The sequence below is a fragment of the Chiroxiphia lanceolata genome, chromosome 3, assembly GCF_009829145.1.
Source record: "Chiroxiphia lanceolata isolate bChiLan1 chromosome 3, bChiLan1.pri, whole genome shotgun sequence".
Lineage (NCBI taxonomy): Eukaryota > Metazoa > Chordata > Aves > Passeriformes > Pipridae > Chiroxiphia > Chiroxiphia lanceolata.
The window spans coordinates 34,607,179-34,679,267 of NC_045639.1; positions in this window are offsets into that span (position 1 = coordinate 34,607,179).

Consider the following 72,089-nt stretch of genomic DNA (forward strand, 5'->3'; position numbering starts at 1 on the left):
ATGTTTTTTCTTTCTGTTTCTCTCCTTTCCAGTTAGGAAAAACACAAATGTAAGCCTTAAATTACTTAAAACACAATCTTTAGCTATACAAAATGATACTCGTGATAATAACGTAATCACATGAGGTTATCTCAGGCTGCCAGGTCATATCACATTATGTCAACAGTGATGTAATATCTTTGAGCTACTATAATCCAGAATGATTTGATAAAACATGGCACACATTATGTCAACATTTTATTAGAAAGGAAAGAATTTAAAATCAAACTATTAGCAAGTGACTGGTTCACATCAACTTGTACCATGCATGTACTGAATGCTGTATATAAACTTTTTGTGATTTTCCTCCCTGCTGTTTTAAAACGTGACTGCTACTTGCCCATAGATTGTCTGTCTACAATTTTTTGCCAAAAAGCATCTGAAAATGTTGAAATACAGCTCTCAAATTGCCACTGGGCAAGTAATATCTATTTATGGTTCCTTACAGTCTGATCTTCTTTGTAGGCTTTGTTTCTTATTGAAGGAGAACAGCTTAATTCCTTTCGAAGAGATTGGGAATCTACTCCATTAGCCCAACTCACATTTCTGCCTCTCAATTAATCCTAAAAAGACTAAGAAATGGTAAATTCAGTCTGGATGCATTCAGTGTGAGAACTTGAGCCTTTGTTCCCTGTAGTTCTGGTGTCCAGTTATTCAGACTGTTCTTTTACTGATAATTTTTAACAGGCTAAAACCATACCACCAGATATGCTCAGACATGGGTCCTGAAGCCAGTTGTTGGCCTGAAGAGTTTATAGTCCTTTTTTGTACCATAAATGTGTCATAAAGAAAAAAAAAAGAAAAAAAAAAAAAGAAATGTAACTTTCAGAAACCATGGTAACAGCACAAAGTTTCCCTAGGTAGATGTTCAAGTAGCAGAAGCCATTGTAGCCATCACCATTGCTGCAACGGCTTTGTCAGAAGTCAGCAGAGGCACCTGTCCCTGTTATCAGCTTGGACACTGCAGGATTGCGGCAGCCACCCCCGGCTATAATGACCAGCCTTTCGCATTCTCACAGTATGCAACCTCAGCTGCACATAAAGGCAGATGAGCAGAAGACTGAGGTGCTAAGGAACATATGCTACATACTGTCAAAGATATCCCAGAATTCAGGTCTAAATTCCTAATAACTATGATTTTGAAACTCGTCTGAAATAGAGGAGTTGGACACTTAACTCTGCATGGCTTTTGTGGAAATCCATCCACTAAGTAGTTGCCCTAGTTTCAGTTTAGCAGTATGCTATAACATCTTCTTACATTGAAAGTTATTTTTCAACATAAATAAAGTTAATATCATCAAATCCACTGACTTTGACATCTAAATGGAACACACTATGCTTTAATCCTTACTGGAGTCCTAGAGCCAACAACCACTTCTGTGAGCACAGAGGAGCTCAGTGTCCCTGGTGGCCATACCCTGAGGGCTTTTCTGTTCCTTGTCAAAGAATTAGACTCAGAAGCACTTCAAAATCCCAGGGCAATGCAATGTATGGTGCCAGACAGCTGACTGTCACAGGGGCTTGATTTGAGGTAGATACTTCAGGTTTCAGGTAGAGATAAGTATTTCAAGTTTATTATGGATAGATAAGTAAATAAAGACAAAAATCAGTCCATAAATAAAGCAGCTTCGGTGTCTCTTCCCAGCCATGGTTCCACTCCATGATAAAACAAAGCTTGTGAAAGAAACTATCCCTTTGCATCTTTTCTGAAGAATGGGATATTTTTGCTAAGTTTAATATAGGTTAGTATGAAAGATATTGTTCTATCTGTGACTATCTAAACCAAGGAAGGTTTTAATGTTAAAAGGACTCAACATTTTTATTATAATAAATGTGAAAAATACACGCAATGTGCCAAGCACGTAAGCTCTTCTATGAGTCAATATCAGTACATGGAAAGAAACTTGTTTGGGTTTTTTTTTTTTCTTCCAGTTCTATCAATTGTCTTATAGGAGATAATACACCAGTTTCCAAACTGTGACGTGCTTAAAACTAATTTGGAAAGCCCATGTACACATATGGGTACAACATTTTAAACATTTTTGAATTAAAAACATTTTAAACATTTTAAAATTCAAGGAGAAAACTTTCCTAGGATTTTGCTGCAGGATATCTGTCAACAGTTGCGCTGGTTGTCATCAGCCTCTGCTATGGTAGTTATTTAATACAACTCTTTTATCTACTGAAATGAACAGCTTTGACATAGATACCAGCCCATGCTTTACGACTTGTGTGACACCCATTCAGTGACTATTTGGAAAATATTTACTGGATGTATCCCTAGCAATGAGCTAGCTACAGAAATTTATTTGGCCTTTTCTGGAAATTTGGAGTATCAGCTTTATGCTGGCATGACTAGGTTTTGTGGTTATGTAATGACTGCACACATTTCTGAGGTTTATTGGGTTGAGAATCAAGCAGCTTAGTAATTTAGGACTACAGAATAGCAGAAAGGGAATTTAAAGAACCTAAATGTGAACCTAGATCACAAGTAGGTCTGGGGTATTACACCCTTTGCAGCTTCTGCCTCCAGCAGAAAGGCCCATGACCAGTAGGAAGCAACATAAGGGAAAGTAAATATCTACAACAATGTTTTACATATTTCACATATTTCTGGTAAGTCTTTCCAAAGACTATGTTATTGTTCTACTGTGGAGATAAGATGTTACGATATACTATAAAAAATAAGGATTTTTTTGGTGATGGGATGAAGATTATGGCAAAATATTTTCTCATCAAGCTCCAGGAACAGGGAACAAATGGTAAAGACTCTTCCAGTGTCATTATAAATGTCTAACAAAAAAGCTTGTAAAATAAATGCTGAAGTGCTCTATAAAACACACTATAGTATGAACAATGACAGTTACAGTAAAATAACATGGTGCAACAAAAAAGGTGAAGTTTCATAGCAAACTTTCTAACAGTGTATAAAAAAAGGGTTTTTGTTCCCTTCAAAGCTTCAGCCGAAGACATTTTTTTCCTTACTATGTTCTTTTCAAAGATTATACCTTTTGTAGTCTCTACACCTGACATCTGATCTTTTTTTTTGTGTATGGTATTGATTTCAAAGTTAATGTTCAAGAGGGAATTCCTTTGATTTGTGATTATAAAAGTCCATTTTGGATGTGTTCTGCATGTTCTATAGTATGTTTAGAGCAGTAACAGTGGTAATTATTAAAAAAAATCCAATGAAACTGTATATTCCCTAAAATGTTATCTAGAGGGTTAATGCCCAGGGTAACAATTGATTCATGTGATCAGTCTAATGAGAAAGGATAGAAAGGATCTGCCTAATTTCTGTTTGTTTTAACTTTTAAATCATATTTGTGCCAAGAGTGTCCTTATTAAGAGACTTTCTATGTGACTTGCACTCTCTTCTCATGTACATGCTTACAGTTTGCCAGTTTGGGTACTAATCTTCCAAGTTTCAGGATTAATTATTCTTCGTAAAACCTAATATCTGGGGGGCAAAAAGTGTTGCTGATATGCCAGACTGAGTTTACTTCTTTAAGTGTAGAAAAGACAATAAACAAGTTTAATTGCCTTAAGTTTCTAAGCCTGGAATAGAAAACATAAACTGTTTTCAAAGTCAGCGGTATTCTACATGGCCAGAAGAATCTAACACCAGGAAACCTATCTGCTGCTCTTAGTTTTGAGATTAACCCCACTACAATTAAATAGAAGAAGTTCTACTTATAGACATTTAAAGTTGTTTTATTAACACATTTTAGCAAACAAGTACTTGAATATTGATAAAAATATTGTGGTTGCCTATGTTCAACAGTATTTTTTTGAATTTTTATAGGTATGATATAAACTACAAGAAACAATGGTGCCTGTTATTACAAATAACAATATAATGAGAGAAATCCTAGCTGATTTACTCTGCAATTTGAACTGGATTGGGCTTCAGTCCTGTAAGACACATAGTTACATTTATAAAACTAAGCTTTTTCACTGAATGTGCATATCAGAGTAAGGCCACATTGTAAAATCTACTCATTGAGATGATGAAATTCTTTTTGTCATAAACCTTCCAACTGCATTTCTTGAAAATGAGTGGTTAAAAAAAATAATTTTGTAAAGTTGCTGTTTGACTGACACAGTATTTCCATAATGATGGAACCATGAGAAAACATTAGTACCTAATAGAAAGCAAATTAAAAGTCTTAATGAAAATTTTGGTTGATAAATTCACATACAAAGGGTGACTGCAATAAAATCTATTAATAAATGACATTATCATCCCAACAGGCATGCCATAGCATTTCTAACTTTATGCTGGAAGCATAGACAACATGCATACTTTCTAATAATATCATAAAATTGCTAAACAATGTTGTTTGTTTGTGTTTAGCACAAATTAACACTTGCACAAATGACAATATTTGTTTGTGAAAGATTTTGAGTTTAGCTTACATTACAAGAAATCTCAGGGATTATGTTTCAGCAAATAAATTGTTTGTAAACACAGTTTGAGAAAGGCTCTTACAGTTTGCTCTTTCCACCCTATAGCATGTTACATGACTGTGAAATCTTTGAGCTCCATATACTCACTAATAGATAAAGGAAATAGAGGGTGACTTTGTAGTCTGACAAGAAAAGAGGGAGTTTGTTTCATGTTTGTTTTGCTCTAACCTTCATTAAGTTTAAAATTAACCAGACATTTGTTTCAGACACAGGATGCTTTGTGAAAACCCAGTTCAGAATATTTGAATTTCAATGACTGGAAAAAAACATGATGGTCTAACTTTTGCGTGTATAGTTATTGCCAATATATCTGTGCCATTCAATTTTTATTACTGTGTAGCTTTAGCCTGTAGGAGATTATCCAGTCAGCTAAATCCCTGCAAAATATTTATTTTATCTAAATCTTCTTTACATTTGCAAATCTGGACTATACAAAATTTTGTATATGGCATCTCTGCAATGTTTAGGAGACAAAAATCTCTGTATACAAGTCCACTATCTCATAGGCTCACAGCTGTTCTTCACTGCAGGTTGGGAGCATGGCAGGTGCCCTGTGGTTTGTAAAGAACAATCAAGAGCTGGTCCCCTCATAGAGAAGAATTTGTCCCAGAAGCACCAGGGAGAAACTGGGAAAGGAAGTGTCTATCGGAAATGCCCTTGGCAGGGAAATACTCTCTCATTTATTTACTAATTTTATCTCAGTCACATAAATGCTGCTGATGTTATTGTAGCCAAGTGCTGTTGCAGATGAAACTTTCAGAACTCCTTCAGCACCCACTCGGGCACCCAGAGTCTGTGTTAAAGACCATGGCATGGATCTAGATCTTCTGGACATAGACAGCTTCTGCATACGAAGACTGTCTAAAAGCCCATTGGTATGTTGATCTTTAAAGCAAAAATTAAAATTGCTATGAGAAAGAGAAATTAAAATTACTGGTGGAAAGTGATATATACAACATGATTGAGCTTCAGTGAGCTGATGAGATTCAAGACCTTTTGCGCTACATAAGAATAGGCTAATTTCTGTAATGCTGGGATGAAAAATCAAGCTGTTATTCTCAAAAGCATTTTTTTTAATTTCCCTTGGTTTCTTTCATTTTTCCTTTAATCGGAGCTGAGAAGGATAAAAATTAAACAAATGTCAAACTCTATATCAAGCTGTTACAGTTAATAGTCATGGCAGGAAACTTTGTAATAATAATATTTTAAATCAAACTTATTAGCAGAAAACAAGCAATCAGTGTGATTTGAGAACTTTCTACAAGAAAGGTTTTCCAATGGAATAACGCTCTTACAAACATTAAATCATTTCAAAAGGAAAAATTTTAATTTTGTAAGAAAAAAAAGGCATGATTATCCTCTAGAAAAATGGAAATGTCTGCATTCCAATATCTGGGCTATCCATTGGCCTGTGTGGAGTTAGACATACCCCTCACAAAGATACACTCAACACACCTCAACACACTTCCTGAATAAGGAAATACCTTATAAAATTCTATGAAAACCTCAGCCTTTGAGCATCTTCAAAAGATTTCTCTATTTCTAGTCAGTAAACATTTTAATAATAGGCAATAATCCTGCCTTTAGCACAAGTTGTACTGCATTAATTAGTATCTCAACAAATATTACAGTGTGAGTGTATTTTGAGTTTTGTCATCTGAAGTAAGTAGCAAATGTGAACTTGGCATTTGCCATATGGTTAATTCAATTACAATCAATAATGAAATAATGAGTGAAAGTATGAAGACGAAGAAACCTCTGAGCATCTTGTCTGATAGAAGTCTGAATACAAATAACATCATCCATGTTCTTAGTTGAGTTGCAACATCTGCAGCCTCAATAAAGAGGATGTAATTTGGCTGGGTAAAGATCAACGTAAAAAGAACTTTGTTTTTAAATAGAAAGCAAAATAGAAAACTAATCTCATTGCATTTCTCAGTAGAAATGCAACGTGGTAGAGAAACAATACCTGCACTGAGTTTAGATCAATTTTAGCAAAGCATTTGATATAGAATCTCATCAAATATTCTATGAAAGATTTATTGAAGTTGGTTTGGATATAAATGCCCAAGAAAAAATAAAACTGCAACTTACATGCCTGCAATTATGTGCTTTGTACTTTAATAGAAAATTTGTTGCTTGTGTATTGCCAACAGATTTTTGAATGCAAGGTCTACTTAGAGTGGTGCCTGCTCTGTCCTCAATAATGTCTTTGAAATAAATCCTTGTCACACACCGTAAGGTATTCTAGATCAAATACATACAGCTGCTAAGCTGATGGTGGCAGTTTTATTGCTGTTTATAATGTCTGCTCTGGTTTCTTTCCTCTCTTAAATTCCTACCTTTTCTGTCAAGAGTGTTCAAGAAAGTACGTTGACCACAAGGCTAGCAAATTGATTATGAATTGGCCCAGGGACCAAACACTGAACAGTAATGAACACCAGCCTGAGCTGTCTATGAATGCTCCATACTGTTTATAAAGATGTTAAACAGAACTGATTGCCTCTTGCAGCATTGTCCATGGGAGCACCACCATGAAGAGCGCTAGATCTGATCTGAGTGTTTCTGCCAATTATCAAAGGCGAAACACAGAGCTCTTTAAATGTACAGGTAACAGCGAGGAAGGAAAATCTCACTTGATCTCAAGAAAGAGCAGTAACATTTGCAGCCATGTTCATCTGCCTCCTCCACCCCCTTTTCTCTGCTCAAACCTGTATCAAGTCAATGCAGCTTCCAACATGCAGTCAGTGCCTGGGAGCACTGTGACAAACCTCACACTGAGGCCGGAGATTACCAGCACCAAAATCCCTGTGACCTTGGGATACATCCAGCTGGAGTGGCAGCACTGTCATGACTTCTTCCACTCTGCATCACCAAGACACACCATCGGGCAAGAATGGACACAGGCACCTGCACAGCTACCCCCATGCTTTGTATGTACACCTGGCAGGAAGACTATATTAATATTTAAAAAGGGAATGAAGTGTAGCTGAGCCCCTGCCCCGATCTCTGGCTTTTCACTATGTGTTAGTCTACGGGCACCCTTTTGCAATGCTTAGAACTTGCTTTTCAAAGAGGAAAGTTGCTGCCATTTCATTTATTGTGAGCCCACAATTTTTTGACAGTGCCTGTTAAACTATTTACTGAGAGCTCATTAATTTACTTTTTTCTGTAGCGAGAATGGCTTAATTCTTTATGCTGGTGAACTGCAACCTGGCACAACAACAAGGCCAGAAATTCTGTTTGATTATCTCTGTTAACAAACAAAATGAGCACAGTTTTCTAAAAGACTTTTTCAGCTTGGAAATGTTTGCAATTGGCTGCCAACTGAATTTGGTCCATGAGTTTGGCAATTCTGCAGAAGCTTCAGCGCTCCCAAACCTGAATTTTTGCACTTTTTATAAATTGTGGAGATGACTTGTAATTATGTTCACAGGTTCAGACAGCAGTTCATTCCAGTATTAAAATGGTTTTCTTATCCTTTTATTTGTCCCTTGACTATTATAATCTTTTGCATCCTTTTCACTTGAGAACTTCCACATAAAAGGAATAAAAATCCCTCCCTTCAGCTCTGGCAGACTTTCAGCTGTATTAGTGAACGAGCATTTTCAGACTTAGATTTTCCTACAGTATAAACTAAGGCACAAAGCCCTAAATAAGCAGAACTATGGACCTTCTGCATGTCAGGTATAATTTCCAAAAATTTTGCTTCAGGTGCATAAATGTTTTCTGAATTCCTTGCTGTAGACTGGAAATTTTTCCACAGACCTCGAATGGTGTAGCCATGTTCCCCAAGAGCTTTCAGCCCATCACTAAACCTACTAGTTTCTAATCTACTGACTCTGTTTGCCTTCTGTGTGTGTAGTGACCCAGGCTGTTTCTCCAAGACAGTTCTCAACAGGGTGTACAGGAAAGGAATAACTCTGACCCTCTCAATGAACCAAATGAGCTCAACAGAGAACACAATCCAGATTTAGGTCTTAGTAGAAATGCAGGAAATGAAGTAAGGTTAGTCACATTATTCTGGGTCATACTAAGGCAGATAAAACAGAGAGTGACTTGCTTTAAACTTCTTCTCAGCTTAGTTATTTTGCAGTAGCTCTGCATTAAAAAAAAAAAAAGATCCACAACAAATACTTTTTTTAGAAAGACTTGTCTTGCTGTCAGTTAATTTATGAGAAAGTTAAACTGAAATACACTTTAGAACTTAATTCATAGCATTTTGGTGACTTAATAAATACTTTCTCAGATATTGTAGATATCTTTTTCCTGGGGGAATGTTTTATATTCAACCCATTTGAGAAGACCAAAAGTCACAGAAACGTAGCTAAACATTTCAGTTATCATCCCTTATCTTCTTGCCTTTACCAGATTATGATAAACCTGAGGCCAGATCCTCATCACTCAGTCTGCAGAGCACAACATGTCTGCTGAAGTCACTGAGATCCGTCTGGATGTTAACAGCAGCAGGCCCAGCTCCTACCCTTTAATTTGCATTGCCTCTGAACAAGACCCTCCCAAAGACCAACACAGGAAACAAATGAGTTCTCACCACAGTGGAGAAGAACCACAAGTTTTTATGAAAAACTTTCTCTCCTGCTTGTTTCTTTCAATATTTCCTGTTTGTCCAAGAAGTTGAAGGACACCATTACAATTCAAGACAGCATGTTGATAGTGGTGATATCCATGCAATGAATTGAGCAGCTGCATGATAAAATTACAGAACCTTTGATCATATTTCCACCTTCTGCCCACTAACCCACCTCTCCTGGAATTGTCCTGATGTTTCAGATCCCGGGGCAGATTTGCACAGCAGGATCATCATATTACATTAAATAATAAAAAAAAATAAAATTATGAAAAAACAGCCTGGAAATACATATTTCAAATTTTTTCCCAGCTGCAGCAGGTGCTTATCCAAAATTATGCGTCCCTGATGTCTGGGATGAGTGATATGCTGGAGCTAGTTTACTCTCTTAGATTTTTACAGCCCATGAAGGAAAGGGAAGGTTATGCTTAGACAAAAAAATTGAGAAACTATTGGTATTTTAGCATATTTTCTCCCTATTAGGCAGTGAATTAACTACAAAGTAGTGGCCAAAATATTTGTGGCTATATAAATATATACACACACATATAAATACACCCACACACATACAGACACCCCCGCTCAGGAATGCCCTGCTGTTTTACAGTCACTGGGCACACTTCTCAGATATCTGCCAGGACACACTTTTTTTAAATACTTTCCCAAGGGAAAGCCTTGACCCGTGGCTGCAGACTGGAAGTTGAGGAGCCTCACCCTGCACTGCCACCTGCCAGGCCTTTGGTGGCAGAAGGCTGGAGCCCTGGGCTTTATGCCACAAAGTAATGCATCCCTTCACAGAGCCTTGGCAAAGCAGCACAATTTCAGGCCCTGTGAGCCTGTGAGCAGCTCCCACACATGCAATAACCGAGGGAATAGTTAGCTCCTGAGAGCTATCTATGAAGCACATTGTTGCAGATCTGTAGTGCTCATATGTCTCCCTGTTCACCAAGCTTGATTTTAGGCTATTTATTTTGGTGATTTGAAGAGGGTGTGCGCTGTTGTTTTGCTCAGATGGTCAGCTGTGGGACTTTGCAGTGTGCATATCTTCTCAGACTGCACTAAGAGGTGCAGAGTGACCCCATCAAAGGGGAGGGATCTCCTACTGTCTCTTCACGAGCAAGAGATGGCAAATAGGGAAAAAAATCCTATTTGCAGGGTTACTTAATGACATCCATGACACTGCTCTTACAGCCTGATTTTTAGAAATGTGTTTGTTATTTGGAGTGATTGAACAAAGATTCTTTGGAAACCCATTTCAAAATATGAGACACTTGCAAACACTCCCCTCTGTCACAGCCCAGGGAAATAAGTGTTCTTCCACTTTGGAAAGAGAGGATGAAATAGACCTTTATTAAAGGGAGGAGCTGACTTATAAAGGGTAGGGAATAGAAGGTACTGGAAAAGTGGGTGGAGTTAGGGAGGAGTTAGGGAGAACTAGGGAGGAGTTAGGGAAGAGTTAGGGAGGAGAATACTAATACAGACCATATAAGGAGAGAAAAGGGAGGTACTAACCAAATAAGGGATTACTAAATTACTAAATTACTGCAATGAGACACCTGTGAACCAATCAGGGAGAAGGGCATAAACCGGGGCACGGGACACTGAGGATTTTTTCATAAAAACCAGGGCATAGGGTACAATAAAGGGTAAAAATACAATGAACATTGAACATGAACACAAATGCAGAGTCTCAACAGTCCCATTCATCATTTAAGTGTATTGAAGGTGTTGTCCTCGGAGGTCCCGCAGATCTCTTCACATATTTTTATTTCTTTTTTCAACTGCTCGTAATCAAACCTCTCCTGGCCTCCCACACCCCTCCACTTCCTGTTTGCAGGAAGTTAGTTTCTCCTTTGTAACTGCTCTGTGCCTCATGTTTTACTGTCCATCACCACAGTCAAACAATATTGGTTTTAACACTGTGTGGATGGGCCTGGGACCACAAAAAGTACTGAAGACAGTTGTGTGAACATTCTCCAAAGGATTCTGCATGGAAAAAGTATTTTTTTTTCCACAGTATATACATTGCTATCCCTTCACTGGAAAGTCCTAAAAAAAAAAAATTCCTTCCCCAAACATGTGCAAGGCATAAATAAAAGGGGTCAGATCAGAAATACCTCTAGGGTGTATTTTATCTCCCACATTTGAATGATGTAATTATTTTCAGTGTTACCTTAGTTTCAATGTTTTTATCATTATGAAAACATTTTTCAGATTTTAGACAATTCTTTTTTTCTGACAGTTCTCCATTGTCTGAAACCCCTTACCAATTCCAGCCTTCTAGCCTGTCATTTTCTGTTCTCCTAAGTGGCTAACGCAGTCTGCCCTCCCAAATTGTGCTTCTTATCTGCAATAGTATTCCTGTAAGGATAAGACTTCTGTGATTCCATAGGTATTTCCAAAGAAACTCTTCCACAAAACTATCACAAATTTCATAAAAGGAATTTTTTCATGTTTTTTTCTTTTGTCCTGGAATGCCTTTAAATCTTAAAATAGACAGCATTTTGTCTGTCCCTTATCTATCCTCCTCCTAAACTTACAAATTAAAACATAAATTGCTCTTAAGTGATTCACCCTCTGCAGAGGTTGAATTTTGTGCTCTGTGCATGAAGAGTGTATTCCATTATACCTGTTAATTCTTTTTCTTCCATCAATTTCTGGAAACCCACATTCAATCAGCCTTTTTCCAGAGGGACACATACTAATTTTACATGAGTTCCTACTGTAGTATGTATCTGCTGTTTCATTTCCTTCTTGCTAATGCCTACAAAATATGGCTCTCTTTATCTGCAGCTCTCTGGGAATGTTTGTGAAATTCAGCTTCTGTTAAGGATTTGTGGCATAAAATGTCAGCTGAAGATATTGTAAGATAATACTTTTCTATAGCAACATGGAAGAAATTAGCCCATATAGCCTATGGGATATCGTGAAAGCAGTTGAGAGGGACAAACTAATTACAGTACCTCCTCAGCACAAAACAGACAGATTAGGAGAGTTACATCAGTTTAAAATTGTCTGAGTTTTATGATTATATCCTTCTTGTAAATATCATGTCTTCAGTTCAACTGATAAACTTAAAATCAGCATGCTTAGAATCAATAAATAAGGAAAGGACGCAGGTGGGATTTCTAAAAGGCATATAAATAATTTAGGCTATTTATGTGTGTTTGGAAATCACTTACAGTCTTCTTGGAAATGTCCATCCTAATTTATAAGTACTTCTACCCAGGTTATAGTATTGAGATTCTTTCAATTGTGATTATATGAGTACCTTCCAGTCTGATGTATTCACAATCACTAGACGTTATCAAGTACTTGACAGAAGTATTTAAAAGGCAAGTAGTGAAAGCATATTTTGGAGTAACTGTTGACACATGTTGGATTTCAGATTTATTTTCACTCTCTCTATATATATCTGCTTTCTATCTCTCTGTAAATATGTGTGTTTGCATAGATAAATACAGATGTTAGGAGCATATTAAACTTATGTACATATAAACTTCAAGTATCTCTCTGTTGCCATCCCCAGAAGCCTTACTTGTTAAAGAAGATTTTAATTTGGCGCAGTAAGTCACTGCATGAGCTTGTAAACTCACTGGTGTCTTCTTGGTTAAACATACACAAACAACTTTTTAATAGAAATATCTAATTAGAAGGACTAGACATATTTTCATTACTGTCTACCTGCCTGGTGTTACTCTAAAAATACTGTTAAACTTCAATAGAACCCCAGCATTACTATATATGAAGCCTGAAATATCAGTGGCAGATGTTAGGGTGCTCCAAGCTATTTCGTGAGCTTCTGGTCTATATTTCTTCTGGGATCACAGTTTAATTTGGCTTGGGAGAGGTGCATAGATGTCAACTAGCCAACTTCCAAGCTAGATCCAACTTCAACGTTAGACCAGCTCACCCAGGGTCTTTGAGCCATGTGTAGATGAGAAGGCCTTGTCCGGTCAAGATCCATTCAGCCTACTTTCATAGTTCTCATTATTAAAACATAGGACTGCTTTGTATCATCTGTTTAGCACAAATAAACACTGATAAGAGTTGAAACTGAGCTACAGATTAAAGAATCAACTTTTCCAAAATCACACAAGAAGCCTCAAGATAATAAAGATGAACTGAAGATTAGTAATTTACATGTGTTATTTTACTTTAAATGCATTAAAGAGAGAAAACATTTTAAAGACAGACCATACCTATGTTTAATTACTCAACAGTGAATCAGAATGTTGATGTCAGCACTACCCATTTTCAGGTTATGGCATTAGCCCTTAAGGCTAAACCTCTCATGCACCTGCAATTTTTCCTTTATACCATTACCTGTCCTGGAAGAATCAATATCCTTTCCTCTCCTGGGTAACAGTACCTTCCAACAGTTTATTACTATGGACATGAACTTAAGGTCTCTTTATACAAAGAAGAAAAGAAAGTCTTCTTCAAAGGGAAGATAAATTATGAGACACAAGTTACCAGCATATGCCACAGTGGCTTTGGCACACCAGCTGGTGTGTTGTGGCAGTGGAAAATCTGGTGAGACAAAGAGGCAGATCTACCCTAGTGCTGGGCAGTATAAAAGAAAGGTACTCACATTTACTGGGAAATTTCAGAAACAGTGAAAATTGTTGGTGTCACAAATTGTGCTAGGCAAAGATCCGTCCAGCAAGAACAGTGAGATGTAAGGAAGGAAGAAATTCTATAGGGTATCAAAAATTAGGCCAAGCAGTACAGAAATCAGGAATAGAGACATGATGTGATCAGAGCAACATAGTGGTAAAATTATCTTCCTTGCTATTTCTTCAAGTGTATCACAAAATATGATGGGTTTTTTATATTAATTTTTTCTTTATTTCCATTCTCCCAAGAACAGAGGCTTTGCTTTAAAATTAAATATATTTAAATATGTTTAATGTGTTGATGCAATTATAAAAAATTGGAGAAAATCAATCCATTTATTTATCCCATACATGGTTGTTATAAATACTTCTTCCCCAGAGTAGAAAAAAATTATTCCTCCTTTTTGGTATCTCAATCTCCTGTAGACTTAATCTGCCCAAAAGTAGCAATAGCATTTCTTCCAAAGTTTCCATTTCTTCCTTTTGATCCAGGAAAAGTTTGGACCTGCAAAACTGACAGTTACTTCCTGATAACAGAAGCTTTGACAGCAGTTCAGGCCAGCTGGGACTAATTGAAACAGTTTTAGGGAGGCAATTATCAACTAGCACAGATGCTATATATAAGACCAGGAGCAGAGTAGTCTGCAGTTGGCTTCAGGACTTCATGTAGTAGTTAAAATATACTCAGAAAGCTTAGGTGACTATTTTAACAGCTTGAACTTTTTGATTATGTTTCAGTTCTTGAGATACAATGGCAGAGAGCGCAAGGCAAAATTTACAGGGGCCATTTTTTATACTACCCTGTAACAGCATCCCTGGCAACATTGTTAATTTCAGTTTCCTAGATGGTACATATTGTCTGGTCCTGAAAGTTCCCTATTGGGCACCCTGAGCATGCCTCAGTTGTAGTACCTGAGGCAAAACCTCACAGTACCTGGACTTCGGAGAGCCCCTCAATGCCACCATTACTCACCATCTGAGCAAGCCACTTTGACAGAATCATCATAGAATTATGGAATGCTTTGGGTTGGAATGGACCTTGAAGGACACATAGTTCCACCCACCCTACCATGTCCAGGGATGGATAACTTCCACTAGACCAGATTGCTCAAAGCCCCATCTAGCTGGTCTTGAACATTTACAGTGTTGGGGCATCCACAGCTTCTCTGGACAACCTTTTCCAGTGACTGACCACCCTCACAGGAAAGAATTTATTCTGATGTTCCTCTTTGGGGAACATTTCTGATTTGCTCATAAAGTAGCCCCCAAACTCATTTGTTTGCAGCTGTACCAACACTGCTTGGGGCATTTTCCTGCCAAAGATGAAACTATACTTGTGTAGTCCATTTGCATTAAGAGCTAGTGCAGGAATAGCAGTCGGCATGAGGAGTGTGCACACACCTGCCAACACAATCACTGGCAGGCTCCACCTTAGGCTGCAGCCCATTCTCCCAGCAAAGCATCCTCTGAGATGGAAAGTTGTATAGTTCACAATATGGTAATCCCACAGTGTGACACTTCCACAAATGTGAATTACATGGGAATGATTTTTGAACTTGCTAAAAGCTAAACAGGCAATAAGAAATGAGAAACTATGAGAAATACTGCACGAGAAGGCAATGGAATTCTCACTGTCTTCAGTGGAAGTATGGATTATTTTGAAAATTTTATTAAAAGAATATTTACGTCAGACAAAAGACAGCTGTCAAATGTTGTTTTGTTTGAAATGAGTGTCTTTGTCCATGTGTCCTCACAGCTTGCTCTCAGCTAAGAGTCTGAGCAGCTGAGCTCTACATCTATTCCCAGCTCGGCGCACTGCCACAACCCATCTTTCCCCATGACCTTCCTCCTTCCTACCTAAGAGTTTGCTGCTTGGATGGACAGTCCCCACTGTCCTATAAATCAGCAAATGCCAGGAGGTCAAGAAGCATTTTCACAACAGCTCTGTTGCCTATAGGGAATCTGGCCCAGAGGTACCGATTTAGTATCTTTCTTGAACAGTGGGAAATTATGTATATCACTTCATTGATTGAGCCCACAAATGTTCCAGATCCTTGATAACTGACTACTGAGTTTAAAACTGCAGAAAAAGTTTGATTCCTCTACATTTAAGCAGCTTCTGTTGAGAAAACATCCCCCTTGGCACACAGGCACCAGCTGCTCGGACAACAAGCAGCCATGGGAGAATCTTGTTTTAAGGATACCAGTTTGTTAGATTAATTTTTCCCTTCATGGCACTCAACATGCCTCAAAACACTGTTTGAAGAAATTCTATTTAGTCTAAGTATTGTCTTTGTAGTTTTTATTTTTCTTCCTAGATGCTCCTTGCAGCACTGCTGCTGTCCAGTTAACTTGCATCATTCCTCCAGTTCCAGCACTACCTGTCCCACATCACCACGTTGCAAGGAGTTTTCAAATCTGGAAGAGGCAGAAAGCTCATTTCTGCTTCTGGCCTTCATCCTAGCTTGTTGAATGCATCCATACCTTCTGACTCTTCTTTAAGTAGGCCTTTCCTCTCCCAGGGCTGCACTGGCAGAGGCACCTTTTCTATCACTGCCCTGAGGCAAGATTCCTTTGGTAGTGCCTGCAATGCTGCTTTTCCCTTGGTACCACTTTACAATAGCTGTGTGATGTGGGGTGAGAGAAAAAGGAGCAACATATGTAGCACTCTGTCTAATGTAGGCATCAATACAGTACAGGGAGTTCCCAAATTGCAGAGAGAAATCCAATTCTTACCAAGAAAGCTGTGAGTTTTGGGTATTTGCAGGTTTTTTGTAGAGTTTTTGTTGGAACCTACTACACTTTTTCCCCATATCCCCTAAGTAAGACTGTCACAAACAAGAATATCAGCTTCTATGAATAAGAATTGCAATAAGTTTGAGAAACTTATTGTCTTGAAGCTTGATTGTCTTGAAACAACAGGGACATTACAAAATTACTTATTAAGAAGAAACTGATTATGAGAGTTAGGCAGGTGTTTATGACTGTGAAGGTCTGCTACTCTCTTCATTAATGAAAAAGTGATATAAAAATATGAGTATTTATATGACTTTACCAACTAGCAGTAATAATTATTTACAAAAAAAAAGACAAATAAAAAAAAACCCCTTTCCAGAACCCACTGTCTTGTGATTTTAGATGCTATTTAACTGAGCAACAGACAAAAGTCTTTAGGCAATGTATATATAATTATTCAAGGTTTACTAACCTGAAATCCAATACAATGCTAGAAACAAAGTCATTGCAAAAAAATTAGCAAGCAAATATCAGGGATACTGGTTTGAATTTGTACTTTATAGTGTTCTAAGGTGCAAACTCTGCCACAATATCTCAGAGTTTAGGAGAGTCCTTTTCCTCTGAATTCTCAATGATATTTTTCTTGACCCAACAAAGAACTTCAATATCTTCCTCTTCTCATCAAAAAGCGTAGGAATGACACATGTCTGAACAGAGCTGTGGTATAGTTTTTAACCATGTCACGGCACTGTTCCGTAACATAAGTGAGATAAAAATTACTTGGTCTGTGTGGATAAATTCCAAAGACATTCAAGTCACTAAGTCTTTTAAGCCAATCATTCTTTTAAAGTTCAATTAGCTATATTCTCACCTTTCCACAAATATAATTTGGTTAGGGAAAAAATATAAAACACCTTGATTGCACAAATGATCAAAAACTTTCCAGCATTCTGTGGTGACAACGTTATAAACTAAGTGCCTAGAGGACTACTTGTATACAAATTTGCAGAGAGAAAAGTTAAAAAATAAATATCGGTTCTACTGCATTGTATTGTATTTATTCTCATGCTACTTTTTCTGTTAGCCCAAGGACCAATTTCCATGCCATAATCATGCTTTCCACTCTGAAGTACCTCAATAATAATCATCTTTCAGGGCAGGTTTCTTGAGACTATCAATGCAAAAATTTAGAAATATAGACACTTTCTTATAAGCCTTCTCCTCTCTTTTTATGTCTGTAAAATTGCCTCCATGCAGATGAAAATTTGGCTTCTAGCATTTAGCCTATGAGATCTAATGCTCTTGTGTGAACCCCATCATGTATGATTAGAAGTTGTGAAAATTCATGGAGGTTCCTAGGTCAAAGCCACAGAAATAAGTTACTGAGTTCCATATAAATCTGTAGAAAAAAATACTATATCGAGGAGTTTGTTCTAAGTTGCTATTTCAAGCTTTCTCTTTTTGTCTCCTGTTTTGTTGTCCCATCAGTAGTCATTCCTTACAGCATTGCTTTGCTTAATTTTTACAAAAGTTTGGAGTTGCACTATGTGTTTCACTGGGTTTGCCTATCAAACCAATGCAGTTATCCATTTCTGATCCCACTCACAGCTGCATTACTCTTTTCTAATAGGTTTTAAATAAGGCCAGATTCATGACCAAAACCCACCAAAACTTCCTGGAGTTGCTACCACACGTTGTTTCCTGGATATTAATGGACTTTAAAAAAATATACCCCAATTACAGCCTTTTTTTACTTTGCTTGGGCTAATGTAGTGTGATTTAGTGTGTAAAAATTAAAACCAGGTAAACAGTTGTTCTTGTGTAATGTTTACAAGAGAAACTGAAACTAATGTGGGAAAACACCTCAGGAAGCTGAAAACAATTTGGTATGTTGCCATACAATTATGGTAATCACCTGATTTTTTTTCTTTTCTATTTTTTCTTATCCTCATTGATATCCCCTCCTTCTTGTTCCACAAACTGAAGGGTAAAAGTACCCTTAAGCTGATTTTGCAACCATGTCAACACATAAATTCGAATAGCAGTGCTCTAAGTGTTTATCTCTCATTAACATGGGCACAAGAATATCATCAGTTCACATACACTAGAGATTTTGCAGTTTCATCGCTGCCTTTATGAAATTTGTTTGCCTTTATAGATTGCACTTAAAGGTATAAGTGTCTCATATTTTTCTTTTCCAAGATGATTTCTCAGTTCAAATCAGAGTTGTTTTCAGTATTGATAAAAGAATCTCCAACTAAAAATATCTTGTAGATACTTTTGTGTAGAGCCATCACAGAAGTTTATTTACTAATACACGTTCTACCGTGATAGAATATGAAACAAAATGCCTGTGTCATGTCACAAAAACTTTTAGAGATTAGATATGAGAACGAATTCCAATAGAGTTGCACCAGAAATAAAATTGTCCCTTTATACCTAAAGAAATAATCATCAGAGTGGGGGTATTTTGATGGAAAGATCTTTGTCTTTCCATGATGACATTACAACCAGCTTATATCACTACTTAACAGTGCATTCATCTATAATGTAAATGTAATCTTCCCTATTACTACCTGAGTATACAGCTTTGTTCATTACTGTATGCAGCAGCATTCATTATCTGGTTCTTTTATGCATTATCCAATTTCCCAGTAGATCCTAATAGCTATAAAAGTTTTCCTCACAACTTTGTCTTGAAATAATTAAAATGTATAAAAATTTTAGATATACAGTTTCATTTTATGACTAAATCAGTAGTTTTGGATCCATTCTGGGGTGGTTTTTATGTCCATAGTTAACACATATATTAAAAGCCTTATTTTCTTATCTCTTGGTATTGTGTATCTCAGATTTTGCACTGTTATGAGTAACAAATGTACCTTACCTTTTCAACTAGAGTGGAACTGAAATGCTTGACCAAGAAAACATGCTTATCTTCGGAGTTCACTTGAGTTTTGTGTAAAGAAAAGGAGGAAATATTTTCAAATATTTTCAAATATTTAGAATAGGCTATGAGAGAAGTGTTCAGTTCTACTACAATGTGTGATATGCTTTTCCACCATTGTGCAAGAGACAGAGTACCCTTTTTGTCATTCCTATGCAGGACTGAGAAATCCACAACTCTCACCTGAAAAGAGTAAAATACTGCCTCTTTCTAACGCTACACTTTTGTTTATTTCTCTGAGAGGTGAGGAGGGAGCAAAGTGTGGCAGCCACAATGGCACAGCTCTTCTGGGGCATGAGAACCAGCTTTGGTTGCTGCAAGGGCAGCAATTTTCTTCCAAAAGGTTGATTAACCTGGATGAGGCTTTTCTTGGAGACACACTTTCTTCCTCATAGTCATTCCTGGGTCAATGCCACCATTGTGATCGTACCAGGCCAGCAAAGAAAGCAAGATTAAGGCTTCCCAGAGAAGGAAATCAAAATATGTAAAACATCCTTTGCTGGGAGTCTATAAAAACAACTGGATGAAAAGAAAACTAAATTTTGAGCAAGTCAATTATCTGGGGAAGTCTAAAGTTTCATCAGGAAAATTTCACTGATATACCACACTTGAGAAGACCAAGTTAGCTATTCCTAGTACTTCCACATGAGGAAGCCATCTGTCTGCAACCAGCAGCCATCAGTGAGGAATGTGAAGGAGGTCCACTTCAAGAAACATGAAACCCAGTCCCTGTTTGTGTATTTTAAAGGTGATGCTGCAAGAATCATGGTCCTGTTTGCATTTGTACAGCACTGCAGGGCATCTCTGTCAGAGATGTGATCTGTAGTATGAACCAGCGGCTCTCTGTCAGAGCTGTTCAGCTTCGCTTCTGTTCCACCCTTGCATGGTGTCCACTTTGGGAAAGGCACAACCCTCCAAGGGGATGTATGTGCCATTCCAGCAGCACAGCAAAGATAAGAGAACTTCAGTAAGGCAAAATGGTAACTTGAAAATATATCAAAGCACAGACTCAGACAAAAGCAAACCTTGTTTAGTGGCTAATCACTTTTCATTTTCCTGCTTCTCAGAAGCATCTTGCGTATTATTACCTCTAACAATTCCACACTAGCCACACTCAGACTTGCTTGAATAATGGCTTCTCTTCTGCTCAAATTCCCCATCCACAGTTAAAGCTAAGAAACTCAGTTAAGCTATGCAGGAGTCAGGGAAAGAAGGGGAAATAAGAAAGAACAGAGCTAATACAGCCTTAGAAAACCTTGGCTGTCTCAGTTTTAGTGACTTGTAACTGAGAGAACCCTAAAGAGATTGTTTTAAAAATTATATTTTCAAGCCCACTTTATTTTTCATGGAACCTGGGACCTGTCTGAACAATGGCAATGAACCACTTCTCCCCAGCACACACTGGTGTTTTAAATTACAGCTGTAGGTCTGACTGTTTACTTCAGATTTCTCAATCTGTCGTGGCACAAAACTGAAATAGTTGTGTGGCAAAGGCCCCAATTAGAAATACAGATGGTGACACAGGTAGAAGGCTTAAAGCCCAGTGGAATACATTCTTTTCTGAAACCACCAAGTAATTACTTATTTCTGCTGACATTGAGAATTTTCTGTAGTAACAATAATGGAGACATCAAATACATGGGGAAAAAATGGCCAGCTTTGAGTATACACCAAGTGACTGATATCTTTTGCCAAGAGAAAGCATTTCTCGTTTTTTAAAATGCAGCCCTTTGCATGTCCCTAGTTTTGTCTTCATTTCATTATGGTCTATATATTTATCCTTGCCATTGCCCAGTCCTCCTTAATGTACTGTCAGATCCTATACCAAATATTGATGTTTCTGCTATCTCACGTTTCTTATAAGACACCAAAATGATATTACTGTCGAATGGCAGTATAGCTTAAGGGCTGACGAGCAGCTGCTTGAGGAACATAATATGCATATGTATGTAGATATTCTCACAGAGCTTCATCCAGAACTGCCAAAGAAGGGAGAAAGATGAGGACATTGGTGTCGTCTATGTTCCTGGAGTGCTCTGTGTGTCTGCCTGTGTCAATTTGAGTGTATACGCCTGTTACACACCTGCATCCAAGTCTTTTTGCCTATCGGATCAGTTTTGCTACTGATCCAATGGTTGGACCTGGGGCATGGAGCTCCAGCAGCCTCACCTCTGCCAGGTGGTTGTCAGATTCATCCCTGCTTGGCACAACAGACTCTTTTTATTCTTACAAATTAAAAATATTTGAATGAAAACTTTCACATATGACCCAATGAACTGAATAATATTATCAACAATATAAATATTTGTATAGAAATATCTTCATGCTTGTATTTACTGAAGTACCATCAAAATAAATATTATTTTTTCACATAATTCGGCAGTATAAATTATACCATCATTTTTTATTTATATTTTTAAACATAGTTGTGGAGAATGGGCTCACAAAGAAAAGATCCAAAGCCAGAGATCCAAATAGATAAGAGACGGAGAACAAGAGTTCACCAGCCAAGTTTTGAAAAGGGTACATTTCATTGATGCTGCTGTAAATTTTTTTGCTCATCACTTATATTTATGAATGAGATGAATGATGAAAAATTGACTTTTTGTCTGAATTTGAGCTTAAAGAAAGAATCAAGTGTGGTTAAATGTGGCTGGATATTGAGAAAGCAAACAGACTGTGCAGAATATGGTGGATTTTATATAATTAACATAAAAAGCTTTCTGACACTATGAGGGTCATTGGACAAGAATTAGTTCCTTACAATAGGCCAGCCAAAAAAAAGGAGTATTAAATACTCTGCTGTGGATCTTCAGAGTACGTTTACAAAATAATACAGCATGTGATGCAGAGTACTTCGTATAGCATTACATTAATGTCTTAAAACAGACCCTCTGTGGTGTCCTGATATTTAATCTTTTGAGAAAAAATGGCATTAATAATTGTTCTCCATTTCTCCAAATTATCATCATTAACTTGTTTCACTTCACTTTTTTCCAGTCTTCACCAAATGTCTAGGAGATAATACAGGTCACATCCTCAGCTTGTGGAAACTGATACTACTCCACTGTTTTCTGTGGTAACACCCCACAGCTGTGACTGGGGTCTCTGTGCACTCTCAGCTCTACTTTGGACCTGGCTGAACTTGTTTCTTCCTAAAAAACTTCTTCATACTTGGTTTGGTCTTTTAGTCTCTGCCTTTCCACTCAGACAGTCTATAGTAGAACAGGGGCTTACATAGTTTTAGCTTGATCTCATTACAAATTTTTCAGTGCTCACACTTACAGTTCAAACACCCACTGACACATGACAGTCTCCCTCTGTCACTTTTAGCTCTACGCTTTTTACCTTCAAGTGCCTCTGTTGTTTTTTTTATTGTGACTTCCACGATTCCCATTAGCTGCTTCACTAATGAGCCTTTGTACAACTTGGACAAAATGGTTAGGGTTCCACTTCTTTTTAAAAAAAAAATCAGGCGAGATGCTTCTCTGGAGATTAAATCCTCTGAGCTAAGAGCTTTAATGGTCTCCTTCAACACCTCCTGAAAGGAGGTGTAGCCAGGTGGGGGTCAGTGTCTTCTCACAGGCAACTAGTGACAGGACAAGAGGGCACAGTTTTAAGCTCTGCCAGGAGATGTTCAGGTTGGATGTTAGGAAGAAGTTCTAAACAGAAAGAGTGACTGGGCATTGGAATGGGCTCCCCAGGGAGGTGACGGAATTACCGTCCCTGGAGGTGTTTAAGAAAAGACTGGATGTGTCACTTAGTGCCATGCTCTAATTGGCATGGTGGTGTCGGGTCATAGGTTGGACTCGATGATCTCAGAGGTCTTTTCCAACCTAGCTGATTTTATGATTCTATGATTCTACTGTGCACACACTGCTGGTGAGTGCGCACATGCCAAGCAATGCCCTCCATCTTCACCTATGTGTCTTTTTCTGAGTGCTTCCAGTGTCTTGTCATGTACCACTCCCCCCTCTGCTTTCTGCAGGCTCCAGCACTGACCTCTGTGCCTTTCTCCCCAGGTCTCCCTCGGGGTTGTTTTGCATTCTCTGTCATACCTGTGGAGTTAGGACACTGTCTACCTTTCTTCAGTGCCCATCTGAAGACAGTTATCCCTTGTCTCAAAAGGTGCTACTGGCTAAATTCCAGGGCTCCCAGTGCTGTCCATGGTTTTTTGCCCCTCAGAGTTTAGGAGCGTTCTTGTCTTTTTTTAGAGGCTTCATTGCTCTTCCTCTCCATAACAGTAAGATTGCAGCTCTCTTTCTGCCAGCAAAATTAAACACTTCCCAGGATTTCATTTATTTCACACTTTGTCTAATAACATATTGTAAATACACACGTACTCTGCAGACATTGCTGTGTTTCTCAATTGTGTTGTTACAGGTTCGTAGTTCGCCCAGTCTTCCAGAGTTAATTGAAAACTGTCATGTCTTTTAGTGCTAGCCATTGTTGGGAATAAGGACACTGAATTTTTTCCACTCCACTGGCAGCCACTGCTCACAGATAGAATATGAAGGTCTGATTAAACCACATTTCTGGAGTTTAATCTCTGCTGAGTATTTTAGTTGTTCTATTTTTTTGCTAAAGCTATTCCTATATTTTATTTTATGTCTGGTACCAGGTGTAATTCAGTAACCATTAGAAAAATATGGCTGATGGTGTTCTGCCTCATTAGGTGCCTGGAGCAGCGGTAGTACCTGGCAAGCCTCCTAGTGCCAGCTGCAGGAACCCAAGGAGCCCCACACTGCTCCTTCCATGGTGCCAGCACTGCAGTTCATGCAACCACCCAATTACCTGAATTGGGGAACAAATCTAGTTGAGAAGTAATCTTGCCAGGGAAAACTGGCTAATTTCCAGTTGAATTAGTGCCCTGAGCTTGAGTTTGGTTTTTCCCCCCATAGATCTCTAACATCTGTGCTAGCAAAGAGGTGGTACAGCACAGGGACAAGCAATCATGGAAGGGACCTGTCTGAGAAAGGATTTCCTACAAAGAAATCCTAGTGGGACAGCAACCCAAGGGCTGGGTTCTGCCTGGCCTGGACCACCGTAAAGTGCCAGAGATAGCTGCCATTGCACTGTCTTCTGTTAGGGTCACAGGAAAAAGGGATTGGTGGGGTGACTCAAATATCGCGTGTCTTGAATCTGGGGAGAGAGACAGAGTTGTGGACATCCACTGTGGCACACACCTGCCAAGATTTTTGTGATTGTGATTAAGGACCACAATTTGAAGGTCTTACTTCCATCATGTGGCATATAGCTCTAACCTAGTGTCTTGGAAATGTCAGGGAAATTGGTTGGGTAAATTTGCCTATTTTGTGGGATTTCTATGTGGAACAGCATGATCAGGCTTTGTATTTATTGTGAGAAGCCAGGTGCAGTATTTTACAAATAGGTATTCAAACACAAAGCTATTTCATATTTTTATCTGTGACTATGGTGTATTTTAACTTTCAGATACTTTAACTGAGAAAGGTACAGTTGCTGAAAAAGAAAGTAATCACTCTGGCTGAACTTTAACACTCATTCAACATCTAATTAGTTGAATTAGAGCCACTTTGCAAGAGAGTCAATCAATTCTCTAGCTTTAGCTGCCCCAGTGGTTCTAAAATTTGATGATGTTATCATTACTTCAGAGGAGACACTCAGTTAGCATTTTAATAAGTGCGTTTTTCCCTGGCACTTTAGCTCCATACCAGGAACTATCAAAAGTCAAAATATTATCTGCAAAATGCAGACTCTCTTGGGCCAGAACTGTACCCACATCTGAAAACTTGTCTGATAAAGCATTCTTATTACTTTCATATGGATCAAGAGAATTATCATCCACCAAAGTATCACGATGTGCAGACTGAGAAGGTAATTAAGAGGACAGAATCTGAACTGCAGTACTACCTTTGCAGGAGAAGCTCAAAATGAATTATTAAAATTCACTATTCACATATGAATACATGATGAAACAAAAGTGCCTCCAAAAGTTTTAAACTAGACTTTAAATACAAACCAGATCAATGCTACGCTACCAGCCTTCTCCAAGTTAAGCAAATACATTTGATGTTTTGCAGGAGCACTGTCAAGTCAAAGCTGAAGATTTTGGTTGAAATTTGAAGCATACCAGATAAAAGGACATATGCACATACAGAAAGTCTAGATGGGCCTAATTTCTTGCCTATTCACACTATTTCCTTGGAAGGAGAAAGAGAGGCTCTCATAGCTCTAAAACTGCTTCTAAAACTGTTTCTAGACTTCTAATCTTTTTGTTTTGTTGAAAAAGGTATGTGGGCTGCTGGATCCCTCCTTCTGCTGTAGGACAATACAAAATGTATGATTTTGTGTTTGAAGAATAGCTCATGATGCAGGCCAGTTCTAGCAAAAGGTAATACCTCCATGACTTCTGAGGTTCTGAATTAGCAGCTTGGCTTTACGAGGAAGGAAAGATGTGACTCTCCTAAGGCATCTTGTGGAAAAGCAGTAAGTGGGGTGGAAAGAATGGTAACTCAACCTCCCAGATGCTACTCATGCCATCTCTCTCAGGTACACTGGTGATCTTCCAACTTTGAGTTCACCCTGTGTTATTCTCTTTTATTACCCTATATGTGCTTTCTTGAATGAATACTCCTGCCAAAAGCTGACATAGATCAAGAGCTCTTGAAAGTTTCTCCACAATGTTTTCAAAACCTTCTAGCACACAGACACCATGGACAAAACCACTTTTAAAAAATGAAAGTTTCATAAAGACAGAATTAATGAAAATAAAGATGAAATTGCTATATGTATCGTGAGACAGCACTTGGTGTTAGTTTTCATTCCTGTTGCAGAAACACTAGCTTCTGTGCCAGACCAGCTTAGTTTGTTGGACTGTTAGAGGGCTCTACCTTCCTTTTTGTGTTTAGTTTTGATTTTTTTTTTCTTATGTGATAGCTTTGCATAAATGTCCCCACCTCATTTGTTTCAAGCACACCTTCTCTCTGGAATTTCATTTTCCAGACAGATCTCACTAAAATACTGAGGTCCTGGAAAACAAAACAAACCAACATATCCCAAATACAGTAAATTATCAGAGACCAGCATCTCTGTCACATCTACAACATCCCTATATGCTTTAACAGTTGTTCTTTTAAAGATTTAGGCAGATGTTACTAGAGGAGATGAAGACAAATGAGGAAAATGGAAACTTGATGAGCCATTTCTGAAATGTCACAGTGAGAGGGAGCAACAGTTTTGTTCTCAGCTACTACCTGCAAAGGGATAAATCAGGACTGGTGTTGATGCACGTGCATTTCAGTTGCTGTCAGCAGAATTACTGCAAGATTCCTTTTCTGAGTTACAGAACTGGGAACCTCAAGAGAATAAAATACAGTGGGAAATTATTTGCATGTAAATTTGAGCAAAAGGAAAAAGTAAAATTAGGTCATGCAGCCAGCAGGGAGACTATGCAGAGAGCAGTGGCCAGAGAAAGACAGAGGCTGTAGCTTTTCTCACTCTTTAGAAAGTAATGATATTCTCATAATTACCACAAAGGTATGATTAGTTTTTACCTGGTTAATTAAGGTACTAAGTTATGTATATCTTTGTTCATGCATTCTGGAAGTGTTACTATTTCCTCAGATGTAAGGGCCAAACCTAAGGATCAAATCTTACCCAGATCCCATTGCTATTTCCATTCATGGAAATGATAGTCTGTGCCTTTGATATAATTAGTCTTACAATATCCCAATGCGGGAGTCATGAAATTACTATTTCTCTTTTCATTTATGAAACAGAATCTAAGAAAAAATCACCATTGAGTTTTCCAAAGTTTTAGGTCTACAATTAGTAATTTATGACTACAGTTAATCCAGCAACCTGTTGCAGAACAGACGTTTGAATCCATGACCCTGAATTTTTAAGTAACTCCCCTGAATACTGAGCCATCACTGTTTTTTATAGTGCTTATGCAAAAGATTAAAAATCCCAGTAAGCTAAGACATGGTTGGTTTTTCATCTCCCTTATGCTGAACAGCTGCATTCACCTCTTCTTGCTGTGTGTCCTCTCAGTACCACAGTCTACCAGGTATTTTATATTGAATAAGCCAACCTTCTGAGCATTCTAAGAGACAAACATGAAAAAAACAGAAGATGAGGCCATGAAAATGAAGGGGCAAATTTGTTCTTACTACAAAATCAGGTCTTTGGTCACAGCTCTGTGCAAAACTCCGCATTTAGATCCAATCTTCTACACACAGCTTTTGCTTCCTCTCCCAGAAAATACTCTGGTATCAGCACAGTGACACTGCACATGCTAAAGCAAGATCCCAGCTTATACAGATCAAGACTTCATGGTAAAAATATGCTGGTCTCTGGAGAGGAATGAGGACAACAAGCCATAGACATGGTTCAGCAGAAAATCTAATTCTCCATGTTAAACATCTTTATGAATTGTGCCTCACTCAACGTAATGCATTCATCCTTCACATATATATGGATGTAAGTTTTTAAAAGAAGAAAAATTAAACATAATAAAGAAAAAAGAATATGCAAGGTACTAGAACAGATAATCTGTTTTCTCTTTCAGTGTATGTATGAGACATAGAAAAAAACAACATGACTGACAGGAGTTAATTTCTTTTCCATTCTTTCCTGGTAAAGATGTACAGAATAGTGAATTATAGAACAGCATATTCATAGTAGACTAAAATAATTTTTCATGCAGAGAATAATAAGTGTGTTGAATAGTTTACTATTTTAAAATATTTAGTTATAACCCTGGAAGAAATATTTGTACTTAAAGGTATGAACAAAAGCAATTAAGATAACTTCTTTTTTACATTCCACCACTTTAGGTATTTATATGCCCTGGCAGACAGGCAGAAGTCAACAGACCAGATCTAAAGTTTCTAAAAATCGATGGAGAAGTTAACAGGACCAACTCACTTAAAATTTGCTGGACATCTGACAGGATCTGCTATGAATGTCACATATTTCCTTTTCTTTATTTATTTACAAACGTTTTAGCTTTGCTTTCTGCAGAGTTTTCCTGGTGTGCCTTGGTTGCTCCAGGTCTATCTCCTCCTGGGAGGAGATGGTGGTGAGTTTGGCCCAGGGGCTTCTTGAACACAGCCCACTCCAAAGTCAGGACTAGCAGATGCAGCAGTAGTACACTAGGAAGGACTGTACCCCCACAGGAATGTTTAAATGAAATTTTCCCATAGAGGTGTGGCCTGAGCCTCCCTACCAGAGAATGAAAGGTCCAGTTCCCCAGCCAGGCTGCAGAGCAGAGACTTGCTCAGCTTTGTTTAATATGACATTTTGATCAACCTTAACATCCTGAAAAGCTGCAGAAGCAGATGTCCCTAGGTCACCCCGCCTCCCTACCTCGAATCCCAGATAATTACATTTGTTCTGCTTTAAAACTCCTTCAGATCTTTCTACCAGGCACTTGACTCCCCCCCTGAGATTTTAAAGGGCTTGTAACTCCCGCCCAGGCTTTGCAGCTGTTGGCCTATATAAGCATAGGTCTGCCTGGATTTCATTCTGTAACGTGTAAGCTTATATACACATAGTGCAATACATTGCAACAGAACCTGTAGAGAAAGAGGAAGGTATATTTCATCAGTGTGACTTTTGGAGACTCACAGACTCCAGAAATTAGTGTTATAAACTTGTCAGTAGGTGATGTGTGGCTACAGAATCATCCCAGCGCTACCCCTTGTGTCCTTTGGATGGAACATTAAAGAAGAATGGAAGTTAACTATGCATGAGATGCACTAAAACTATGTGCTTAAATAACAGTCATCCACTCATTTTTCCTGTTTCATTTCAGGTCACTTTTTTCCAGAGTGCAAATTCATAACTAGGTGAACAAGGATTTTTTTCCCTGAGTATTTTATTTAAATGGTTGCACTGTGAGTCTTCCAAGCCTTGAAGGAGACCAGCTTTTTACATCCTTGCAATAGAACCAAAACATGGAAGGGGGAACCATTTTAAGCTTACAATTACAAAATATGCCCAATAATGGACAGCATTTCCCTTCTGGGTTTGATTCAAATCTCCTAGCAGGGTGATTTCATCATGACCTGCCTTCTCATGTCCCTCACAATAACTCCATGACATTACATTAGTTTATCCAGGAATATCCGAGCCACATGCACAATCCACTGAAACAAATAGAAAACTGCCCCTTTCTTCCAGCACACAGGAAGAAATTTATGCAAACACAGATAAAAATATGAAGTATTTCTATCAAATTTTTTATGTATTTCTACATAAAATAAACACATAGTTTTGCCCACTGGAAAACAAATATAAAATTAATTGAGTAAAGATTATTATTTCTATTGATTTTGCTGGAATATGCAGCAAAATAAAAACTAATGTAGGTTTCTGGTTTTGAAAGTTCCCATCAGAGATACTTTATATAGTTTATAGCTTTTCATTTTTTAGTTTTGGTGTTATTTTAAAATTATTGTCAAGGACCCATCATTGAAAAAAAGTAGAAAAAAATCAGATTGAACCCGGGTATAGCTTTCCAATTTGAGGAAATACTTCTTATCAGACATTTAAAAATATATAGATTTTCAGTGAGAAAATTAAACTTAATAATAAAAAATAAAAGCAGTGAATGCAATGTTGTTAATCATCTTTTACAATTTTGAGAATTGCGTTGTTAATATCAGGGCTGCCTTCTCTTTCATGAGGTGATTCACCTCTCTGAAACTCTGCAGTTTTCAGGTGGGAGGGAAAATGAAATTTGAATTAACGTGTATGGTCTTTGCTGTTTATAAATGGGATGAATACTGTGTTTTGTGACACAAACATCTTCAGCATTTTCTGTGAGTTATGCTCTGTTTCCTGCTCAATAGCAATGCAACAATATACTTGTAGCACATATGTGCTGTAACTTAATAAAATTTCATGTAAAAATCAGAGCTAAGCAAAGCTGTAGAGGTGAATTCAAGCTGGCAACTGTCTCATCGCTCTTCCTAGGGAAAACATAAACAACACATATATGGCATTTAGAGACACTCTGAACACCCTGCTGCTGTAGTGTGTGTGCAAGGCAAATTTCCTTGCCATGGCAGCATCAAGAGATTTTCAGTGTAAATGAGTATCCACTTGAAAACCTTTCTCAGCTGGACAACCACACACCTGATTATCGGTCCACTGTATCAGTCATGAGCCATCCCATAAGGGCTGATGGCCATGCACTAGAGTACAACTGATGACAATGGGTAAATCAATCCCGGATCACTTCTTTGGAGCTACATTTGGGTCTACTGCTATTCTGAAAAGGATAAGAAGTGGTATGGAAAGAGAAGAATGATGGTAGTAGCTTGGTTTTTAGAGAAAGAAGTACTGATCCGGTCTGATCTGAAATTAGTACAGAAAATGAATATTTGGGTTTTCTCCTTTATTGAAAGTATTTCAGAAAAAAAGGTCATCTTGAAACTGGAGGTAAAGGGGAAATTGCTTCTACAGCTATGCTGCCTTTTGTGCCCAGGGGCAACATTTTCATATCTCTGTAACACCCATACATCATAGGAGAGATTCTTAACTGGTATAATTGGCATAAATCTGTAATGTTCCCCTGAGGACGAGTACAACAGCTCTTTCTCTGCATATTACTGCTTCCTGTGCTATGACAGATCACTGTACCTACCATTAATAGACTGACTTTAATTCAATCTGCACAGTGCCAATATTAAGGACAATATATATTGAAACATTCTTGTAAACTCTTCCTGATGTTCATTTGTCTCCAGAAACAAAATGTTGATTAGTCTTTTATTAAGTGAGCATTACCTCTAAGAATGTTAGATGCATTAAAACAGCTTTCAACATTCTTAATACAGCCTATCAAATGCAAACACAAGTTTGCTTTTCTATAAACAAACTGCCATCCTGTTTTATGACAACACCTACAAGTGCTGCCAGAACAAATGACAACAACATAAGTTCCATTGCTATCTGCTTGCAGCTGTCAGGAGCACATTTCTGAAGGGATCCAAATCTGTGAAGATCTGCTGGAAATAATAGAAAAGCACAACGAAAAATAAAGGGATTCATTCAGAGTTTGGCTACTGGGAAGAAAAACCTACTTATCATCAATACTATTTTTCTCTCCATTTTCCTTCTTTCCAAGAATGTGTCAAATTCTCCCATAGGAGATTTGACTCCATCGTCCTTAAAAATGGCCTATTATAATTTATAAATTAATATAAACTGCTGGCAATGGAGTCTACCTTTAATAATACAAATTATTAATATTATAGAAGATGTATTCCACTGTAAAAAGAAAATGAGAATTTACATGAGATGTCAAAAGAATTTAGTTATATTCATGGATATTCAAGTCAAAAGTTTTTTGTCATTATTTTCTCATCCTTTTTTTCTCTCAGTATTTAATGGTGGAAATTTGTTCCAAAAAGCTTGGAAGGATGTCTTCTCTGTGCATGTCTGTGGACATTGTATGTATCCACCGGTGTTATGAGAGGTTTATTTGAGGTATTTATTTGGGGTTGCAGATTGGCATATTTGAATAGGAGTTAAAGTATCTGAAACAAATTCTGTGTTTGTAGTTTGCAGCAGAAGCTCAAGAAGCTACAAAAACTGCCCACAGAAGTGAAAATAAGACCAAAAGGAAAAGTATACGTATAAAAAAATTAGTTATATTTTTATCTTTCAAATTTCTGGAACATATATATGTCACCTTCATTCTGCTATAAATTTTGATATAAAAATCCTGCACTAAGTTGTAGCCCTGTAAGTTGTTATTTCATAATAGAATACTGAATAGTTCTGTATTGTTCTAGCAGAAACTGACAAACTAAATGTAAGTGGATTTTTAAGCCTGAGTTCTGAAGATAAAGTCAAATCTCTATGACAGTCCTCTAGATGCCACTGTATTTTGTCAAAGTTATCAGCCTAAATTCACCCTCAGAATAAGTCAGCTGAAGTCAGCAACACTGTAAGAGAATGAACTTGGCTTAATTGAATTGAGGTCAGGGTAATATTTAGTTCATGTTGTATGTGGCACAGCATAAAACTGCAGTTTTTAAAATGTGTTTCATTCCTACTTGGTAAACAGCTTTGCTGTTTCAGAAGTCTATCATAAACTTAGATTTTTTTGACCAATTAAACCAAATTCTGTTTATTACTTAAGTTACACATCTATAACTTGACTGATTAGAAACAGTTACATCCCAAGATGATTTTGACTTAGAAGTTTATATGTAGAAGAAATAATCCAAGAAAATGGTGATATAAGATGGAACACATTGATTTATCCTGATTTAGTTGATTTCAAAATAAGCCCAGGACTTTCACTGAACAGTAAATCTGTAGGTTTCTTACTGGTGTATCTCCTTTAGTGTTTTAGTTAAAAAAAGGTCTCCCAAAGTTTTCTCATTTATCATATTTTCACTGGAATAATTTCAGAGAGCAGACCTGGAGTCCATTTGGATGAGCTAAACTGGAAAACCTATTCTGGAAGTGCACCTCAGTAGCACCAACCAGGAATGAGCTTCAGTCTAGGAACTCAGACTATAGTTAACACAATGTACAACTCCCCAAACCTCTGTAGTGTGGATATTGTGAGAACATAATATGCTATATGATTCATGCTGTGAATCACTTCCTACTGGTCATCATCATTTACTAACAAAGGTATAACCTCTGATCACATTAATAATGTAATAAAGTTAGCTATGTAGGAAAGAAAATCACCATGACTAATTTTTGATGACCTTAAGTGTTTCTGTGTATAACATCACTTTGAAGAATAGTTTGCTATGGTTCTTCATCCCTAGCAGTATCAGCAGAGAGAGTATGGAGAATATTATTCGCGTATATCATCAAAGTAATGAAAAACTCCTCATAGTGCAGTGCTGCTATGAGATATTGCCTGATTTCAGGGCTAGAAATTTCCACCTTCAGAAGATGAAATGGGGCTTTTTGCTTTTGCCAGATCCCCCTAACACTGATGGGAAACACAGATTCTGTCCTTCAAAGGAAGCATTGTGGTAACAATGAGTTACCTGCAGTGAGCTCTGCCAGCAGAAATTGTCCATTTCAGTAGAGTTAGGTCTAAGCCACATAGAGCAATGCTCCTGTGTTACTGCCCTTGACAACAACCTCAGCTCTTTTTTCAAGACTCCTGTGGGAGGGTGAATTGTCTCCCTGGAGTTTTCCATATGACTTCACGATCAACCTCATGTTCCTAGTAGTGGATGTTAGGTAGCATTCAGCCTTCCTAACCATTCTCAGCAGCATCTCATCCAGCCTCATTTAGCACCCTTTCACACAGCACGCTCACAGGCTGCCCACTCTCTAGTGAGAGTGAGGATGACAGAGGTCATATACAACCTTAAATCCTAGTGGATGCTGCTGTAAGAGGGAAACAACCTGTTGTGCCAGATGTATGACATCTGAAATGCCTTTGTGACTAAAGTACCTCTGCTGCCAAAAAATTGCCAGAGCTCAGGCATCTAAGCAAAAACATTTTTGGAAAAGATCATTATGCAAAGTCAGTGCCTTGACGTGCTTATTGCAGAATAGGATGGACCCTAGCATCCAGAAGTATTTATAGCTTGTTTTAATCTATAAAGGAAGCCTACTATAAAATTGTAATTCTGATTGAATTTGCCCCTATCTCTCACTAAGGCTCAGCTAACACATGAAATTTAGGAAGCCGTTGTGGAATTTTGAATAAGAAATTCAACAAAAGTAAGAAGTATTGCAAAATACATCTGCTGCCTTTGCTTTCCAGAGATAGAGTATGCTAATGTGTTTAATCTCAAAGTCTGACAAAGAAATGGGAAAGGAAGAGGATGTAGTAGCCTGTTGAAATGTAAATGTTAAAAATGCTCTGTAAGTGAAGCAAACCCAAACAAATTTCCATTCACTTTGCATTTCTTCAACCTGATTGCTAACTTTTCTTAAATAGTTCTTTAACACTTCATTGACAGCATTCTCTTCTTAACACTTCATTGTATGTAATGAGATGCAGCCATTACTCTGCATTTCTTTCCAAAACCCAGCTAAAGCACAGATTTTGGGAACTGATAAGAAGATATTATCTGATCCTAACCCTTTTTTAAAATGAGAACAAATAGGTTTTAAAAGCTCTACATCAGCTCTAAGAATAAAGTACATACCATATTCACAGAATACATCTGACACAAGGAGAAAATAGTAGATGTGATGTCTGCCATAATACAAATTAATTTTAAACAAAATCAGTTAGTAAATCATAGTCCTTATGTGTTAATCTTTTCTTAAATATGCTTAAACATGCAGCTCCAGCTTAACACATTTCTCACTTTAATAATCATATAGAAAACTATCCTCTGAATTCTGTCTAAGAAATGGTTTATAGAACTTAATTATGTGAACTGCGTAGTGCATTTTGCCTGGTATTTGGGAACTTCCAGAGGAATGATGAGGAATGGCACAAACTAGGGGTTCATGATGGGATTCATATAATTTAACTTGAGCTATTTAAAATCTAAAGTTCTAGACTAAGTGAGTTGCTGTGTGCTCTCTCTGACCAAGTTTTCACACCAGTAGGAGATTTGAGTAAGATCCTGGAGGTAGGTGAAATCAGTTGTCATCTAGAAATGTCTTTCCTCTCTCTATTGACTATCCAGTGAGCCTAGATCACATTATAAACCTGGAGATTTTAAATGGTAAGGCTGTATGAGATGTATCCTACATAAAGGAATGAAGCGGAAAAGTAAGATTCAATGATTCATTAAACCTGTAATGTAGTTATTCCAGTACTCTTGTACTCTGGTATTTCAGACTTAGAACTGTATTTCACTTTGTGTTATTTCAAAGTTACCATTATATAATAAAATCAAACATTCTGTGACCAGAATTAAAAGTGAGATAAGTACAAACCAACAAACAAACAAAAACACACACACACACAAAAAAAAAAAAATCAGGAAATCCAGGCCCAGTTCTTTTATCCATTCTAAATTCATTCTAAATTCAATGTCTTTCTTTAACTAGTCTTTCATTGTGTGAATAAATCCACTGATTCTAGAATTTGCAGCAATATAACCAATCTCTCTTCATGAACATTCTGTGGACTCTTCCTCAACTTCCCAAAGCAATGCATTCAGTAAAAGAAAGGATCTCTGCCAGTGACTTTGAAAGACTTTGATAAGTGAATACTCCTTCTAGTCCTCCAGGTGAGTTCACATTTTCTTCTACCCTCAAACTGCAAGAAAAATGCTCTTTAGATCATCTACCTGTGCAAACACAGACCTTTACTTGACAAGACAACAGTCAAAATGTTAATGTATAGTTCTAACTCCAGAAGTTGATCAAGCTTTAGGTTCACATAGGGTTTTAAACCTATCATCTGGTGTACTATTACCTATCATCAATATAAGTTTCTGGTCTCCTGGTCAGGGAAATTATCACTGTTTTTGTGTTATCTGAAGAATGATATAATTCCACAGGAAACTTTTATTTTCTGATTCCCTCATGTAAGTTGAGCCACCGATTATGTCTTGATTGCCATTACACTAACAAAAGCTGATGCAAACTCAAAATTACAAGGAGGTTGGAAAATTTTTGTGATGAAGCTTAGAAGTAAAGTAGCACTGTTTCACGAGCTCTTAAAATTATTTAGCTAACATAAAATATTGACTACCTTTTTGCAGCTCCTTGTCATATTTGAAGATATACTGGTTTAATACACATTTGTCAAATCAATTCTTTCTCTAGTAGGATGTAGCAAAGTATTCTTATTTAATTTGGATAGATTTTGAACCATAATATCCAGTAATTATGGGACTTATGTTTATATGTTACATTACCCAAAATGTTTTGCTTAAGTGTATCTTGGTAGAGCAACCTCAAGGAATTATAATCTCCATGGCAAAAAGTGACAGTTTTTTAGGTTTATCATGAATTGATTTTCAGAGAGTTCTAATTGTGCAAAATTTAAAATCATAAACCAGTTTAAAGCAAGTCTTAAAAACTTACTTTAGTGATCTTTAATGTAAACAAAAAAGTAATACCGTTACTAATAAAAGTTAACAATACTTACCTATCTAGAAATCTTAGTTCTTCAGTATTTCTGAAGCAACATTAAAACACCTGAAGAAATAGAAATAAGAAACTTCCCAGTGCAATGTGTTTATAAACTAATAAAAACCTTCCTTTAAAGTTTTTCACCCTTTTCCACTGCCTGTTGATCTGTCTCTGTCTGTGGGAATTTCACAGAGCAGCAAATATTCCTTCTCAAAAATCTGGAAGGAGTCTCATATGTTTTGGGAAACAATGAAGAAAAAAATCACATAATAAAACCAGAGGATAAATAGAGTCTTCCTGAATATAAGTAATCGCTACTAAAAAATGAGTCTTCCACATCCAGTTTTTTGCTCTGTCCACCTGATTTATACTGGATGTAGATTTTGGAGGATTTGTCCCAGGTACAATGATACCACAAGGCAGCAACAAATCCCAAAGTTACTCAGCGCAGGGAGCATCAAGTATTTTAAATAATGCATGTGATATCATGTCAGGAAGAGAAAGTTAAAGAGTTCAGGTGGGTCTGGTTTATAGATGGGTGAGCCAAAGAAGATAGCAGGAGCTGCTGAAGGGTCTGAGAGGGTTGCAGGATGACAGTTGTTTTACAGTATAGAATGATTTCAGGCTGCCTAAATGACAAATGGCCATAGTCTTCTTTAATTCTGCCATGATCCCAAGAGCAGAGGACGCTTTATTAAGCATTGATAACTGTTACAGGACAACTTCTTCAGCTGAAGTGACAACAGTTTTTGTTTTGGCAATGAGAGACATTTTGTCCCCGGGTCTCCGAGAATGACTGTCACTGCTTACAACACAAACTCCTGACATCTACAGAAAATCTCATAACTTGATTTCCTGACAAAATGATCTTATTCTTCCAAGTGAGTCAAAAAAAGAAAACAAAGATAAAAACTGCTTTTACATGAGGCATCTTGTCCCTTTTTTTGTCTGAAATAGAAAAATTAGGAAGTACCAGCATCTAAAAATGAATATTGGTTTAAGAAAATAAAGGGTGTTAAAATGAGAGGAATTAAGATGCATTTCCTTCAGTGGTCTCTGAGTAGCTGTACTCTGAAATTCTGCTAGTTTTTTGTCCTAACTGAACTTTGAGTGTTGCCTTTGTGGATAAGCATGTACTGTGCCTCATTTCACTTGAATTTCAGACTAGAACCACAAAATAAAACAAATCAAAGTTTTTATCTCTGCGATGTTCCCTCACTTTATCAAAATGACACCATGTTTTCAATGAACCCCATTTTCACCCAGGTAAAACATCCTTTGGTTTCTCTTATTTGTCTTCATATGCTCTGTTTTATAAGTATTGGGGTTTGGAATCAAGGAAAATAAAACAGGAATTGACATTGTAGAATAACCTCTGAACTAGCTACATTCTACAGCAGCAGAACAATGTAACAGTGTGCCTCTTTTAAACTTTCTGAGAATCCCTTATTATACATGATTTTGTCTGGTGCACTTTGCACTGTTTGATTTTTATATATATAGAAGATTCATTTGTTTGAGTTAGTTATTCCAGATGCCCCAGATTTTCAACCCAGTGTTTTCCAGATCACCTACTCTGTGACCATTTATGCATGTTCTCTGTGCAGACTTTGAAATTACTTCTGTTTCCATTAATTTCATCTAACATCCTTCTGCTGCAGTTCATGGTTTCTACTAAACAATGTATTTCTAATATATTCCCCTTTAGCATTGCTGTAAGAGATCTCAGGGAAGTTATTTGTTACATATGGCTCCTTGGCTCCTATTCCATTTTGTCTTTCAACAGTGCTTGTATCCTGAACATAAAAGAAACCGTTTCTATTAGTACCACGTAAACCTTTTTCCCATTGCCTCCAAAGCATGAAGCATGCCCACTCTTTCCATTTTTTCTTCTTTTGGTCTCTGCATATTCAAAGTCCTGCTCTCCCCATCACTATATCTGCATTGCACACGTTCTGGGGAAAAAAAATCTTTAAAGCACATCCTTAACTTAATGTGTATGTATAAACATTTGTATATGTCCTAACAAATAAAAAGCAGAATGCCTTATCATGAAATAGCTTTCAGAAAATTCTAGCATGTAGAAGGCCTTGTTCCCATTTCTTTTATTTAGGACCTTCAAAATGGAGCGTGCTGACTGATATGGGAAAACACCCAAAGCCACCAGTACCTAACAAAACCCATATGCTGTTCCCAGAGAGACTGTCTAGACTGCCATAGTCTATTCTGGAAACACCAATACCCAGTGAAGCAGACAATATGACAGATGTCTAAGGTTCAGAGGGGACATCTCTTTATCCACACCATCATGCTATCTAAATGGCTCTAGGCAGCCCATTTACTTTCACAGTTTTCCAACTCACTTTCCAATGTTTCCTCATAGCAATTAGAGTTCAGGGTTCTTGGGACACAGTTTCATGGTGTTTATCCTGGGTATCTCACAATTTAACCCCTAATTTCACATACAGTGGCAGCCAGGGTAAGATCTCCAGCATTTTCCCCTGCCTGACTCTCGCACTGGCTTTATTCTGCCAATCTGTCAACATAGTGAATGGTATTGCTGTCGACCACTGCCCCTGCCACAGACTGGCCAAATGTAAGGAAGGTACACAGTAGAAGGGCACACATTGTATGCCCCAACCTCATTGGAATGTGTGGCTCCTGCTGTGTGTTAATAAAATCTGACTTATAAAATTGCAGATCATTCTGCTCAGTGATGATCCAGTCAAATACAGAGGGAATGCGAGAAACTCAGTAAAAATAACTGAGTTTTCGCTCTTAAGCCTCTGACATCCATCTGAAAATCCTACCCTCTATTTTTCCAGAGAAACTACACATAAAGCCTGCTAATGCTGTGTCAATATGGACATATTACTGGGGTCCTTCTGAAATGCCTCATAATGCTCAGAGTGTCTGAGGTGTATTAGCTCTCTAGCACTTAAACACTGAAATTTAAGAAACCAGGGAGGAAATGCAGCCTCTCATTATAAATATCCAACTCATTTTAACAGTAAAGGCTGATTTAATTTTTAAAAGAAATTATTAACTTTTAAAATCCTCTGCAGATTTGTGAGATTATCAGAAGAACAGGTTTTGGCTTACTTACACAGTAAAGTTTTAGCTACCTGTTAAGCTTTTGCATTATCTGAAGAGGGAAATACATTGAGAGAACATTCCCTTCTGGCTCTGTCCCGGTATTGCTCATCTGGCTGGTTTTGACAGGTTAGACACTTGTCACAAGTGCAGTCCGGTTCCCATGAGAAAACAGGTCCCTGTTCCAGCGCTGTTATGTTAAACTGTCACAAAATTCATATTCAACCCAAAGATACTCTAGAATCTGGATTTAAAATATTTGCCATGATCCTTTTATCATGCAGTTATCACTAAGGATGCAAGTGAAGGTTGTCATCTCTTGAACTGTGGATGGACATGTTAGATACAGAAGACATCTCACAGCCACAACACTGCAATTTCTACTCTCTTTCTCAGTTCTGGATTTAACAAAGCACTAAGATGACTGTAACTCACAACAAAAACACAACGTGTGCATTCCCAGTTATTTGGGACATGCCCATCTGTTTCTACTCCTTTCCATCCTTCTATCATTGAAGTCTTTCCTAGCTCCCCTAACTCTATGAACACCTAGCCCCAGTTACATCATCTGCCTCCTCACTTTATAACTTCAGCTAACTTTCATGTTCCTGAGTCTCCCTTTGTTTTACCTCTAGTACCCTTGATTATTTTTCCTCTAGTCTCACTGCTCCTTTCCCCAATACTATATACTTTCCATGGGGATTGGTTTAAACTTTCTATTGGTGTTCCTATTTGTCATGCTATTAGCACTGGTTGAAGTACATTACCGAGGCATCAGAAATACCTATTGATCAGCTTTTAAGTCCCCATGTACATGTATTTCTGTTAGTGTTTATCAAGTATTTAATTGACCTGCTTTGTTGTTCACTGCACTTGGTTTTCCCTAGCATAAACTAAAATCAGCAAAACAAGACTGAAGAGAACTAAGCAGGGATGTTTCTCATGCCAGTGGCTTTTGCTTCTCATGAGAACCCACATAACAACATCACTGGAGTCTGCAACTGTGGGTGTATGAGACCAATGGCACCAGCATAAGAGCGAAGGAATGCAGGAGAAAACTGCTGTCATGGCTCCAGGCAGCTCGTGTGAAAGGTTGTAAGGCTGCAAATAGCTGACCTGTAACATTACAGATCCTGAAGCACTAAGGCACCTCAGGCACCATACAGCTTCATCTTCTGCTTACCTTTTTTACCCCATGTATGATTTCAGAGTCATCTACCACACCACCTCTGTTCATCTCTCTTCAGTCAGAGAAGTTAGTCATTCTGCATGCTGGGTCTGTCAAGTATCTGTGATAATCCTCATCACCCTTCTCAACACTATTTTCAATTCTACTACAATCTTTTGAGAGCCCTGTACTAGAATTATAGACAATTTTCAAGACGTGGTGCATGAAAGTGTTATAGAGTGGCCTGGTAATGTTTTCTGGTTTTTTTCCCTCACCTAAATAACTCCTAATATTGTATTTGTTTTTTCGCTGAAAAGAGTAATGCAAAAACCTTCTCATTTTTATAACCCTTGAAACTTGTTCACAGCGATCAGAATTGGCCAAATAGTTGTAATACACTTTTAATCCTTGTTTTGAAACTTTTCTACATAAATTATGCCAATTGAAGCTGGATCACCATCTGAACACGAGCACTCTGAAGGTCAACAATTTTATGTAGGCAGACAAGCAAAAAGTCAAAGAATGTTTATTTACATAATTAAGAAAAAGGATATTTTACATAGTTTGAGAGACATACACACAGTTTTGCAGTCATTTGATCTGTTAGTGGAGAGGACTTGTGAGGTTTTGGAACTCCTAGTACTCATTTTTCTTTCAATAAAATTCTGAAAACAATCTTCCAAAATGCCCAGAAATATTGTTGTCATATTTCAAACAAACAATCTTATTTCCAATTGACTTAGAGTCCATCAGGAAAAACATTTTCAAGTGAATAATCATTTACTGAAGTTTTGAGGTTTTTTATCACCAAAGACTAAACAGAGATACTGGAACTTTATATACAATATTTGTATATAAAATTAAAAAACGCATCTGAATGGTGTTGACTCTTCTTGGGCTACCATTTCTGATGTGTATGCTAGAGAACTTTGGAAAAAAATAATCCATTCCTGCATGAGTGTGGAGAGTCAGAGCATTAGCAACATTAGCCCAGGACTAAGGAATTTTACTTACTAAAAGTCATTAGGGATCTAATCCAAAGGTCTGGCTTCCAGACACTTCAGGGATTTGAATCTGCCTCTCAATGCAATGTGAAACTTATTTGCATATAAATTCTCATTCTGGTAAAATTTTTTATGCTTCCCGTGCAGCTGAGATGGAGTTAGAATGGGTCACTGAGAAGAAAGAAAAATATTTCAATCTTTTTGAGACTTTGGGGTGACCCCCATCACCTCCTTCCCTGTTGCACTCACACCAGCATCTTGGAGGCCAAAGTACCCCTTTGCCTGAGGGTCGGTTTCTCATGGCAGGCTGTAGCACAGTGAGGGGCAATGAAGCACCCTCTGTCTAGCGTGCCAGCTGTTTGCCTGCTTAAATATAATCTGCTTAAATAATAACTGGTTTTCTTAAATTTGAGCTAAAATTTATTTTACATTTCTTCCCGATGTAAAATCCAGACAGGTAATTCACTTCCTAAGATTTGTAAAACTCATCTCTAATTATATAAAATTAATTTGGGCAGGGCAGAAACCTTAAACCTCTAATTTGGTGAAAATGCAGTTCACAGAATACATGAATTCAGACAAAGGTAACAAATGTTTTTTGTCAGCAGAAAAGCAGTTGCTCTTCCAATTGGAACACTTTGTTTTAATTTTTTTTAATAATATATTTCATCTTTTTTATTTCTAGACAACTTTTTGTTTCAAACCTGTCAGAGCTTGGGTGGGCAAAGATACCTTCTACAGATGCTATTCTTTTCCATTAACTATGTGAGATGGTCTCACTGCAGCTCTTTGTTTAGATTCCCTCAGGTGACTTATACGAGTCGGCATTAACATGCTTTGCCTGTTCTTCAGAGATAAAATTGAAGAAAATCACAGAGTCCTCTGAAAAAGAAAACAAGCGAAAATCAGTCTGGCTAATAGTGTAGCAAATGAGAATTATCCAGAGGATTCCATAGAATATCTGAGGTGGGACTTCAGGAGCACATAACATCTGTATTTGCACTGAAAAAAACCAACCTAGTCTAGATCTTAGATGAACTGATTGCTGAAAAAAACACAGGGAGGCTGTGGAATTTCCATCCTTGGAGATATTAAAATCTCAGATTAATTAATCCCCAATCAACGTGATTTGAGGCTGAAGATAGCTCTGTTGTGAGTCCAGTGTGGGATGAGATGAGTGCCTGAGATCCCTACCAACTCAAGTTTTTCTATGAGTGTGCTTCTCAAAAAAGTTCTATATTACTGTAGAAATGAGAAGGAAAAATTTGTACAGAAGAAAACTCCCTCTTCCAGCGGCTCAACATGGGAATAACAGGATCGCACACTTCTGGGATCCAAGGAGAAATGGCCTCTTTATTAAAATGGCTCTCGCCTTATATAGGGCCCTATGTTGCATATTATATATAGAATATTGTTGTATTTGGCAGATACTATTTGAAATATTGATCTCCAATAATATCTTATACTGATTCTGATAATGACTGTGAAATAGTGAGGTGTTATATCACTTTTAGACTTTGCTGAATCAACAGTCACTGTTAATACCTAGCATAAGGACAATTTTATTAATAATCAGAGAAATTCGTTTAATTCTGAGAAAACAGGGCATCATTGGATTTCTCTCACTAAATTTGTCAGAGCCACTCACTCGCTAATTTGTGAGTTACCCACAAAAATCACTTTATTTCTTATGATATACTCCAAAGTGATGTAACTGTGCATATTTTCCCACTTGTATGTCATCACTATACTACTACATCAACACACAAAAAAAAACAACCCAAGATAAAATTCAAAGACAATGACTGTTATTCATTGTCATTAACCTATTCTTCATCTGTGCAGGCAGTCCCAAGATACCAGCACAGTCTTGTCTAGTACACAAAAAGGTCCATGGCAGAAATGATCATCCTATGTCTACCCTGTAATCTCCTACCACATTCATTATATATCTTCCAATTTCTGCAGAAAAATCCTCTTTCATCAGGTAAGTCTGGTTTTCCCAGCAGCAAATAGTATCCCATGTGTTGAATAAATGGGTCAAAAAATACAAAATATAAAAATATAAATAATATTTTTTAAAGTCTGATGTATGCACCTGAAGTTCATTTCCTGGTTTGGGCACTTTTATCCATCTGAGTGCTTGCAGTGGTCATAACATGATTTACATTGATTTAGGTTCTGGACATGTCCATATGTAGATGTGTGTCAGGGCTGAAAGATGGGGCTATATGTGCATATGCATTTCCTTCAGTTTCTGTTATCTGACCCTGTTCTCCACCAAGGCTGAAATGTTCATTCAGCCTCTTCTTAATATTTACATGTCATTCTTTCAACTAATTACAAGATACCCTTTCCTGATGAATCATTTCTAATTCAATGCAATGCATGCAACCCTCTCCAGGGAAATGTTTTCTTCCTTTTATGAAGTACTGGAAAATGAGTGTATATAGTAAAAAATGTATAATATAACAAATGTAAAATCATGTAGGAAGAGACCACTGACCCAGCAATTTTGCAACCTGGCACTTAACATGATCATGAATGAGCTATTAATTCGTAGATACTGTGACCATACACATGTGAAAAACTGTCACCAAGAGAAACTGTGAACAACCCACTGTAGGGTATATTCAAATCTAGCCATTAAGACTCAATATCCATGAAGCAGCTTGAAATTTTCCCAACAGAGAAGAGAGTTACACCTGTGTTTCCAGTAGACTGAAGTACTGAGATATGTCATAAAAATAGAACATAAATGTCTCTAAAACCTAGGCTTTTTGGTCTTGAAAAGGCAGCATTACATTTTGAATTAAGCATGCTTGATTTGGCTCAAAATAAAGTTGCTTCATGTCTCTCTATATCGAGATAGAAGTTTAACTTTTTGTCTTGTCTTTACTTAATTGTAAATTGTGGATCAAATTCTTGTCTTACACATGAAGGTAAAAATGCATACCCAAGGGCAGAATTTGTCCATGCAATATCAAAGTAATGTGCACTTCTGGTGGAGCACTTTTTGAGATTCTGACACGGAAGCATGCATTAACCTTTTGCAGCAAATTTTAAATGAAGCAAAATTAGCTCTTCTCCATTTTGTACAAATGAGACCTGAGCACTGAATCCAATAAGAACGTACAAGTTTAGAAGAACACTGACTTGTAAGAAAAATGTTTATTTTATGTCAGTCATTCCTGATTTGGATTCAGTATGTATTCTTGTTATGATGTGAGAATAATTATGTACCTTTTTTTAATGCAATTCATGCTGCAAAGAAGCAATATATCTGTAAATAGACCAGGGATTCAGTGTTAATAAATATCAACATTTTATTTGGAATTTGTCTTTCCTACCATAGAAGCCCTAAGATAAGGGGCTCAATGTGTGCCTGAAACACTGGTAGCTGGACAGCCACAGAGTCAACCAAGGATTGTTGGTGAAAACACACTGTGAGAAAAAGCAGGATGTGGTTGGAAAATGGGACCATACAGAGGTAGGGAAACACTTTTCTGGGACAAATGTCCTTGTTCTGGCTCCTGGAGATAAATACCACACAATACAGCATAGGTGTGTGAAGGAGCTGGAGAAGTGGGCGTGGACTGTTGACCTACTGAGTCAGTAGGGTGAGATCAAGATCATCAAAGCCCCTTGAAGCCCTCTGACGTGTTTCCGGAGAGCTCTAGAAGAATGAACTGTGTATGACAACTAATTTGCATAGAAAGTGAGAAACTTGGCTCCAGGGTGGGGAAATTTATTTATAGAAAGGTACCCACATGAAGCCTGAGAGGTGCCACAAGGACACTGGAAGCCAACAGCTGGATCAAGGCTGTAGCTAGAATTGGTGATCTTTCATTCTCTCCTTCTTCCTTTCTTTCTCTTGCTTCTCTCTCTTCTCTTTCACTCTACCCTTTATTCAAAATCCACTGCCATGTATTTATACTAGAAAATGAACTAACCTACCAATTTCCATGCCAAGTGTGTAATTCACTAATAAGACTTTGTAAGTTTTTGAGGACCCTCTGACTTTAGTCATTCCTTTTTGACCACAGACACCTATGAATCTTGAGTGGGACGCCATACCTATAAAACAATTTTTAATACAAACAACAAAACTCTCATAAAATTTGGAAATAAATAAAACACAGTGATTTCAAGCATGCTAATTTTTTTCAGGTGACAAGAGTAGTTCGCTCTGTGCTGTATCTGAATTCCCCTAACAGTTGAAGAAGGTTTTCATGCCCAGGCCACCAAATGAAATGTTGGTCATCACCCTGTAACACCAAAGTTAGGCAACAAAATTTCTAAATTTTTTGCACCTTCTGGCTTTCTAAAATCAAATGCCTGACTTGAAAATTAGTTAAATGTGCTTTCCCTCTCATCTAATCAACTGCATGTATAAATAGATATTTTAGTAAAATAAAATTATTAAACCTGTAATAACACCTGCCAGTTAGGAAAGCTGTCCAACAGCCTTCATTTCTATATCACATCTTCATTTGCTAAGGTTTTACTGTTTAGAAGCTCTTTCTGCTCTTTTTCCATTGTTATTTCATATTATTGAAATATTCATGATCAAAATTGAAATTAGCTCATCAAATCAAAATCAGTTTATCAATCTAAAATTGCCAGGACTGATTATCCCTTTCTGACAGTATCTAATAAAGATATTTATACATACATCCAAGCAAAGAGATAGCATGTACATTTTAGATGTGGTAAGGAGGTAGGATTAGTACTAACCCAGCTCTGCCCACAGGTGCAGATGTAGCTCCAACAGCCTCTCCGGGGTTCTCAGGCATCACTGCTCCCAGCCACAGGAATAACCACCCTATGGAAGTGTCCCTGGGGGTGAATGACAGGGAGCAGACCTGCAGGTCACATTAATTTGGAGCTACTCAGCTTTATGGAAACCTGCTCCAGGAGCAGGTAGTAACAGCCAGATTATGTCTGAATGAGAGGATCGTTTAATTCAAACTACATAGTCCACTAAGGCTACTCATTTCATGTTGTTATGCAAAATGCCACAGAAAGACAAGGCATTTTGCATTTCAAAGGCTCAGAGGGAAAAAAAAATCAGATGGATTTTTTAAAAGAGATGTAAAATGTTACTTTTATTAGCATACATTCTGACTGAGAATGTAATCATATTCAGGAGAGCACTGTCCTAGCCTAAATGTATCTTAAGCCCAGTGAGGTTGATGGGGCTTAGGCACTCAAAAGTAACCAACATTGCTTACAAATTTGCATCTAAAACATCTGAGTGGTATAAATATGGTAGCACACCTGGACCAGATGGAACATCAAATAATCATTCAAAGGGCACTGTGGACATCCGTTTTTTAAGAACAAAAAATTCAAAGTACCTGGGACGTTACTGGAGACGGCAGATGTTCGGTTGCCATAGAAAATCAAATCCTCTTTACTAAGGTGATTAAATATGTCTGTGGGTGGCTGGTTTTATTGAAAATGTCTGCCTTAAAATCAATCAAGCTTATTTTGTGATATTCTGTGTTTGGTGTAAACAGATTATTCATGTTTGTTTATGTAAAACAGTGTTACAGTTTTCCTGGCACCCTGAAAATAACCTGTTCATTGAAATCCTATCAAAATATTGAGAAAAAAATTGTCAATATCGATCAGAGACGCCAGCTTAAAAACTGGTCGTAAAGATTCTGATAACATCTCTTTAAATATATTTTAATATGATACTTTTTCATATCTTGATAGCAGCTAGATCAAGATCCTGATGCTCACAGAAAGCATATAGGTGCTCAAAAAAATCTTGAAAAAACCCAGCTGGAGTGCTGAATCACACATACAAGTTATAAGTTACTGGAATTGCCAACCTCATAATATTGGAAATGTGATTGCTCCCCGTGCAGTATTTTTCTAATCCTTACACAAATATTCCCAAATTAATACCAAAGATTCATGCTTCAACAGAGATGCTACCATAGTGTCTTGACTGTAAATACATGCAATGCAAAAGTTCTGCTGTATATAGAGAATATAAGTTCATAAAGAAAGATTAATTTTATTTGGCTTTTGTGAAGGACACCAGTATTTGTATACTCCTGACAGATAATTCTAACACTGTTCAGACTGTGTGCCTGCAATGTTGGGATCAGAGCAATCCCTATCACAAATTTGTATCACAGGGTTGCCATAAAATCTATAGATTTGGGACACAAAGTATTGGCAAACTGAGGAGTAACAGTCTGCAATTTGTGAACAAATGTTCTTAAACTGTACAATGTGAAAATACATCAATATCTCTTGAACCTGGAGAATAACTCATTCTTTAGTAACTAAATTAAATAAATAAACTACAACCAGCTTGTTCTCCATGTCAGAGATAGAGCACATGGAGTACAAGGATGGATGAGAAACCAGAGTGCACACAGTACTTCCTACAGGAAGAATCTGCCTGGAAATGTTCATGATTGTTGCAAGATGCCCACACAGGTTTTAGCAACAGTGATACAAATTCTTTCTGTTAATATCCTTTTCTTTGAGAACATTATAGGATTGATAGCTATATATGTGTACATGTTGCTTGAAATTCTGGGCAAAATTATTTCTTTCCTTATTGCTTACTTGTGCAACGTAAACATAATCTCCCTTTGTTAATTACCCTCATATTTTCATCTGCTCCTGTTGCCTCTACTGCTGCTCATTTGGGGAAATGAGCAACAGAAGTGTCAGTAAGCAGCCTGAGACCCTTTAGCCAAGTCTTGAGGTGTCCAAGAACTCTATTTTCTTGAAGTCTCGTCTCAGCAATACTGAGTAAATCTCCTTGCAAACCTTCCCATCTACGCCTATCTAAAATTTCTCATATTTCCAGTTTGCAAAGGAAACTGTCTTATATCTAAACAGTTTTCAAAGGGAGTCTGTGACTCAAGAGCTCAAGTCACACTTTGATAAAAACAGTCTCTCTAAGTGCCTTTAGTCATGACTGACAGGAAGATTTAGATTTCTAACTCACTTAAGTTTTTTTTAAAAATATGTCTGTCATCCATCTGAAAATAATTTACCCTATGCTTTCTAACTCCTTAGGCATTCATTCCAAGATGTCATCACTCTGTTTTTAATTTTAAAATAGCCCTGTGTACAAATTTTCTGAGCACTCAAAAATTTTCTTTCCAGTTTTGAAATAAGTGATTTGTCAGTGCTTCTTTTCAGTCTTTCCCTTTCCATGGCTAAAATTTCAACAAGAAGATTAGAAAGGATTCAGCTAATTTGGTGATTTTTTTAAGCAAATGTATTTACACTGTAAAAAATATTTTGCACTGTGTGGTTTAGATGTCTCTGTTTTCATGTCTAATAGTAACACAGAAGTTTCTGTAGTTCAAAGAAGTACCCTACAATCTTTCTTCAGGATCACAGAGAAGGGTGAAGCGCTGTAGAAGCTCTTTTAGCACATGCCCCACGATCAGTGCAAAGTATAACGTTGCCAACAGATGCAACAACATCATTAGTCCCCCCCTTGTGGGTAACATTCCACTCACCACCAGCATCATTATTTTGAAACCTGTTGGCACTTTAGGGAGCAGGACATGCTGCTCAGGTGTGCATTCCTAGAAGAGGTTTGGCATGGTCCACTGACAGGCACTGGTGATGCTTTACACTCTGCTTTTCAACATCCATCAGTAGCAAATAGGCTGAATCCTGGCTTCACCCAGGATCTTTTTCCTCTTTTACTGACAAAATGGGTCTCTGCCACATATTCACACTGATTTACCATTGCAAAACAATGGTTCAAAGGGATCTCCCCATTTTACGGTTTATGTGTAAACCTGAATAGCTTCAGGACCAGCTCTCTCTTTCCCAGTATGAAGTAAGGCCATTGGGAGCCAGGTCTTAGCCCTCACTCGAAAACAGGCTGAGCTGAAACAGTGTGAGGTAGACACTAAAGATATAACAAGTGCAGAAATACAAAAGTTGCTATCTACATTTTGCCTGATATGTTTCTGTTGATCACAGTTACCTCATGAATACTGTGACCATAAAGATCGCTGCTATTCAAAATGCTTGAAATCTAATGCAAAGCATAATAGGTAAATGGTATGGAGTTATCCATCTTTTTGAAGAGTTTTGTTTTGCTTCAGCTGTCTAATCTTATGGCAGTCTCACTGCACTTGCATCTCATTCTGACAATTCCAAATTAACAGTTCGAAGCTTAGCCTCAAGTGCAAAGCTCCATTTCTTTTAAAGAAACAAAGAAAAATTACTCTGTGTATATCTTGGACATACTATTAATCACTGTGTCACTGTGTTTTATCACCATATCACCCTATATACAGGTGCTCTTCTACTTTCCATTTCCATCTTATCTCAAAAAGCACCTGAGGACATGATGAAGAGTTATCTGTCCACCAGAAGAATTTTTGTGTTTTGTAGACAGATGACTGAATGTAAAGGTTTGGGGATTAGAGAAAGAAAGCACTCAAACATTCTTTCAAATCTGAAAAAATAACTCCTTTTAGCAGAATGTTTTTGAGGGTATCATACAAGCAATTCCATAATTGTATATTTTAGACAAACAGTGATGGACAAATTGTACAAAATAGTGATTTCCTATAATGTTTCACTCCATGATGCACTAATAACTTTTCAATTATCATTAAACTGCTCTGTAATTAGATTGCAAATATATAACAACTTTTACCATGAAAATGATGAAATAATTGTAATTTAATTAGGCTCCACACTTCACATTCCAGCATATACATAAACCGGTTTAGAAAATATTTCATAGTATTAAGAATACACCTTTTGCTTAGTAGATAGTTTAGAAACATATCTCATATAGAGATATGACAGACAGAGACAAGGACACAGAATGAGAATTTTTTCAACAAAAATGCCTTATCTGCTTCTGACAAGCCTTTTCTCATCAGTCAAAAATCTACATGCTACACAGATATTGCCACTGACAGAGCAACAATGTAATGGAAAATTGAGTAAGAAAGGCAAGTCATCTGAGGGCAGCACTAAGGGTAGTGCTCAGACGTCAGTGGTGTCTCACCCCACTGGTGCCAGCTGGCCTTTCGCTGTGTGACAGATCACATTCACAAACAGGGAAGGAACTCAGCAGGGACTGACTTGCTCGTATACTTCAGGCAGTGTTTTTGCTTTTTATTATGTCAGCTTAGGGTGGAAAGATTAAGGTCCAAGGATGTGCCTGGAAGAACATAAGGATTCTGCTGTTGTGTCTGATCTATGGGATTGCTGGGTGCTGACTGTGGCAAATGTGCCAGCTTCTTTCATTGCCCACCCCAACAGAAGCACAGGTGGTTAGTTTCCTTATGTCTCTTTCCAGTGACTGCTCCATCTTGCTCTGACTTTTTCACATTTCCTTGTTCTCTGAATCACTTTGCTTATTTTCAATTTAGTTTCCTTCAGCATCTTTGTGAAGCTTTCTTCTCTTATTTCTTTCCATCCTTTCTTCTCCCCAGGCACTTCCATATTTGCCTTGCATTTCAGTGTTTCTTTTCTTGCCTCTTTTTCTTGTCACCCACCAATCCCTCTTTGTTGTCCTTCCCATTTTCCTGTTTTCTGTTCCCTTACCGTTGAGTGCATGCCATCATATAATATATTCTGTAATGGACAGGTCTCCATGGAGAAGCTACTTTTCATCCTTAAAGTCATTCCTGCACCCACTGGCAACACAGTGACTATCCTTTCTTCATGCTCTCAGTCACATTTTACACCATATAAGTTTTGTTCACAATCGACCAGGGAAGTCCATGGTCAAAGCCTCACACTGCAGACCTTAGGCATGAGTCCAATTTCTACATCCTTGGCTGGCAAGGTTAGCCCAAACAGTAGAGCTGGAGACCTGGTCTCCCAGATGTTCTTGCTCAAGACTCAAAGATCTCCTCCTTTGAAACATGGCCACTCCTGAGTACACATCTCCTAAATTCAGGAGCACTGAGTTAATTTTGCCCCCGGTTCTCAGCAGCAGAGTGTGCTGAAGCTGACTACTTTCAGAAAAGTAAGGTCATTAAAATACACAGTGTACATTTAAGCATCTTTCAACCCCTTTGGAAACAGAAATAATTGTCCTGGTTGAGGACAGCAATTAATCCCTGCTGGCCACAGCTGGAGGACTGCCAGGTTGCTACACCAAGGAAAGAAGGACTGCAGAGATTGAAATAGCCTGAATAAGCCTGAACAAAATATCAAGTGAACCTTTGTTGTTGCAGGGAAAGTACTTATTATAATAATAATAATAGTTACAAATGGGAGCCTGAATGAATTCTGAGAATACCTTCATGATAACCTACAGGAAAAAAAGAATATTCTGTGAAAAACTGATGGAGATACCTTGGAATGAAAATGAACGAGCTAGGGATTTGTGCAAATACTCTGTTGTTTATTTTTTTTCTTTTTTTCTTATTCTTTTGACACTCTAGGTGTATGTTTTCTGAATTAACAACCATTTCTTCAGATCCAACAATGATAGTGTTCCCAAGTCACCATAGAAATTAGATAATAAGCAAGCTGCAGATTTCTCTAAATATGAATATTTTACTCTTCATATCAAAGCTAACATAATTCCGCTTATTCTGATAATAACCATTTTTTCCCTTACTATCTCAGATATCAAAAAATAAATCGTTGATCATGTACTACAGTGACACTGAAGATCAGTTATTCAGTCCAGGGTTCATTAGTTTTATCTATACACTAGAAAATTAGGGACACTCTATAATTTATTTTAACATTTAAAAATGCAGTATTTTTCTGAACCTGCTGAAGCTCTAATCAATCTTTGATACATTCTTAAAAAAGTTAGAGGAGGATGTATAGAATGTTTCAGTACTGCAAAAGCAAATATGTTGGCTCAGATCATGAGATACTTAAAACTCACTGCAAGATTAATATGGTATTTTAACATAAGTTAGCTCCAGAGGAAGTATTCCACCACAATTATGTGCCAAGCTGGCAGTTGTGCATTTTAAACCCAGCTGTGTCTTTCCTGGACTGTCTTAATGCATGTTCTGTTCAGAGAGACATTAATCAAACTGGCTAGATTGTTGGGACTTAATGCTTCCAGTACCTACTTTTTTATCTAGCCTTATAAACTTTATATTGAGATATAAATTAAGACTTCAAGTGCTTCTATTTGCTTCTTCGACTCCTTGCCTGAGGGTTCCTTTAATTCTAGGCTGTCTGTTGAGCTATACAAATGATGCATGCGAGAATGCCATCAGCTTTGATATGATGTTTATTTCTTCCTGTTAATGAAAATATTTCCAATTTTTTATGCATATTTCTTGTGGTTTCAGAAAATGCCACCTCTATATTGCTTTAAGGTTCACTGTGATGGAAAGGCTTTTTATTAAAACAATATTTTTCTTTAGTTTCAAGATTGGCACTTGCATCCTCTCACTCTGACAGTTTACATTATTTCTCTGCATAATGGGATTGAAGCAGTGGAAGATTAACAGGAGGCAATCTAATTTAATGGTTGCAATTATAGTTGATGAAAGAATGTGTTAATCAGGAAAAATATAACTCTGATGACTTCCTATGTGGAAAAAAATATAAAAGAAGAGAAAAAGTGAAGATGAGAAATCTGTACTGGGTGAGTTTGCTCATCTATATATCCACTTTTTATTTTAATATAGCTATTCTGGCATAAAATTGCATTCTATAGCACATAGACTGTGTCAGCCTGATGGCTCAGCCAATAGAAAATGTGGAGGAGTTACTCAAATGTCTTCCCTAGCACCTGAATAGGTACAGATAGAAAAAACTCAGACTTTGCTTACTAAATCATCTGTTTAGGCAGGACTCATGCCTGCATAGAAGAAATTATCTGTGGGACCGCTTCTCCATCTCAACTGCACTTTGATCCTACAAGCAAAAGTAGGAGTACAAGTACATACGACTGAAGAAAACTGTACCAGGATATCGTTGGCCATTATTTCCAAATAGGTATAAACTCTAATCTGCCTGATGCTTTAAAACATAATGTGGCATGCAGCAGGGTCTTGTGACCTCACAGGCCAGCCACTCAAAACCAGTTCAGGGAACTGCTGGAACTCTTCCTTCCTTGGAATTAGTTGATTTTCATAAGACAGTGAGGCATTATTTTTTATTATCAATATGACATGGTAGAAAATTTACAGAAGTACAGCAATTTAATCAAATAAAATATAGAATTCGGCAAACAGAGAACACACTTCCTTATTTTTGTCTTGTGTTTCAGCGAGAGAGAAGGGACTGCCTTGACCCAAAGGATGACCCTTCCTTCCAAAATATCCTGAATATCTCCAGCCATCTGTTCCACGCATTCCAACACACAACACAGTGGTACTCCTTCTGCATCCCCCACCCTGGGACAGCAAAGGTCTCAGTTTCTGCAGAACTCCTGCTGGTACCTCAGTGAACCACTGCCTGGTAAACCAGCAGCTGCTGGCCCCACGTGAGACAGCAAAATTCTTCTCCCTAGGCTGTGAATATGAGGTGTTTCTCAGCTATAAAGCAAAACCCACTATTTTAGATCAGTCCCCCCCACCAAAAAAAAAAAGGCCTACCCAAACCTTCATTCAGATATATTTCTACAAAGTCAGTATGGCAGAAAATGAATTTGTATCTCAGGGAAAATTTCAATGACTGACATAAGAAAGAGAGGAACATAAGCAGTACACAAAATTAACACCTTACACAAATATTTTCTGCATATTTTTGATTATTGATTTTATGACTAAAAAGACCATATTCTGTATGTGTTATGGATAGTCAGCTGCACACCTTCAATGATGTACAATCCCACTGAGCTCCTTCACCAGCAGTTCTCAACCTCTGCAAGTAGGAAGCACATCACTTTCCAGTACCACTCCCAGTTTCAGGAGCAGTGTTGTGTAGACTATGGATCTCCCTCAAAGGACATCCTGTGGACTAAAGGGTTAAACAGGGATATGCGGTAAGCATGAAACGATTGCTGTGGCATGGTCTCTCCTCTGCCAGCGATGTGGAGTGGTGAACCCATAGGATTGTTAAGGAGAAGAGTAACAGAAAAAGGATAAAATGGGCCCAAACCATTGTTCCTATAAAGAAATTTCCACCGTACCTTACTTTAGCACTTTAGCTGAGAAATAACACTGCCCCTCAGCAGCAGAGCCCTGAAGACCAGAATGAACTTTTATCACCCTTTTATGCTGGGACTATGTATATTTTTGGCAAAACTCAAGAATCATCTCATTAGTAGTAGTAATAGTAGTAATTATAATTATAATTATAATTATTATAATTATTATTATTATTATCATCATCATCATCATCATCTTTTGAAGGACATGGAACTGATGGGTTTAACGCTGTGAACACTAAATAACTACCAATTTTAAAAGTGTTGAGGGCCCTTTGAGGCAGAACTTCAGTTCTTTATTACTTACACTACCACACAAATATTTATGTCAGCTGAAGAAGCTTAACAAGGACTTGTGTTGCAATTGACCAACCACATATTGCAAACAGACATGCTGCAATGAAATCTGCACAGATAGAAGATTTATAGTCAGTTATTCAGTCATTATTTTGTGAACAGTTCTGAATAGGAACTTTGTATGCTTCATGGTCCATTCACAAACAAGTTAAATACAGTGGATAATATATTCACAGCAGGTAACTCCTGAAACTCCCATGCTACCTACTTCTAAACCTGATCATCTTACTGTTTCGTAGAAGGGAAAACCTTGTACATAAACAAGTAAAGAGTTCTGATCTTACATTATCAACTCAGTGCAGCATTTTTTTCCAATTAGCAGGACTTCAGTTCTTCTAGAATGCTCAATCTTTTGATCTCAAGCATTTCTGGAAGCAGCAAGTTATCTCATCTCATCACTTTTAGCACAGGGCTCTTTTCTGTACCAAGAACAAAAAAAAATACCACTTTGTTTCTAAACTTAAGCATAGAAATAAATAAGTGATAGAGTCCGACGCAAGATTTCCTTTGGCCTTTGGGTTTTGAAACAAATATAATCATTAGCCTTTTCTCACAGGTGTAACATGTACACATGAACTATTATTGCTGGTGGGCAATTCATCATGCTCCTATCTGTCCTCCTCCCTTGAGGTCCTCTCATTTTGAAATGTTTTCCCAGCTTTTCCTCTTCTGCGCTTGGCTCAGTCTTCTGCATTTGCTTAACATTTTTTTCTGAGCTGATATCTTAATTGTTAAAATTAACTCTCAGAGTTGTTAATGCCATGGCTCCTTAGTGTTTGAAATATTTGTCGTGCCTTCAGGATACCTCATGGAAAAGCAGACTTTGCAAATCTACTGTAATATAGTAGCCATTTTCTCCTGTTCTCCTAGGAAAATGGTAATTGTCCTTTCCAATTGGACTGGAAATGAAATCTGAATACTAATTTTTTAGAGTACCTGATTCATATTCATTCAAGATGCAACATAAATAGAAAAAGAATTCATTCAAAAATGAATTTTGATTTCAAGTCCAGTTAGGAAACTGACATTTAAGAAAAGATGGACTGTGCACACCCCATTTTTCATCCATGGAAAATATAGAGTACAGAAGACAGAAGAAAAAGTTAACGTACTTGTTCTTCTGAGCAACTCTACATTTGATAATTATTGATTTTGGTATCAAAAAAAGGAAAAAAATACTCTCTTTTGAAAAAAAATAAAGGTAGTAAGTTGGTTACAGAAACCTAAGTATACTTCTTACATCTTTCAGAGTGAAAAAAACCAACTTGGATGTAACTTGCAAACTGAAAGATAGTGGCATATCTTAATATGAATAATGACATGAAAAAAAAACAAATGGAAAGAAAAGAAATTAGTAGAGAATACAAATCTAAGGAGTGATTTCGAACTTTAAAATGAGCTCACTGGAAACAGAAATGGAAAAACCATTGGACTGGAAAAATGAATGACAGGGATGGAAGAGGAAAGCCGGGAGGAAACCTTAATATGCACACAACTGAAGTGCTTTTGGAAGCACTTAAACAGGAGGATATTAGCTGGCTCAACTAAGGATTTATTTTGGGTTACTAAGGAGAACAGAAGAAGCGATTATAAAAAGGGTCAGCTTTGTGGATAATATTTAAATGTTTTCCAGTACCGTAGTACACAGCAGGAAAATCTATTGCTATTATGCTAAACACTGTATAATAAGAGAAAACTTTTCAACATGTAGATGGCAAGGAAGGGACTTAGGGCAGGGACAAAAACCTGTTCAAGAAGAGAAAGAACTCTATTTTCTGTTAAAAGAGTATTTTAACGAGATGTGAGTTGTGTAACTAGAACTGTTCAAAAATCAACACAGCTTTCCACAGTTGCAGTTGTCAGGGGTGGAGCAGAGATGGGGAGGGAACAAAACCTAAAACTATTTTTTTTTAAAAATAGGACCAAATCCAAACTAACTCCTTACAGCTTGTTTGAGAAGTAGAACCAAAGTCGCTGTTTCTACCTCAGAAGCTCCTGACAGAGCTCTTTCTCTTTTCTGGGTCATCCCCATTGGACCATGGCTACAGACTCACCCCTGCAAAAGCAGCTGCAGAGCTGGACATTTCCCCCATGGCCTTCTCTTCCTCTGATCCCACCTTCTCTCCTCAGCCTGGCTGACCACATCGATTTCCCTGATTCCCCTGAGACACCAAGCCTGATGGATGTAGCCCAGGGTCAGATAAGAGCCAGAAAATAAGCACAAGTAGCAAATAACACTGGTTGAACCTCATTCAGTTGCATTTCAAGACTTTTCTACATTTCTAAAGAAGAAGACATAGCAAAGAGCCAGAAACAGAATGGAGGTTTTTCTTCTAGATAGTATTTCACTGTCAGAAATTCATAGAGTGAGATTAATAAAGACATTAAAATAAAGATAATTTATGCCATGTTTACAGTTACAAATTTACGTTATTATTCTGTAATTTGTTTAAATTTCCTACTGTTGCATATTACAAAGTTTCTAGGCATTATGGAAAGCGATACTGTCTTGTAAAGGAATGAGCCAAGGAAGAGTAGTTGAAAGGTTTTTATCTGTCTATTTATTCTGACCAAAAGAATTGTGTTTTGAAAACCACATAAGGACACTGCAATTTTCCCTCATAGTTGTCTCAGTTATCTTTGTACAGGGCTCCATGATGTAACATGGATCTGTCCCATGTAACCTCCTCTTTGTGCCAAACCAGACAACTCATAGTTGTCACAATTTATATCCCTTGACATTGCTGATTTTTGGAAAAGCTATTGAAGGAATGGCCTGAGTGACATACTGCCTAAGTACGGTAATCAAAGAAATGTGGGTTTGGCCTAGTATCGCAAAGAAAGAAGGAGCTATCTGGAAGGGTCATTCTGTCTAGGAAATGAGAATAAACATTTGCTTTTAATTGACATCAAAAAGGTCCACATCCTGATTTTGAGTGATTGAAAAGATTTATTTTTTTCCCACTCTAAAATCACAAAAAATAAAATAAATTTTTTTAAAAAGTTGTTCTCTTCCTGATAGATTTCCTAGGGGAATTTTTTTGATCTCTTTATGAAAATATTTTGGAGCCCCTGTGGGAAGCACTGGGGAAGTGAGGAAAGATTAATGTTTCATTGCAATTCTGGGTATCTGCAGGAGACATCTCTAAAATTACCTTGCCTTATAAGTAGTGTCTTTAAATGCTGTGTTAGTAGAATTCACATCACCAGAGATCAGGAACAATTTCATTCCTACACCTCATTACTGATGATCAGCAGCAGCAGTCTGAATCCCAGAAATGAGAAAATCCACGGACAGCATCTAAGCATCGAGCAGCAATGTGCTGGCTCAGTTAGCAGCACTAATCCTTGTACACTTCCCACAGCAGGTCAGCCCCACTTTGCTTCTTTACACCTTTTTTTTCGCCTGCTGAGATCAGGGACATTGAGACCATAGGACTTGCACCACCTTTTCATAGCAGGAACAGTAAGTGTTCCTCTCTCACAGGGACCTGTGGCGTCACAGCACCATGCTGGAGGAAACATCTTGAAAGACCAGGTCTTGAGGCCAAATGAGGTCAGATCAACTCAGCGATAGGACACAAAAATGTAATCCCATCCACACCAAAAACAACAAAACTTGCTAGCCGTGGGATATTTTTCCTTTTTTTGCAAGCAGTGTTGCGAAAAATTGAAATGAAATTATTGACCACTTTTTTGCACTCAGTTTGTTTACAGTTTTATGTTTGTTTGTTTTTTCATTCCTCTCTTCCTTAGAAAATTCCTTGCAACCTGTTTCTTTGTCCTTAAAATTAAAATACAGGGAGCTATCCAGCTGAGTAAGTAAAATAACCACTTTGGTGTGGACATTGTACATGAATTAGCCATCCCATAAAGTTTTAGAAATTATTCATTTCCTGTTTGAATAACTTCCTGGCTAACTTTCTCTGTATATTTCCTGGTTTACTTCATAGAGTTTAAGTATTATTTTCAGGGCTTGGCTGAAATTGTCATAATGGACATTTAAAAACATCAGGTACTAATTAACTTATTAGCAAAGTTAAAGTGCCAAAGTTCTTAGATAAGCTCTGATAAACAATTTTTAATATTAAAATAAATTTTTCCGTATGTTAATTGTAATACCTTCAACACATAAACACCCAAACAGAGCAGTTGAGAAGTTTGATTAACACATCAGAAAAATTGAAACACCTCTTCTGGTAGAACAGACTAGACTAGACTAGATTATTTTAGTTGGAAGGGACCTTCAACAATCATCTAATTGCCCTGCTTGACCAAGGACTCACCAAGTTAACCCATGTTTTTAATGTCCAGTCTAAATTTTCAGTTCTGGTACAAGGAAGGATCCAAGAAAAAGACATATAATTCTCATTACATTCTCTCTTGTAACTTATGTTATATAGTCTACATGGCTCAGTCTACATGGCCTCTCACATTCACTTACAAAACTTCTAAAATCTGTAGTAATAGTAAAGAAATATTAAAGAAAAAGCTATAAATGAGCAACCCAAATCTTGCAGGTATTTTTCACGACTCTTAGCTCTAATAAATTAAAAAAATTACTTTTCTTGGGTTTGTTTTTGATTTTGGTTTTGTTTTTAATCAAGGACGCTGAAGCCAATTTAAAATTTCATTTGGTTTCACTCTGATCTTTGCTTTAATGATAATGTCCATTCTAAGAAAATTTTAGTCAGGGACTATCTTTTTCATATGAAATACTAGAAATTTTATTACATGTATGAGCTATGGGATGCTATAACATTAAACTAATCAATGTATTTTGGTATTTCCGTTAAACATCTTAACTTGATAAGACTTGATAAGATTTTGTGAAAAAATGAAGAAATAAGCAGAAAAAACCTAAGGGAACATTTTCATAACCAAAAAAAGGGGTTTGTTTTTATTCAATTTTGAACAAGCTCAGCTTGCTAATTGTTTAAATTATTGTAATTATCCAGCCTTTACCAAAAGATTACAATGGGAAAATCTGAATTGCTCTTTCTTCAAATTAAGGTTTTCACTGGAAATGTATGTTTATACTGATGATTCAAAAATGTTGCCACTAATAGATAAAACTAGAGTAGATATTTAAAAGCACTCAGTGTTGGCCTAACCACTGAACACAGTGGAAGAATTTTCCAATAACTTCAATACCTGCTGACCTGGGTCAATGCCAAGTGCTTTAGAAATTCTTGCTTTCACTTTTTCCATCTAGTAAATAATATTTATGACACCTGTTCTTATACCTCACTGTGAGAATTAGCACTTCTACTGCCTATTCAACAAAATGGCTTATTCAAATACATTTAAATACATAATTTATTTGAATATATTTTCAAGTTACTGCATCTCTGGAGCTTATTGGATTTATTTTCCACATAAGCCATTGAATACCATGACATCTCCAGACTTGAAAACGTGCTGCTGCCTCTTAAATCTGACTAAATGCTACTGTCACTAGGTCTGATTTCTGTCACATGCTATCTAGAGTAATGGAGTAATGGAAATCAGAGTCACAGAATATTCTGAGCTGGAAGGGACCCAAGAGGATTATCGAGTCCAACTTTTAAGTGAATGGCCCATACACTTAAATCCCCCATGGGGATTGAACCCATGACCTTGGTGTTATCACCACTAAGTTTTAACCAGTGGAACTAAATATTTTACCTTTCCTTTAAAACTTGAAAACCAAAATCAGGATATCTGTATCTTGCCACTGCAAAAAAATTGTGTTTTTCAATGAAAACGTGCTTCCAAACTAGCAATTTTTTTCTTAATCTGTCATGGAAGCAAAGTTTATTCACTGACCAGCTTTCTGTTTAATTCCTTCCAGAGGTCTACATGTCACAACTTGAAACAACAGGTGGGGTAGTGGACAGCCAGTGGGTCCAGAAAGAGGTAATCTCCTTCAATGAGAAGTATATCTGTGCCCTCCCATGTCATATACAGCATTTATATTGGTACCAGAGTCCTTACCACCCATGAGCTAATGTCTAAGAGCAATATGAGATACCAAAAGTTCCAAAAATTCAGGGCAAAATAAGCCTGGTTCTTCAAGACAGGTCATGGATTTTTTCAAACATTTCAAATGAACACACCTGTTTTTCACATTCTTTGGTTTGTTGTGTTTCCAGGATGAGATACAAGCATTTTCAGATCATGTTGAACAGTAAAGAAAGCACTGGAATGTCTTTTCTTTACCAATTCCTACTCAGTAGGTGCTTAATGGATTTTTTTTTATTTTTGCACAATTAGGCAGTAAAGAAAAAAAAACAACCTGAAGTTTTGTGAATGAGAATTAATACCATGTAATAGCTCTCTCAATAAAGCAGTGCTTTATTACCAAAGCACTACCAACTCCGCTCAACAACTTGATAAACATAATTATTTTCTTATAGACCAATCATTTGTTTTTCACATTAATATTCCTGAAATAAATATCTTTTTTCCTTTTTAATGATCATATAAATAATGATGTTTGAGAAATGAGAAAACTAGAAAGAATATTACAAATACAAGAGAAAACATATAAACAAATAAAAGAAAAATGTGGGTTTTTTTCCAGCCAGAGCCCAGATTTTTAAAAAAAGGCCACAAGTTAAAAAAATGTGGTTGCTGTCTATTTCAAAGGAGCAGGACTGTTGCAGACCCCTGTGTCAATGCCCTGCATTACCTATCAGAGGGAGCATAATCCACCAAACTGCAGTTAGTGTTGCTTTTAACAACCTTAGGTGGAGAGACCTCCTGCCTACCTGATAGTTTGAGGGGAAGCTATGATTTGAAACGTCAGTCTCCTCAGCAAGAAGCACCATTCAACTAGAAGCAGCTTTTTGCCTGTCCTTCAGAAAAGGAGATAGAGGTGAAAGTGTCTATATGTGCAAAGTTACAGAATGATATAGCCGACAGGATCTGCAAAGTAAGCTTACAGTGATTAAAACATACTGTCTGTCAATCTCTTCCAGCTCCTGGTCTTCCTTATTACACTCTGGGAGCAGGTATAGGAAATGCTATACAAGATAAAAAGGATGGATGACAGTCCCTTGGCATCACTTTTTTATTAAGCTGGAGACACTGAAAGATTATTGTTACAGTAAGACATTGGAAAACACCATTTTGTGGCTGTGGTTTGTAAATATTGAAGAGGAGAATGGTAAATACGTTCTCTGCTTCTTAAGTCTAAACAGGCTCATTCCTTCTGATCTTTTTCTTCTTCTGTGCTTGTGAGGCAAATGAAGTCTGTGAAGGATCTGATCGCATTGGCCATTTCAGATGCAATCTATCCAAGGCTGCTGACAGTGAGCAGTGTAGCAAAGAAAGGCAAACTATTGTTACAGGGCACAGCAGACCCTCTTCAGCTAGAATCCAAAACCCAGCTGCCTGATCTTGAAATCCTGCTCTCCCTGTCATTGTGCCTTGTGGTTTATTACCTTAAGAGATAATTACTGAATGTATCATTGATAGCTTAGAAAGTGGAAGGATTTAATGCAGCTTTAAGACAGAAAACTCACTCAAGGTAATACTCCTCTGCCTTCTTTTCCATGCTATGAAAGAACAATTTTCCAGCAGTTCCTGAAAGTTTCTCCCTCACTTCCGCCCAGTAAGTGACACCAGGATCTGTTCTTTTTACCTCTATATATTTTATATATCTTAATATATTTTATTCTCTTTCTGGTGATCTTCCATTCTTTTCTTTCTTTCATTCTTATAAAAGGTAGAAAAAATTCATAGTGGAGAAATTTCAGAAATGTTCAGAGTGCTATGCATGTATGTGAATGCTAACCTTCATCCTATAAATCCTGAATCCTCTTGCAAATCTTTGTGGGACACCTCTCTTTCTTCTGCTTATTTTCTCAGTTATTAGTGGTAACCCTGGCCCCTTTTACCCGAACAATTGAATAAGTAAACCCTTCTTAGTGCAGCTACACAGGGCACTTGCGGTACAGCATATGCCTCCTGTTTAGTATACCTCTTCTGTGTTAATGACAAGGAAGAGAAATAATTGCCTGCAAAAAATCTCATGTAATCCTCAAGTAAGAACTACTATATTTAACATATTGCAATAATTGAAAATGTTAGGAAGAGATTTATGATCCAGGAAAAGGACTTTTAGAAGCCTCTAATCTGACACATCTATTTCCTTATCCCAGTTTGTGCTTGCCTCCTATTAAAGTTACATGCAAAATGAGAAAGGAGGTCATAACCCTAAAAGATTATTTTTTATTATATGTCCTCCAAAGTTTCATAAGCTTCATGACTTTTCTTAATAGAACTGTGAAAAAATGCTTAAATCCATTTCACGTTCTTCTTTAAAATTGTTCCTCAACCTCGATTCCTCCTGTAAATTCCTCCCTTCCCCTTCTTTGGGACTGCAGGTCTTTCACCAAAATATTGCTTTCACTGAAAGAGGAATTCTTCTTAGAATGAGCATTAGAAAGCATCTGTGAATTTGTGAAATGCCTTTTAAGTGGCAGAGAAGGATTTTAAATATCTTTCTGTACTGGAGGGGCTCAGAGGGTACAAAAATCAGCTGTGGTCAGAAAAGGGGTGTGATTAGTTTTAAGTAAGGGAAGAAAAAGTGATAGGTATAGAAAGGTATATAGTTTACTGAAAAATTAAACTGGATAGGTGGAAAATCTTTCTAATAAGTGAAGAGCACTGAAATGACTATTCAAGGTCTTTAGGAAAGTCAGAAAATCACACAAAAGGAAAAATTAATCTGTCTCAGTGGAAAACTCTTAATGTCCCTTTCAACATTATGATTTATGGTGTTTATTTGACATAATAAATTTAATGTATTTCACAAGCCTCATTATGTCCCTTTCATCCTGCCTATAATATTTGTCACTTTTTGTCTTCTTCCAACAAATATCTCAAAATTCTCAGCTATTGCAGTAAGCTGTTATCTCTATAGAGGTTCATAATTCACAAAATCTCCTCCATCCCTTGTTCACCTGTGAAAACATACTTAAAGCTTCTTTTATGTGTTAACCAAGCTCATTTTTTATTAGGACTTGCCACATATATTTGTCTTGGTTGTGCCTGTATTCCAGACAAGAAAGTCTTCCCTTCATCCATGTTGTTGAAAATTACTTTCATCAATAACAAACTCCAGCATAACCGTGAAATTGAGGTCAGAGAATTTGCCTTTTACTCTAGGGAGGTTTTTTTAAACCATTCATCTGTGGGTCCTGGGGCAAGTCTCTAGACTACTCCTAAGAGGTCTGTGAAAGATAACAAAAGCAAACAAACCTACCTATTGACAATAGGCTGAACCTCCACATGTATAAGGAATGTTTTAGGGGGCTTAAAAATTGAAAGTGTTTATTCTAAAGTAATACATCTTCAATCTTAGTTTTTTATTTGTGAATATTTTGGTGCAACTTCCATTAGATCTTCAACAATGACAGTACCTCATGATTTAGTAGGACAGGTACAGTCATGAGACACCAATAGGTCAGGGAAATTGGATGAGATCAATCTGGGTCTGGCCAACTGCATCATAAACAGAAGAAAGCCTTATTTCACAAAAAAAAAAAATAGTCTGTCTTATGTCAGATGACAGCACAGAGAAATCCTTTTTCAACAATCTGAGTTATTATCTTTCAGCCTGAATCAAAAAATAAAGCTGGCACTTCAAAATAACATCTTTAAAACGAACAAAATTGAAAAAAAAAAAAAGAAAACAATTGTGTTGATGTTTATAGCAAATTATGTTAAATCATAAAGCTGGATTCATGAGATTGAGTGTCTGACATTTAACATTCAATGCTGATAGCAAGTTTTCTCAGTTTCCTTTGGGTCATGGAGAGACATGGCAGCAGGAGTGCAAGGATGGCTTACCACTGGGAAGTTCTCTGACACCTACCCCCAGGTGAGACAGATGGCTGGTCTTGGCTCTCCTAGATTAGATGCCTGATCTTCATATAACTGAAGGTATCTGAGATGGAGGCTTCCCGTGGCAATAAGAATATGTGACTTTACAGATAAACAAATGCCTGAAATAGCACCATGAAACTCTGTGGATCACTACTGTCACAGCTATAATAGGGCAGTCAGAAGACTGAGGGTTTCAGTCCTATTCTCAAGGTAATTATTCATGGATAACAGTTCTTTCCTGAAACCTGGCTATGAAACATTCAATAATACACAAAGAAGCAAGATTTTTACACCTGCTGAGTTAAACATTAGTAATTTATATCTTCTGGGGCAACAAAACAGTTTAATTTCCAAAAACCCAAGTTTGAAGTTGAACTGCTAAATTCATGGAATTTTCAAAGAGATAACTAACAATTGCAACGATTCTTGAAGAAGAAAAAAAATATTTCTTTGAAATCATATTCTTAAAATAAGCTGCTGTATCCTAGTCACAATTAAGAATTTTAAAGTATGCCAATTGGACTGTGTCTTGTCCTTAAGAGATTTTGAGTGCACTTCTGAGCAAAATGATGTGGGAATCAAGTCAATTCTCAGGAGGGGCTTAAGAAGCTTTTAAATTAATTTTTCTAATGCATGAAAGCATAATCTAAATGGAGCTATGTTTTCACATGAAGTCTTGTTCTTTAATGTATGATCTATTAAGCAATACTACTCATAGCAGTAGTTCAGGGAATTTTAAGAAGCACCAAGAAGTTTGTTTAAAAAGTAAAAGGAAAAAAAAGCCCACTTGAATTCTTTCTACAGAACAAACATTAATGTAAAACTTTTTACTTTCACCTTTCAGATAACAGCATTCAACTGCTGGTATTTTTGTATTATATTGCATATAAGCTTAAGTGGATGTGAATGCATGACCACTGTAAGGGTGAAGCTTTTCAAGGGCTATTACCATTTATACTTTTGCTTTAAGGAGGTAGAGAGGATCAAGAGGGATAGAAGGACATCAGGATCTCAGCCTGTCCAGCTGTGAGAGACCCTAGAGGTTCAGCAGGTGTGAAGACTTCAGTCTCTCCAGACAGTGCTCCTCCAAAAGGTGGCTTGGGAGGCAGCGGGTCACAGAACTACCATTTCTTGGCTCTCAGGACTTCAGGGAACTCTCTGATTTTGTTTTCCACTCTGTCACATAAAAAGGGGCAGAAAAGATGAATTCTCTGTCCAGCCTGTAATAATTGGGGGTGTTTTTTTGGCTATCAGCATCCCCTAGAAGATTAAAGCCTTTTAATGTCCAACTCAGTGCGTTAGCATCTCACTTAATGAGACCCTTCGCTTAAGAGATTCACTGAGACAGACAGGACATCTGATACCTTTTTATATAAGGACTACTACTTAGGCAGTAGAAAAACCTCTCAGCATGTTTTTCCTAGGAGTTATTTGGCCATCAATGAAACTGTCAGCACCTAAAAACGGACTCACTCTAACTGTTCACAAAATAACACATTTATTAATACGTATATGTGACAATTTATGGATTTCCCTGTGTCTAGAATAGGGTCTAACTGCAAAAAAGCACACTTAAACTATGTAGCAATAATAATAATAATAATACAAAACATAGACACACCTGCTAAAGCATAAGCAGCTTACAAAGAATACTAATAGCTCAAAACCTAAGCAAAAGCTCTAAAGCAAAAGAACTAACAAAGAATAAGTAAAACTTGAGCACCCACCCTAAAGCAACTTACAGACAAGTAAGACAATTTACAACAAATAAGTAAAGCAAGAACTTGAGCACCTGCCCTAAAGCAAAAGACCTAACAAAGAACAAGTAAAGATTTTAAAGTACTATGGAGCAAAAGTAAAATTAAAAGTAAAATTAGTGTATGTATATAAAGCGATTGCTCACCTCAAGGCGTCCTGAGAAGGGGGAGGGAGAAAAGGTAGCCCATTGGTTACCTCCACAGTGTTGATGGGACTTCTCCCCAATTTTATGTCCAATCTCTTCTTATATGCTTTTCTTTAGGTAGTTGAGTGGCTACAGTCAATAAACTAATTTTTGGGGTGACAGACAGATGAAATAGGCCCATGGATCCACTTCCCAAGTTCTCAGCAGCCAGGATGTTTCCAAAAAAAGGCCATGCTATCTCCATATCACTCCTTCCTTTGTTTTAATCCTTTTATCAGTTTCTGGGAATGTCTCCCCAGGTGCTGCATTTTTCCAGGAAACCATCAGGAGCCTTTTTTCTTCCTTTTGTATGGCCTTATTTTTCACCGTACACACTCAAAACAAAAACTGTTTTCTGTATGCAGAAACTGGGTTTGCTGTGTTGCTACTGTGTGCAGCAACTGTCTTTTTGGGTGCAGCTTACCTGCAAGGTATAAAGAACTTTACATGGAAAAGATGTTTTTAGTCTATCTACCTATGCTATATTTAAAATATTGAGGAGCATGTGGCTTTTTCTCCCTAAGTTCTGTGAATAAAATTCACCAAAGAGAATGAAATATCTGAAAGTGGGTCCAGAATTATAGTGCTACACAAATTTCATAAGTCTCAAAAAGATAAGTGGAAGTTGTAAAGTCGTACACAGCTCTTTTAGTTTCAGATGATCTTTATAAGGAACACGTTTCCCTTTGAACTACAAAAGGTCTCAGAATAGTAAAACACACACAAACCTTCCCCCTTTCCACATTTAGTCTAAAAAACTCCCTGGTTTTGATTAATTCCTACTAATAGTGAATAACATCCACTTGGCTTAGCAGTCTCACTGACACTGTGAGCTCACAGGACCCTCTGCTCTCACCATCTCCCATTTCACTGCCTTCTCACATCATCTTGTCCTGCATCTCTTCAGCCCTACAGCCCACACTGCTGCAGAGTGAGTGATGTTGTGCCTGGACTTTGCCCTCCATCTCAATTTTCATCAATTCTTAGCCCATCTCTCAGAAAGCTTTTATAATTAATATCAAAATCAATGCAAAAAGTAGAGTTTGCAAATGTTTTGCATATTGTTTCTCCCAATGTTAAGATTTCAGACATAACAGAATAGCTCTGAAAATTTAACACCTTGTCCTTCCCAGGAGCATCAGAGGATTCCCCACAGTGAAAACCTAGCTGGCAAGTAGGCCATAATGGAGTCCTGAAGGATTATAGAAGTAGTTTTATTATCATGTGCAAATATTCAATTGCTACATGCATAAATTTTTTAATTAAACTGCCATTAAGGATTAGAAACAAATCTGAATGTATTACTGTGGTCCTGAATGGAAGAGACAGAGAAGATGGGAAATACAAGCTATCTTGTGATGAGGATAAATTTCAGAAATAAAATATCCAGTATCTGACCCCAGAGCAATAAAAAGGACAGCAAACAGGCAGAAGAAGGCTACAACCCAAACTTCTGGTCCTATTCAAATCTAGGTTGTGCTGGGTTCCAGTACAAAAATCTATTAGTAAAAAAGGAGATATGAGAAACTCATGTGAAACTCAAAGTATGGGGAAATCAAGTCACAAATTGAGTGAGGTATCTTAAAAAAATATCTACATAGAAGCTTCTCCTTCTTTTCTTATACTTCCTAGTATCCATTTTGCATAAATTGGCTAGTACATATAATTGAAATAATTAAATAAATTTGAAATAAATATTAGAACTAAATGGCTTTAAACCAATATTAATGATTAGTTGATATCATGGTTACACGCACACTACTAAGACTCTTAATACATATCTTCTGATCTGTGGCAAAAAAAATCTGTGTTTTATTTAAGTTGTACATTTGTTTCCTTTTCCAGTAAATATCTACTCTGTCTCCACCCTGAATGTGATGTTCCAGTTAAAAATACACTGTGTTTATATTTGCCTTTTTTACTGACCATGGGGTGATACTTCAGTTCTCTCATCAAGTTTCAGATGATCTTTATAAGGAACATAAAATTTTTCAGTTTTCTCCTGAGACCAGTTGTCTACATTTAGTTACAGATGTAATTTTACTTCATTATTCTGGAACTTTGGTTTTTGGAAACAGCTTTACAGTTTTTCTCCTTTTTAAGGGTATTTTTATGTGATTATAATTCACTTATTTTCCACAGCTCTGATCACCAACATTTTTCTGAGGTCAATAAAACCCCAATACCTGTACAAAGGAGGTAGCTATTTCCATGCAAACATGAGTAACATCCCACCACTTCACAACAGAAACAACAAGATCAGTGCCTATATTAACCTCCTTTCTCAGTTTTTTCAAGTAGCTTTTCAATTAATTTTGCTTTATTCGGTCAACCTTTGCTTGGAGTAACAGATTTGTCCCTCTGAAGGTTCATTTGGGTGAGTGGCAATGTGGAAGGATGATGTGGTCTGTGCAGTATTTATTTTAGCATTGAAAGAAAATTCAGTTTAAAAGAATGTGGCTTGTATTAAGTGCTGGTAATGGCAGAAGACACGACTATTTTTTGACCTCCTGTGAGTTCCACTGTTGTGTGCCAGCTCCTGGGAATTTCATCTCCTTAGTCTTGATTTTCCTTCTAGTCACTTGATTTCAGTGTCCTAGTGGAACATAACAGTGCCAGAAGCATTCTACTAAGTAGGATGTGCCAGCCTTCAGGGCTGTTTGAAACATCAAGGTTAAGTCTGAAGCCCATGTGGACAGACAGTCCTGGCTGTGGGGTTGGGTACTCTGGGCAGCTGCCCCGCCAGGCAAGGTCTCCTCTGAACATGAGATTTAATCCTAACAAGTGAATGGTGGCAACTTAAATTATTGCAATGACCCTTAGGAAATCACAAATGACAAAAGGAGGGCTGTATTTTCTGCATGAAGTCAGGGCTATTTCAGAGCTGGTAGAAGTGAAACACCTGCCTGGTTCAGATATCCCTGATGTTATAATACCTTCTGTTTGGGCAAAAGAGCACAGCACCGTATGCTACTGTCTTTAAAAGTTACAGCATCTGCTCTCCAGATGTGTTGCCAGTGCATCTGGCAGTGAGGTGGAGCTCACCCAGGCCCCTCAATCAGGAGCGGATGCTGCCACAACTGTAGCAGGGTCTCAGAGACATGGTAGTGAAAGTAAATCACCAACACCTCCCTCCTATAAACACCTACAGCAACCTAAAGCTTTTCCTGATGTATTTTTTCTGATCCATGCTATATCAAAGAACACAGTGAGAAATTACAGAGTTGCTACAATGCCAACCCAATTAGAAGCTGTGAATATAATAATTTTCTTCTAAGAAAAGCAAAAGACCATTTGTAGCCTTTTATTTACAGCATTTCAAAAAAACCCTTAGCTTTACCTGCCCGAGGAGTCACACTAAAATTCTACAGGCAGTTTGCAGCCATAAGGGACATGTACCTGAATAAAGGATTGGCCTCATACTCAGTGTTTGCAGAACCCCTTTAACAGCAAGGAGTGACATCACAGGGTTAGGAGGTGATTTTTGACATCACTTCTGGTCATGTAAGTGAGTCATGAAGTTCTGGTGGAGTTCGCTGCATTTGGTAGCATTTCATAGAATCATAGAATCGTTAAAGTTGGAAAAGAGCTTTAGGATCATGAAGTCCAGCCATCAACCCAGCACCACCACCATGTTCAGCATTAAACCATGTCTTCAAGTGCCACATCCACTAGTTTTCTTGAACACTGTCGGGATGGTGACTCCACCATTTCCCTAGAAAGTCTGTTCCAATGTTTTACAGAAATTTCTTCCTGTGAAGAAATTTCTCCTAATATCTGATATAAACCTACCGTGGCACAACTTGAGGCCATTTCCTCTTATCTTGTCATCAAAATCCTGTTTCCATTTGAAAACAGAATAATTAAGATGCAGAAGTACCTGCATGTAAACAACTTTCATTATTGGCTTTCTTAATTGTTTTAGAGGAAAAAAAATTTTTCACATTTTTTGTATTAGCAAAAACAGCTATGATATGAAGTGACCTTCAAGTACTGTATACCAATAATTATAAGGGCAAAAAACCACAATGATTTATTCAGTTGCAGTTTTCTATATTTTCTTGAATCAGGTGTATGTTGTTACCCCAAATATGAATGAAGATTAGGTGAATGTTCACTTTATGTGCATTGTTTCAGCCTTTCTTAATGAGCAGACTTGTTTTCCATGCAAACAAATGATTTTTTTTCTTTTGAAGTTTTTACAGTAGATAAGAAAATACAACAAAAAAGCACCACTTTGTAAGGATGCTGTGGCACGTTTTCATTCAACAGCTGTATAGTGAATGTGTTGCACATGTTCAGGCAACAGCAACATGTTAATAAATCCCACTAATTCCCTTCCTCCTAAGGTCTTTGCTGACTGTTTGACTGACAAAGTTCTGCTGTTATTAGTTATGACTGATCAGGCTTTGGTTTTCATCTCTCTGGGGAAACGCCAAACTGTTATTTTAAGGAGAACTGTTCAGTTCAAGTGAAAAAAATTGCAGTGTAGCTTTTTTTGGTCAAAAAGTTTCACGCTTTTCCTGATGGTAGGAATATATCGATTATAAAGAAAGCAGAAGGCAGTGGATGGGATGGACAAGGATCCTTCTGGGGTTTCAGTCCAAAACACTTGGAACACCCTGCTGTCCTGCAATTCAGAAACATGCACCTCAGGAAGATGAGTGAATTACTTTGCCTTTCGCCTTCTTTTCTAATTTGTTTGAGTTTTATTTTTTTCAATATTATTACTCTGCAAAGACATCCAGCCACTACAGTCCAGATTGGCACAGCTGGGAAGTCCCAAAGCTTGTGATGGCTTGCTTCCCCCTTGTGCCATACATATGTACCTACAGGCTCACCCAAAGAGCTAAACCAGAATATGGAGTAAGAGAATAAAAAAAAATCCAGCCTTATCTAATCATGGCTTTCTGAAAATCCATTTCTCCAAATAAAGGAGTATAGATTGAGCTTGAAATCCCAAAACTGAGGATTACTAAAAGCTGCTCTGGGACAGGTAGGCGAAATGACATTGTCATTGTACAGGACAATGGGCAGACATCAACAGTGAATCAAAGCTGGAAAATTCTGTTCTTTTCTTTTTTAAGACCTGATGAGTTTCAGTCCTCAGTTGAATTGATCAATTTAAA